Below are 71,758 nucleotides of genomic sequence, written 5' to 3'. Positions count from 1 at the left end.
ATTATTTTAATTTTCATTCATCTAATTATTAGTGATTTAGAGCATTTTCCCCTTTAACTACTGATAGGTTTCTTCTAAAACCTTCTTCTAAAGCCTGCATGCTTACATTCTTTGATTATTTATAAGCTGGGGAATCGACCTTGTTTTTATATACTTGGCTTCATTCCCTATGTTTTTGAGAAATGAGGTATTTATTAGCAAAACTTGCTATTAAACCCCTCCCTCCCATTTTCTGTTTTCCTTCTAATTTTAGCTGCATTGATTTTGTTTGTGCAAATGCTTAAAATTTTTTTTTCTATTTCAGTTGCGTGTATAAACAAATTTTGACAATTGTTTTTGACATTTTAAAATCCAGATTTTCTCTCTCCCTCCTCTCCCCTTGAGGTGATTAATAATCTGATACAGATTATATCCATACTTTCCTGTGACATATATTTCCATATAGCTCATGTCATGATAATAGACACATGTGACAAATAACAGAAATCTCATGAAGTATATATAGTGGGAGATGGCATGTTTTGATCTGCACTCAGATTCCAATTAGTTCCTTTGGCTATGGATAGCATTTTCTTCATGATTCCCTTGTTATCTTAGAGTCTTGCTTTGTTGATTAGTTTAGTACTTCACAGTTGATTGTTGTATAATATTTCTGTATCTATTGTTCTCCTAATTCTCACTTCACTTTGCAGCATTTCATATAAGTCTTTCCAGTTTTTTCTGAGCTCATCTTTTTCCTTATGGTAAAATAGTATTTTCATTACAACCAAATACTACAACTTGTTCATCCAATCTTCAAAGGATGGACAACTCCCAAGTTTCTGATTCTTTGCTACTACACAAAGAGCTGTTAAAATATTTTGGCACAGGTAAGTCCTTTTCCCTTATCTGATTGCTGATTTCTTTGGGAGATAGACCCAGTAGTGGTATTGTTGGATGAAAGGCATATGCATAGTTTTGGGTCTTTGAGCCTCCTTCCATAGTGCTCACCAGAATGGTTCTACCAGTTCACAGTGCCATAAACAGTGTATTATGGTCCCAAATTTCCCACATCCCCTCCAACATTAATCATTTTCCTTTTTGGTTATGTTAGCCAGAGTTTTAATTTTTGTGAAAACTTTTTAATTTCATTAATTAAAATCATTTTACTTCCCATGATCTCTTGTTCATAAATTCCTTTATTCATAAACCTGACAGATAATTTTTCATGCTCCTCTAATTTGCTTATATCATTCTTTAAAGTTTAAATTATGTACCCATTTTGGCCTTATCTTGGTATAAGTGTGAGATATTGATCTATGATTCATTTCTGCCAGTTTGTTTCCCACTTTTTCCAGCAAGTGTTTTTATTTTTAATTAAAAAACTTCAATAGAAAGTTCTTGCCCCCAAAGTTTAGATTTTTAGATTTATCAAACACTAAATTGTTATGATCATTTACTTCTGTATGCTCTGTACCTAATGTATTCTACTGATAAACTACTTTATTTTTATACAATACCAGATTGTTTTGCTGATTACTTCTTTGTGGTATAAAGTCTAGTATTGATAGACTACCTTCCATCATCCCTCTTTTTTATTGATTCCCTCTATATTCTTGACCTTTTGTTCTTCTAGAAAAATTTTGTTAAACCAAAGCTCTTTTACCAAGCTGATAATTCCCTTTTATAAATTTCTTAAATTGCTCTCATTTCTTTTCTAAAAATCAGAATAGAAGAAGAACAATTAAAAAAAGAACAACATAATTCTTTCATAGTTTGGCATGACACTAAATAAATAAATCAATTTATGCAGAATTTTAAATTTCATTATACTTGTTCAGGCTACCTAGGAACAATGAATATTTTTCTAGTTGCTTAGACTTGTCTTAGATTTGTCTAAAAGGTGTTTTTTCATTATATGCATATAGTTCCTGGGTATGTGTTAGCAGGTAGATTCCCAAGTATTTTATACTTTCTGTCTATTTTGATTATGACTACTACCTTCCTTAATTAACTTTCCCATTTATCACCCCACTCCATCTTTCTTAGCCTTTGTTACCTCCTAACTCTCTTGTGCAAGATTAATTTCTGTACCTGAAAGTATATGTGTACATATTCTTCCCTCTTTCAGCCAGTTCAGATGAAAATGACATTCAGGCATTCCCTCACCCCCCTCCTCATTTTCCTCTCCATTGTAAAACATTTTCCTTGTATTCTTCTTCTGTAAGACAGCTGACAGCTTTCCCAAAGCTCCTTTCCACTTCCTCCTCAGTCCTTTTTTCTCCTTTCATTATGTTTTTATATCATCCTAACAGAATAAACTCATGCCTATGAGTTCTATATAGGTGCCTAATTACACTAATAATTTAGATAAAGTTCTTAATAGTTACAAGTATTATCTTCCAAAGTAGAAATGTAGACAATTTACACTTACCCCCTTTGATTTCTCTTTCAGGTTTATCTCTTTGTTTCTCTCGAATCTTATCTTTGAATGCCAAATTTTCTATTCATTTCTGAACTTTTCATCTGGAATGGTTGATAGTATTGTTTTATTAAATGCCCATTCAAATCCCCTTCCCACCACAGTATTATATTCAGTTTTATGGGAGTATGCTATTTCTGGTTGTAATCCTAGCTTCTTTACCTTCTCAAAGTTCACATTCCAAGACCTTTGCTACTTTAGGTTGGCAGCTGTTAAATATTCTGTGATCCACAGACACTGGATCAATAGTATTTTAGTATCTTCTTTCTGGCTGCTTTCAGTATTTTCTCCTCTACCCAAGAGTTCTGGAATATGGCTACAACATTCCATGTAGTTTTCATTTTGGAATCTCTTTCAGGAGGTAATCAGCACATTCATTCAATTTCTACTTTGCCTTTTGGTTTCAAGATATCAAGGCAGTCTTCCTTGATAATTTCTTGAAATATGATGTGTAGGCTCTTTTTTTGTCCTTCAGATAGTTCAATAATTCTTAAATGATCAGTCCTTGATCTTTTTCTATTTCAGTTGCTTTTTAGATATTTCACATTTTCTATTTTTTCAGTCTTTTAATTTTTTTTTGTTTCCTGATGTCTCATGGAATTTCCAATTTCTACTCGACCAATTCTAATTTGTAAGAAGTTATTTTCTTCAGTGATGTTTTATACCTCTTTTTACAATTGATCACTTCTGATTTTTATGTATTTTCTACAACTCTTTTACTTATCATTTGACCAATTTTTGTTTTTAAAGAATGCATTTTAAATGCTTTTTTAAAAACCAAAGCTCTTTTACCAAGCTGACAATTTCCTTTCATAAATTTCTTAAATTGCTCTCATTTCTTTTTTCTATTTGTCTGATTTTTAGAATGTTTTTTAAAATCTTTTTAAACTCTAGCTTTTCTAGAAATTCTTTCTGGGTTTGTATTCAATATACATTTGTCTTTAAGGTTTTTCTAGTGTTCAAATAATTGTCTAAGTTTGTATTTTAAGCTTTCTTGTCACCAGAGAAGATTACTATGGCTAGGTTGTTATTATTATTTTTTTTGTTTATTCATTTTCCCAGCCTATTTCTTGACTTTGGATTTTATGTTAGCATTGGACTTTTGTTTACCTCTGGGGTTGGGTAGTACCTGGCTGATTTTCTGATTTTATATCCTACTACTTCTATAACTAATTTGGGGGATTTTAAGTTTTCCTTGCTTCTAATTGCAGTGATATGGATAGAGTTCTGATCTTGGCCCTATTTATCTCTGTCCTAGTACTAAGGGCCCCTGTTTCCTCGTAACTGCAATGACTCCTTTCTGATCTGGAACTATGACCTAAAACTGGGTAATGGGTAATGGAATTGCCAGATTCAGTCCTGTGCCTAGTGCTAGAACAATGGTTGCATGGACTTTTTTTAAACCGAATATTCAGTCTCCTTACCATAAATGTATCCTTTGTATCCTATGCAGACCATAATGCAATGAAGATGAAATAAAAGCAATTATTAGAAATTATTTTGCCCAAATTATATGCCAACCAATTTAACATGTAAGTGAAATGAACGAATTTATAACAATACTATAAACTGCCTAGTGTAATAGTTTGGTGGTTTGGGGATGGGATTAGATGTTAAAATGTAGAACCAATATCAGAAAAATAACTTTGGGACAAGCCCAGTCCAAGCAAAGCCTGTCCTGAGGTAACAAACACGGTCTAGATTATAACAGTAATAGATGAGGGATTTATTAGTCAAGGGAAGGTCAAAAGGGGATTTGGATAAATCTAAACTAAGGACAACTACCTAAAACCCCTCCAGATGTTAATGTCCTGTAACCAGGAGTATTCTTGGATTCAGTGTAGTTTGACCCAGACTCTAATGTAAATAGACCTTCACTAACCAAAACCAACCCCACTTTTGGTGGGGTGATATTAGAGATAGTGGATTTGTCAGTTATGCAGGACGGGACCCAGAAAGAGGTCCTGGATCCAAAAGGATCCCAGACCAAATTTCAAGGACAGATGGCCCAGACAGTTCAGGATCACACCAGGAAGCCCTGTAGATATCAATCAAGCCAGCAGGGAAGTAGGTAAGCTGGAGAAGGCCAGATAGAAACCAGCCAGAAAGGAAAGGCAGCTAGTTCCCTCCAGGTAAACCAGAGGGATAGCCCTAACCCAAGGCCAACTATTCTTTAGCAACAGCTTAACTCCCCTTGCAGAATTCCAGAATTTCTTACTCTGCTGTCCCATCCTTCTGCCCTGTGCAAACACATACTTTCCTCCTTAACTTTAACTTTTCCTTATAACACTAGTCTTATCAGAGAAGAAAGTAGACTATTTAAATAAACCTGTTTTAGACAAAGAAATTGAATAGGTCATAAATTAACTTCCTAAAACAGAGGACCAAATGGATGTACAAGTGAATTCTATCAAACATTTGAAGATCAATGAATTCCAATATTAGATAAACTATTTGAAATATATGAAGAAGTTTTACCAAGTTCATTTTATGAGACAAATATGGTGTTGATACTTAAACCAGGAACAAAAACAGAGAAAGAAAATTACAGACCAATTTCATTCATGGATACGGATGAAAAATACTACTTGGAATACTACAACATATCACAAAGATTATACATTAGGACCAAACAGAATTTATACCAGGAATGCAGAGATGGTTTAATATAGGGAAAACTATCAACATAACTGATTATATTGACAAGAAAAGTAGTCAAAATCACATGGTTTTATCAGCAGATGGAGAAGAAGTGTTTGACAAACCCCAACACTCATTCTTATTAAAAACACTGGAAAGTCTGGCTGTAAATGGAGATTTTCTTAAAATGAAATTAAGCCTCTACCTAAAACCCTCAGCAAGAATTATTTCTAACAGGGATAAGCTGGAAGCCTTTCCAGTAAGATCAGGAATGAAACAGGGATGTCTTTGTCACCAATATTATTTAGCATAGAATTAGAAATACTAGAAATAGCAATAAGAGAAGAAAAAGTAGTAGAATGAATCAGGATGGGCAAAGAGATAATAAAACTATCTCTTTTTGCAGATGATATAACAATCTCCATACCTTTTTCTCTATATTTCCCATTGTCCAACAAAAACTCATTAAGGACTTCTTTTATATCTGGTACTGTGCTTGGTGCTATAGATTCAAAGATGAGAAAACGATCCTTGTCCACAAGGAAATGACATTCTATTGGTGATGATGAATAACATTTACACACTCAGTCAGTATAAAGTCCTTGGGTAGGAGGTGATGTTTAAAAAGGTGCTGGAGGAAACTAAGGGTTCCAGGAGCTATCCAAGGCAATTCAGGAATGGGGGACATCCTTCTGAAAGGTACTAATGCAGGAGATGAAATTTTATAGGCTGGGAACAGATAATATAGTACATGCTATCTTGCAGAGTCTTTCTTCTTCCTCAACTCCTTCCCCCATTCTAAGATATATCTACATATCTATATGAATAATCTAGATGTACCATAACCACATAAACATACATACAATTATGTGTGGATTATTTCATACATGCACACACTTATACATATATACATATATGCCTTTCCAATGCATCATGGCTTCTCAAAACCTTTAAATTTCTTTCAAACACTCCATGACAAGCTCCCTAACCCTAGAACCATGCCTCATATTTTAGAAAACAGAGGCAATTTTTGCCAAATTCTCTTTCTTCTCTTTTCTTCCTCCTCTAACCAGAAGCCTTCGTCCACTATCTCTTTTTCATCCTTGCTTCAGAGGAAGAGGTAGAGCTTCTCCTTGCTATAGGAGTGTATTTACATACATAATCCCATTCTACTCACCTTCTCCATAAAGCAAACAAATAATAAATGAGCATATATCAAGCATTTAATATGTGACAGACACTGTGGATATAAAAAGGAAACATAGCACTTGACTTCAGAGCTCACATTCTATTGGGTTCGACAATATACAAATAATTATTTATGTAGAAAATAACTACTAGATAGATGGAAGATAATTCAAAAAGGAAGGCTCCAGCATTAAGGAAACCCTGGAAAGACTTCTTGTAGAAGGTAGCATGTTAGCTGAGATTTTAAGGAAACCAGGAAGAAAATTCCAGGCATGGTGGACAGTCAATGAATGTGCACTATGTAGGGAGATGTGGTTTTTTTTTAGAAGGAATAGCAAGAAGACCAGCATCACCAGGATGTTAACCAGAGTAAAAGGTCAACAGCTTGGAAAAACAGGAAAAGAGTAGGTTATGAAGGGCTTTAAAAATCAGAGGATTTAATATTTGATCCTAGAGGAAATAGGGAGCCTTTGGAATTGTGTGTGTTTGTGTGTGTCAGGAGATGCCATTGTCAAACCTGTGATTTAGGAAGATCACTTCAGTAACTGAGTGTAGATGGACTTGAGTAGGGAGAGACTTAAGGAAGGGAGGGCAACTTATACTAAAACAGTAGTTTAGGCATTAGGTGATGTACTACAGTGGTGGAAGTATCACAAGAAAGAAAGTGGTGTATACAAGACAATAGAGGGAGGAAGTGCTCACTTTGGGCAGCTGGACAGAGGGGTGGGATATGCAAAAATGTCTTGGGGTTCTAGGAAGAGGGGGAATGGAACAGCTCCCTGAGTGCTGGCTCTTCACATGTGCCAATACTTTGCCATTGCTGCTCTAGGACATAGTTTCTCATAGTCTTCATCTCTCTTCTCTTTACCAATCTCTCTGTCTCTGTTTCTCTTATTTATTTATTCATTCATTCATTCATTCATTCATTTATTTATTTATTTATTTATTTATTTATTTATTTATTTATTTATTCTTTTACAATTCAGTGACTCTGTGCTCTTTTGGGAATCTTTTATGTCCTCTTCCCCATCAGGTATTGGTTTAATTTCCTATGCCTTGAAATATTTATTCTGAGATATTTATTCTTGTTTAGATATCTTGGTTACCATCTTCCCCTTTATTTAATATTTGCCCCATCTATTTATATGCTTATGCTCAAGGTTTTTAAATAGATCTTTTTCTTGAGAGGTTTGGTAATTCCAATTTTTTCCCTCTATATTCCTCTTTTGCTCACTTTCTTACTCTTTCCCCTTTTGTGAATTTCCCAGGGCAATCCCACACAGTGTCTAGGTTTTTTCTTAAATTAGGTAATATACTTTTCTATTCTTATTCCAAGAGACTTCTGAGAAGACTAAGGAGAGCCACCCAGTGGTCTCTCTGAGGGTCCGAGGTTACTCCATCTAAGTGTGACAATCTGGATGAGTAATGGAGATGAGAGACACTGTGTGCTCAGGCCCACATGTGTAGGCATCACACAGTGTTCTGCCATAGCACAGAGGTTCATTTATTATATAGGGTTTCAAGTACATACTTCTTTGGCACACAATCAATTTTCTACATATGTGCTTCCATAGCACTTAACAACATACACATAGCCCAAGGATATAGTTAACAAAACATTGTTGCTAGTTCTCCCTGATCTAGAAGAATCATTGTTACTTTTGGTCAGCTTTCACAATCAATCACAATTACTTAGGAGATGGGTAACAAAACAATTTGTAGCTAGGTACAAGGTTAGAGGGCAATTTAATGACATACCAAATTTGGGGTTTTCCTCAATTTATAAGTTCTATTTTTCTTGTGTTACTTTAAAGCACCTGGCAATGTTGCCTGGTTTCTGTCCATAAACAGAATTCAGTGGAGTGTGTCTTGAAGGTGATTAATGTTCTTGGCTTGCCTGGCTTGTAATGGGAGTGAATGTAACTCTGTGAAGAGGAAAAGGAGGGGTAGTTTTTATCTTAGGTTTTAATTCTGTAAATGTAATCTTTTAGGGTAATAATCTGGGGGGATTAAGGTGGGATATATATGTATTGGTCCTATAAGTATTTGCTTTCATATTATTTCTCCTGTATTGGGGAGGAAACAATGATCATAACAAGTCTATTAGTAGGGAGAGTTGAAGAGAGAGAAGTCACAGAAGGGGGCTTTTGTTCTTGGGGGACTGTTTTGCAGTTTCCCGGCTTCCCACTATGACCATGTCAACTAGTGAGTGTCTGTTGGCTCCCCACAGACTAACACTTCCCCTAAATGATGCTCCTCCCATTTTCTTCAGGTCTTCTGCTCTCTCTATTTTTTGTTTCTCTGGCTAAGTGTCCCTATAGTAGCAAGTTGAAACCCTAAGTAGAGCACACTTCTGTTCTTTTATGCCTCTACCATTTTTGTATAGCATTTAGTGGGTTGGGGTGGGCAGAATGGAATTCAGCTGCTTATTTCCACCAAAGTGTAATGTGAAACCCAGGGAAGAGATAGCAGAAGTAACCATATAATTGCAGAATAGTTCTTAATGCACAAGTTCCTGTGCTCCCATTCTAGAGCATTGGGGCAGGTAGGGGAGCAGATACTAAGTAAATAAGTTATTTTCTAGACTCAGTTCTTATTTTGGTGATTTTTGAGTGGTTGTGTTGATGAAAGAGATTCCAGTTCTTCAACTTGTGAATAGTGTGATCCAGAAATCTTAAGACATTTCAATTCATAAGCATACAGTAAATGCCCTTTATATTCAGAGCACTAAATAGGTTACTGTGGTAGAAATACAAAATAAGAAAATATTTATTCTTAAGGTTATGCTCCATTCCCTGAAAGAAAAAATTGAAAAGCAACATTTACACTGAGAAATATATAGAAAATATATAAGCATTTTAAGTAGTGGGGGGTATGTGTCATACTCATTCATACTCAAACAAATAATAATAAATAAAAAAATAATACTCATAGAATGTTAGAAAGATGTCAGTTTTCCTAACCTTTCAAATAGGGAGAAATAGTTTATGTATTTAGTTTTTAACCGTTATGGGAAATGTTGACTATTAAGGATAAAATTTATGGTTGACACTGAATATATTTTAGTTGGTCGCTAGGGATTTAAATTCTAAATCCCAATGAAATACTCAAGCCTGAATGGAATTTTATGGTGGTTTATTTACAATAGAAGGAAGAAATTGAGAGAGAGGGAGAGAGGGAGAGGGGGAGAGAGAGGGAGAGGGAGGGAGAGAGGGAGGAAGGATAGCTGCCCCAGCCTGGTTTGAACCCAGCAGGAATTCAGAGGCCTCAGCAAGGGGCTTTTCTAGAAGCTGTTGCCTCCGGAAAAGCCAAGTAAAAGGGAGCCAGTCTTATTACTCACCATGTGATCGGCTAAGGGAAGCAGTCTGAGGTCTCACACTGGAGCTTCTCTAAGTCAAGTTCCACCAACAGGTCCCTCTCACAGGAAGTGATGAGAATTATAAAGACAGTTCTTTGCATCACTTCCTGTGTCTCACATGTACTGATGGTGGCTTAAACTTGGCTTTTGGGTAGCCCAGGGAGTCAGTCAGTTGTTTCTGATTTGTCACTTGCTAGCACACCCGGGTCATAGACCTTCCTCCCCCATACTTAATCCTTAAGTGGGGGTGTATACATTTCTGTTTGCTAAAATTCTAAAGACTAATCAGGGTGGAATGAATCTAAAATTCACACATCATAGAATTCATCTGATGTTTTCTTTCTGATGAACTCTAGTATTTTTCTTCCTCCCTATCATATACCAGACAGGGTACAGAGGGCAAATATACTTATTGTGTCTCTATTTTATATTTCCCTATGTATGATCCCTTACTAGGTAGTGTGAAGATCCCAGGAAATCTACTTCCCTCATGAAGCTTCAGTTCTACAGACACTGCCAAGAGGCAGATTTTTGTTACTAAGCCCTTTAACTCTGAACACCTGATTTTATAAGGAAGAGCTCCAAGTTCCCCAGGCAGTGGAGACTTCCTTGAGCTGAGAGAGGGAGATCATTGGAAACACCTGAGGGGGACAATCAAGTATAAAATCCTATGAAGTGTTAGCCCCTTTCTCAACTTCCTATTTTGTTTTGAGGTCAGCAGCCTTGCTCTGGGATTTATTACAATGAAATCCCTTCTGGTATTAGGAGTGCTGTGCCTTTTAGTTTGCCTAACTTGGGCTAATGATGAACCAGGTAAATGAGTGAATTTTGTTTCTTTGTTATTTGTCTCTGTTTTAAATGAGTGCTGCTGCGTTGTTAAGCTCTTATTAATTCAGAGTGGTGCTTGGCTTTCTGTGAGCTATAGTAAGATGACAATTTGACTTTTTTATATTGTTGCCTCTGAACTCAAGTTGTTCTTTGTTTTTGTTTATTTTTTAGCTGATGGAAAGTGTTTTTTGCCAAGTCAGATGGATGATATCCTTTACTATTCTTCCTTCTACTGATTCTTTATGAGAGCTGTTCCTTCTGGGGATTATTTCTTGTTCTTCTGCATCCCTCCTTGTTCTTAGGGGAAGCACTTGATTTTAATAGCCTCATATATTATGTCTCAGGGGCTTAATTCCATATTTATATTTCCAAGCATTTCTTCTAATTTAAGGTCGAGTTTATTTTTTTTCCCCCAGTTGCTGGCCATATCCTTCTCTTTGGTTGTCCTCTTGCCCATTACAGGATTTGCCTGGTCAGGTCATTGATATTTCTCCTCTTCTTAACAATGAGTCTCTTTCTTGAACTCTCTTGTATCTTCAATTATCTCACACTCTTCTTTCAAACTTTGTTCTCCTCACTTGATCTTAATCTTTCTCATGTCTAATCAGTCAACAAAACTCATGCTTTACTTGGAATTTTTTCTTTCTATATTTTCCTATTGCCTTCTGCCTAGCCTCTGTGTATTTTTTCTAAACCCTCACCTTCCATCTTAGAATCAATACTGCGTATTGGTTCCAAGGCAGAAGAGTAAGGTAAGGACTAGGCAATGGGGGTCAAGTGACTTGCCCAGGGTTGCACAGCTAGGAAGTGTCTGAGGCCAGATTTGAACCCAAGACCTCCCATCTCTAGGCCTGGCTCTCAATCCACTGAGCCACCCAGCTGGCTCCCCCTGTGTATTTCTTAAGTGCCATACTGTTCCACTATTCTTCTTGTTCCTCTGTCTTCCTCCACTTTCCCCATCTTCAAATTCATTCTATCATACAAATACTGCTTTATCACTCAATTCTCCAGTCTCAAAGTGTTAGGTACAATCTGGTTGCTCACTAGTGATGTATATTCTCTTCATTTTTGTATTTTTCAAATTTCACTCTTGGATTAAATTTACTTTTTTTGCCTTGCTGGTTTCTTAAATAAGATATCGACTACATTGGGCATTAGAGTTTTTTCTTTGCTGCTGCTGGCCATCTCTTTATCTCTTGATAGCCATGTTCAGTACAAAGTTTTAGTATTGAATTAGGACCTGTTTAGTAGTAGTCACCTATTCCTTAAAAGAACTATTATTTTCATTTTTTAAAGTGACTAATACCTGTCTTTCCCATTATCTCTCTCTCAAATATTAAACAAATAAAAAAGGAACCCCCCAAATTCCTCTATATACAGTTCATCAAAAGTAGTATCCACATTATATGCCATATATATGTGTGTGTATATATATATATTTTTTCTTTTGCCATTTTAAGTTCAGCTGTCTGCCAGGAGGCAAATGGCTTATTTCATCTTTATTTTTTTTCTTTAATCATGGCTAGTCGTTGCATTGATGGGCATTCTACAGCCTTAGTAGTTTTTCTCTAAACCATTATTGTAGAAATTATTCTTTTGTCCTTGAAGCACTTCACTCTGTTTCAGTTCAAAAAGGCATTTTCTTTGGCAAATCCTTTTGATTCCCTTATTGGGAAGTGCCTTGTGCTTGACATATTGACATTAGCAATATGGACAACAAAATCAGCCAGCCATGATTCTCGCCTTCTTGGAGATGTTATTAATGTAGTTCAGACAAAACACACATAGGAATGAATGGCAGATAGGATCCAATTGTGTTATTTATCCAGTACTGCCCTACAGCCCTGCCTTTCTGCTACAGAGATGTGGTAGGAATATAAACCTGGGACTGACTTGCTTTACCTCCCTGAAGCTTAGTTTCCTTAGTAAAATGGAAATAATTTTTATAAAACATTTCATTAATTATATTAACTCATCCTACCCATGAACAATTAATGTTTTTTCCAATTATTTAGATCTAGTTTTAATTATGTGGAGAGTGTTTTGTAGTTGTGCTCGTATAGTTCCTGTGTTTGTCTCAGGAGATAGATTGCTAAGTATTTTATATTGTCTAGGGTGATTTAAAATGGGATTTCTTTTTCTAATTCCTGCTGCTGAGATGTATTGGAAATATATAGAAATGCTAATGACTTCTGTGGGTTTATTTTGTATTCTGCAAGTTTGCTAAAGTTTTGATTATTTCCACTAGCTTTTTAGTTGACTCTCTAGGATTCTTTAAGTAAGCCATCATATCATCTGAAAAGAGTGACAGCTTGGTCTCCTTATTGCCAATTCTAATACATCCAATTTATTTTTATTCTCTAATTGCTACAGCTAGTGTTTCTAGTACAAAGTACAATAGCTTCACTCCTGATCTTATTGGGAAGGCTTCTAGTTTATCCTCATTGCAGATGATGTTTGCTGATGGTTTTAGATATATACTGTTTATTATTCTTAGGAAAGGCCCTTCTATTCCTATACTTTTTAATGTTTTCAATAGGAATGTTGTATTTTGTCAAAGGCTTTTTCTCTATCTATTGAGATAATTGTGTGATTTTTGTTGGTTTGCTTGTTAATATGGTCAATCATGTGAATGGTTTTCCTAATATTGAACCATCCTTGCATTCCTGGTGTAAATCCCACCTGATCATAATGATCACCTGATTACCCTCATGATCACTTGCTGGAGTCTTTTTTTTCTAGTATTCTATTTAAGCTTTTTGCATCTATGTTCATTAAGGAGATTGGTCTGTAGTTTTCTTTCTTTGTTTTTATCTGCCTGGTTTTGGGATCAGTATCATGTTTGTGTCATAAAAAGAATTTGGTAGAACAACTCCTTTGTTTATTCTGTCAGATAGTTTGTATAATATTGGAATTAGTTGTTCTTTGAAGGTTTGATAGAATTCACTTGAATCCATCTGGCCCTGGGGATTTTCTCTTAGGGAGTTCTTTGATGGCTTGTTCAATTTCTTTTTCTGATATGGGGTTATTTAGGTATTTTATTTCTTCTGTTAATCTAGGCAATTTATATTTTTTGTAAATATTTATACATATCACCTAGATTGCTATATAGTTGGATATAATAGTTTTTAATGAATTGTTTTATCACCTCTTTATTAGAGGTGAGGTCTCCTTTTTCATCTTTGATACTGTTAATTTGGTTTTCTTTTTTCCTTTTTTCAATTAGATTGACCAGAACTTTGTTAATTTTATTTGTTTTTTCAAACATTTCATTAAAAGAGAGATCTTTATTATTATTATTTCTAAATAACCCCTTCTCCTCAGGAGAGCCATCCTTAGTAACAATGAAAGCTGGGAGTGGTGCAGAAACAGTTTGGTCTCATATGCTGCAGTTGAAACTTCATACCTCACAGAGGGAAGGAAACTGATCATCTTCATTTTTTGGGTCTAAACTTGATTGGGGAAAATGGGTATGATGATAAAAACTGGCTCACCAGTTGTAGGACTAAGTGAGGTCATGTACTACATAAACAGTGATCAACTTTGTAGCACTATGTAAATGATACCTCATACTATCTTTACTTTGGGCCAGTCTTTGGTTGCTTTTTTTTCCTTACAAACACCTGCTTCCTTGGCTTTAGTTTCTACTTAGGGCAGTGCTTGGCATATAATGGGTGCTAAATAAATGTTTATTGATCTAATGGTTTGAATAAAAGCTAGACTCAAATGGTTCTTTGGTCTTTCCCCAGTGACTGTGGAATGTAGTCTTCTCATGTTCCGGGTGTCAGTGAAAAAAAATATATTTGGTGCTGCCAATCTTGTGACTGCTGAAGAACTGATGCTTGGGACAGGTTGTCAAGTTAATGGAGAGAAGCCAAATATATTTGAGCTACACTACAGTGTGTCAGAGTGTGGGATTCAGATTAAGGTAAAAGATGGCCACAACAGCCAATTCTTCATGAATCCTCCATTCTGCATTCCCATAACATATTAAAGAAAAAAATCTTTATTTCCTACTAGGTGATACTCTAATTAAAGCCTTAGGATCAGCCTGGGGAGGAGATGATGAACCAAGGACCTGCCATTTATTGAGCAGCAATATGGCTACAGGCAGACGAGTTTCTTTAGTTTGACAAGCTTATGTACTTGCAAAATTGGGCTGAGGGAGATTGCTTTAGGACTGGAGTTCTGAGCTAGGTAGCACGCTAGACAGAATGCCAGACTTATATACACTAAAATATGACTTTAAATTTATACTCATATACTTTGTGATGACTCTGATTCTGGGTCAATAATTGAACCACTGTATGCCTCAGTTTCCCCTTCTATAAAATAAGGATGATAATAGCATCTAACATGAACTATTTTATAAATCATTCACATTTTACTAAGGAAATGAAGCCTCAAGGAAGTTAAAGTTCCAGTTAAGGAATCCAGTTTCACACTGTTTACTAAATGTCCATAGTAAAAATATAGAGTTTTAGGGCATTGGTAGGCAGATTTTTTTTTTTGAGAATCAAATGATATAATATTCTTCCCTTGGGGTATCTTTTGCCTTTCTTTGTACCCCTAGACCTAGCAGAGTGCTTGGCACTTAAAAGATCTCAGTAAATGCTAGGTGGCTGCCTGAATTGCAAGCAGATTGGGAACAAGTTTAATAGTTTTTTTTTTTAATTTTGTCTCTGGATGTGTGTGTGTGTGTGTGTGTGTCTTTGTGCACACACGTGCATGTAGGGAGTCCCAGATTAGAGCCTTTCTGAACTCTTGCTTTTTGGTCATCTCGGACAAATTGAGAAATATTGGATCAGATGTATGCCATGATGCCAGAAACCTCAGAAAAAATACTGAGCACTCAAGGAAAGCCTCTGTTTGGAAAGCCCAGTATCAAATGAAAGCCGATGTTGGCTATTGATCACTTCTTCCAGCTGCTCTATTATCAACCTCAAAGGGACTTCCCTGTCCTCTTAGACATACTACTAAAACTGATGCTTAAGCTTTGGCCCCACATTTCTAGCAAGTTCATGGATATTCTCAGTCCCTATATAGGTGACACCCTTACCACTAAGTCATTCCTCAGGAGAGGAGGGACTTAGTCTTGAGAGGGAGAGTCAGAGGCTGCTTGTCTGCCTTTGAGCTAAAGGCACTTATTCTATTGCCTTCCCACTGGGAATTGAGGGGCTTCTCATTTGGGACACTTTCCCTCATTTTTCTGAGATTAATTTATTCAGCAATTGATTATCAGATGTTGGAGATACAGAGGCAAAACACATAATTCTCACTTTTAAATACATTTTATTCACGGGGATAAAAATAAGTAGAAGATATGATATTGGGGATATAGAGATAAAGCAGATTTTTGCTAGGAAGCAACAGAGCTTTGGAAGAAGGCAAGGATTCTGTGAAGACTTTTCTTGGCCTTGGGAACACCCTACAGAAATATAATTTGTGGTTAAGAAGAAGTGGGCTAGCTAGGATGGGGTCATGGAATGTAGCCAGGAGAAGAATCAGAAATTAACTTGGGTGTAATTCCATCCCTTTGGTGTAATGGTTCTAGATCATTAAGTGCTTTGCAAGTCAGGAAAATGTTTATATTTGATCCATCCATAAAGAAGAGGGAGCTGTGGACATTCTTGAACATTGGAGAGCCATAGCGAAATTTATTCTCTCAGAATTTCAATTAGATAGTTGTGAAAGGAGAAGCATGAATCTTGGTGACAAAAAGATTGTAGCAATCTGCTAGGTTGACTAGGTTTGTGTCAGCAAACCTTTTAGAGATGGAGTGCTGGGCCTCATCTCCACCCCCCCCCCCAGACATAGTGCTGTGCCTGCCCCTTCAGAAAATGTGGGCCATGCCTCTCCCCCACCACTGAGATTGCCAGGAACTTACTGTCCCCCTTTTACCCCACATGGGAGGGAGGAGGCATTCCCATTGAGCTGCTGGGCAAAAGGGTGTGTGAAGTGAGGAATGTCCTCAGGGGTGTAGAGAGGGGTGTAACAGGAGCTCTGCTCCCCTCCAGCTCAGCCACCTATAAGCAGCCCATCTTATCCTTTGTGTGCTCCCATTGGGCTGCTGGGAAGAGGGGTGAGAGAGATGAAAAAATGTCATCTGACACAATGGAGAGGGGGAAGGGAGAAGCTGCCCCAGCCCCTCTGCCTTTCTAATAATGAACTCTGTTGGTGAGGGGTGGGGAAAGGTGGTCATGTACCCACAGAGAGCATTCTGCATGCCATCTTTGGCACCTGTGCCACAGGCTTGCCATCAGTGGACTAGGTTGTGTGAGTAGAGCAGAAAAGACAGATGAATGATATCTTTGGAGAATCAATAATATTTGGCATGTGAGAGGATGTAGGAAATGACAAAAAGAAAGGGAGTTTTCAAATCTATATTTTCTAAAAGAGGGTAATACCCTCAACAGTAACAGAGAATTAGGAAGAGTGATGGCTTCCTGGGAAAGCTAGATGTTTTGTTTTAGAATGTGTAATTGGATAGAATATTAAAGGAGAGACAGTCTAGAATGCAGGAGAGGGATTAGAGTTGGAAACTTAGACAGTAGAAGCAGATATATGGAGAGACTTGAACTCATGAGGTGGTATGATGGGGGTGGGGGGGAGAAGATAAGTCTGCACAGTCTTGGGCTATAATCATACAGGATTGATCTTTAAGAGGAGACTGAGGAAAATTAACTGGACAGTAGAATGAGAAGCAGACACAGGCAACACCATGATGAGCCAGCTAGGAAGTCCTATTTTGTCAACTGGGTCAAATACTACAGAGATCACTACAGTGATCAGGAAAGACTGAGAAAGTGAGTGTATTTAGTAATTGATTACTAAATTACGTAATTGATTTTTTTTATTACTAATTACTAATTACAAAATTGATATCCTTGGAAAAAAATCAGTTCTGGATGAGTGGTAGGATAGATGCCAGATTTCAAGTGAGGAGGAGATTAATTAATTAAATTAATTAAAAGGGAGGAGGAAATGAGAGATAAATATCATATATCTTGAATGAGATGATTGATTAAAGTGAAGGCTTTTTAAAGCTGGGGGAATTTTAACTCATTTGACAAATAGGTAAGAAGATCATAGAATAAGGATGAAAGTAAATTGTGGAGAAAGAGGGTGTGTTACACAGAAGGTAAATTTGGGAGGAGATGGGGTCAAGAGCACAAGAAATACCAGTTTGCAATCATTTCATCTAAATGGTTTCTCTGTTCTAGACTTTTGAAACACATGCGGTCTATAAAGTTAGTCTCCATTATACCCCAAAGAATCCCACTTTTGGTCTTGTGACACGTGAATTCTCCTTGGCCTGCACAGTGTTCAAGTAAGTGTTATAACTGTGGGGTTTGTCAATGTTCACCTCATTATTGGACTAATCTCCTCACACCTCTCAAAAGCCTTCTTGACTAAGCTTTCCTCTTTCCATTAACCATTAATGAAGTGTAGGATTGACAGTGGAGAGGCGAGATGCCATCACACAGAAATCCTAAATTTGAAGGCAGAAAGGGGCAGATTTGGGGAAGAAAAACTATTTCATTGGCTGCATGATGGAGCACTTTATTTCCCTTGTAAAATGAAGGTTTCAATTCAGCAAGCATTTATTAAATCCTAGGGTGCGAAGTGTTCTTGCTAGCTACTGGAGACAGAAAAAAGGCCCCCCAAAGAGCACTTATATTCTACTTTGGAAAGATGTCTCACAGTCTTTTGAATTTATAAAATTTGGAGAGCTCAGATTTTATATTTGACAGTAGCAAGAGCAATGCCTAGGGGGTAATTGGGTATCCCAGTGGATGGAGAGCCAGGCCTAGAGATGGGAGTTCCTGGGTTCAAATCTGGCCCCAGACACTACCTATCTAGGTGATTTTGGGCAAGTCACTTGACCCCCATGGCCTAGCCCTTACCACTCTTCTGCCTTGGAACCAATACACAGTATTGATTCCAAGACAGAAGGTAAAGATTAAAAATAAAAAGAGTGATGCCCAGTATTCAGTGTCCAATTTTAGCATCCATGAGGACAGATTTTAGGTTGAGAAAAGTAGAAGACTAAAGGAAGGACTAAATCATTTTTCTGTGGAATAATTGAACACGACCAGATTTCCAAACATGGAATAGCTCCTTGCAGTTTAAAGCCCTTCCAAGTTTAACCTCAACCCACTTTTCTGGCTTTTATTATAAATTATTTCACAATCAAGTAGAGCAGAAATTCTTGCTGGTCCTCCTCCTGTACCCTATTCTCCAGGACCACTTCAGAAGCACACTCCTTTCTTAATTAAGCTCAAGCTTTAATTTCCCCCAAAGCTCTAGTCAATCATGACTGTCCATAGGATTTACTTCCAACCCATCACAAAACAATACCTATCTCTATTTCTTATAAGCATTTCAACATATGCATGTGGTGTATGTGGCAAAAACAAGACACTTGAAGTCAGAAATGGTTTCCTTTTTCTCTCTTTATCTCTAGGATATTGTTTATAGTAGTCACTTAATACATTTTCCTTGGTGGAGCGTAATCTTGAGGAACTAATTTTCCTATATTTAGGCTGCAATATTTCCAGAAGACAGAGAATCCTGATCTTTTTGGACCAGACAAAGAAGACCAAGAACCTATTGACATAAGAAACCAGGCTAGTGTTCCTGACCCCTCCTGTTGGAGACAAGCACTCCGTGAGATCCCATGGAGCAAAGCATAAAGTCTCTGTAGAACAGGAGACTCAATCTTGGTAAGGAGACTTGATAGCATCTACTTAGAGACCTTGGATGAAAGATTCATGGCAGACGGCTCTATGGCTTTAGACTTTTGACCTCAAGGAATCTGTTTAGCTCATTTAAGGAATGGGAGAGGAGGTAGTTTGGCCTTGTAGATAGAGAGTTGGCTTTGAAGCTAGGGAGACCTGGGTTCAAGTCTTTTTACTGTTGCCTGTTGGCTCTATAATCCCCAGCAAATCATGAACCTTCCTAGGACTCTGGATGACTCTCTCCACAAGTTGGAGAGGAGGTATTAACTTATATTGGAATCTCCTTACATGGCGGTTCACTGTGGTAATAGAACCACTGGCTGTATCCCCAACTTTAAGGCAAGAAATATAACAATCCATCCAGCGGTTGCTATATAAAGATTTTCCTTAGTGGGTTATAACCTGAGAAGGATAAGGGAATCTGAGGAAAATGGGTGATAAATAAAGACTCACAGACAAGTTAATTGATATAGGGAGCAGCGCTTGCTCCTGATAATATTCTCCTTAGAAAATTAAAGGAAAATATGAGAAATAAGAGAACACATGGAAGTAAGAATTCCTAGATAGAGATAGGGAGAGATAGGCAGGAATCAAGGGAGTGAAGATAGTCAAGAGGATCAAGAGAGAATCAAGAGGAGGAATAGCACTGGCTCCTTTGCCTTTATTCAGGTGTGGATTGGGAGGTGTTCAATGAATACATAACATAGCATAGGTGTTTAACATTGGTTGAATTGGTAATGACAAGGGGCCTGGGTAAATCCAACCCGCTATTTGCAAATGAGTTTGCTCCAAGGGAAAGTACATGCGCTATGTTAATGACCTTTACTCCAACCAGAGAAGGCATGGCCAAGTCAAGGTCTGACCATGTGCCTGGTAATACAATACCAATACATCAACCATACTTTCATGCCTGGTATGTTACAAGAAAGATACATACAGATATAGATAATACTAATATAGCATGGTTGCATGCCAGAGGAGAAATAAGAAGAAAGGAAGGTTAATTCTAAAATGGGTACAGAGTTTGGGACAGTGGGAGGAGAAGTGTTCATCCCCTTTTTGGAATGAGATGGGGAAAATCTTTATTTTTGCCTTACTTTACCAGCACAAGCCAATAACAGGATGTTTCCTAATTCCATTTTTTCCCCATAGGAACCGGTTCTCTTTCCCATCTTGTCTCTGAGTTCTGCAGTTTGTCACCTTCTTTGCCCTGGAGATATTGGGCTATCTTGCATCTTGAGATATTACCAAGGAGGTAGCTAAAGGACAGCCAATGCGAAACAAGTATATCATCCTCGCCACTCTGGTTCCAAACTTTGGGAAGCTGGCATTGTTTAAACTTGCCTTGGTGAGCCTCTCAGGATGTTTTTAACATTCATTTTAAAGAAATAAACCTTTCCAGTACTGCCCTTATTTTGTAATCTCTGTACACAGTGGGGTTATGTGAATTTTAAATATAGATTTTTTAGAGTATGTATATATTAAGTTTGTAGTAATATACACATAAGCTATAGACATATGATCTCTAACTTTCTGCTAACTTAATAAAATGAAGGTGCATGCCTGGCCTCTAATCTGTTGCTAATTTATTATAATAATTAAGAGAGTCTGGAAACAATCATGGTAAAAATATTGGCTGTTGTTTCTTTGTGTCCCAAGAAAAATGAATGAGTCATTTTTTCTGACTCCCAACTCACCAGTTAGAAAAAACAAAACAAAACCACCACGCCATATTGGCCTCCACTTTGTGCTTAGTGAGCTGTAGAAGGAACAGTTCTCAGTGACAGCAATTCTGTTTTGTGCCAGGCTGCGAATCTTTACTTTTTCTGCTTAGGGGAGACTTGGAGAGTCTATCTATGAGGACTTGAGAAGCAGAGGAATCTTGGAGTCTTAATAAAAGTCTTAACTATGGCCAAATGGCTTTTCCTGTGGTCCTGCGGCAAAGGAATGGTTTCTCCCCCCTCCAACCCCTTTTTAGACTTCAGTTGCAAGGAAAATGATGAGGTTTATATGAGGGATGTTGTCCAAAAATATATGTCATAAGTAGAGACATTTTCCTTTATCTTTAAACCCTATTCTCTTTGAATTAGTGTCTGCCTCTGTCCAACACAGGGTCACAATTTGGAAATACTAGCTAGGGAAATTAAAAGTGGTCTCTGAGGATCCAGAGAATTCACGAGATTCCATCATCATTGGCATTTCCATCAAATCTCACCATGAAATCACAAGGATTCTGTGTAACGTTTTCCCTCTCTGCAAATAAGCTGCCTTGGCTCTCATTTTCTCTCTGTTGTACTCCTGCTGCTCATGTTGGTAGATGGAGACAAGCTAAAAGGGGAGGGACATGGGCATAGATAGACACGCTCCATTTTCTGAGTCTCTTTTTAGGGAAAATTAAGGCCCAGAAAAGCTGAGCATACATGTATTCTGTAATTCTAGTAGCACTTGGTCAGAGTGGGCATGATCTCTTTTCTTTGAGGGTGGAAGTGTTGATGAGCTGCTATGTATTTATAGTCTTTTCCTAGAAGAGAGATTGGATTTCAATACAGGAAAGTGGACCTGAAATTTAATTAAATGTTTAGTAAAGTAAAAAAAAAATTAGTAAAAAATACTTGATTAGCTTCATTAAATAAAGCTATTGTGGTCTCAATGCTCATTCTCTATTTTGGCCATTATATTCCACTGCTAGAAACTTCTTATGACCTAAATTAAGTTCAAATTCCTTCCTTCTCCTGATGTTAGGGCCTTTCAATATTATCCTATCATTTTTTCTTTCTCTTTCTACTATTCTTCCACTTCTTTCTGGTCTAGTCACTAGAAAGAGTACATTCCCTCTGAGCTTTCCCACTTCTAACCTTTTGTTCAATTTAAGGCTATTTTAAACACCTAGAATGGGATATATATATATATATATACACACACACACACATATACATATATATATACATACACACACACACACACACACATATATATAGAATGCTATAAAGATAAATCATTTCCTTAAGAAATTGACATTTCATGTTCATGGGTTTGAGAAGACAGATAAAGTAATTGTGTTGGGTGGAGAAAGCAATAGGACTCACTAAGGCCTTCCATAAGATGTGGCCTTTGTGTAGAAGTCAAATAGAAAAGCAAGATTGAGAGGATTTGGGTGCCGGAATACTAGAGAAGAGAATGAGAAAAAATTGATTTTGACCTAACTGATGCCATTTTGTTTTAAGTCTTCATTTGTGAGTGAGTAGTTACGTAAGTTATCTATCTGAAAAGAGATGAGGATTAGACTGTTGTAATTTAGTAGGCATAGAAAACATGGTTTCAGAAAAGAGGTACAGAAAGGAGAAATAATATGAAAGAGTAAAGAAAATGTTATTCTACTCAGTCATCATAGCTAAAGAATCACTACAAATACTTTATATATATTTTTATATATATATATACACCTAATGATATTATACTCAGATGCTGAAAGGAAAAGTTAATTGAATTTGATGGAAAAAAGAACTTATTTTTGAGGTATTTTATCCATTTCACATTTAAATGACTATATATAAAAGATAAGAAAGAAGTGAAGGAACTGAAATGAAATTTTGAAAATGTAGATATTATAGATCTCTACTTATTACTGAATGGGAACAGAAAAGAATTCATAATCCTCTAATTTGTATATAGCATATATATGAAAACTAGTAATCATAATGAAATACAAATTATAGTCTTTATAGGACCCTTTACAAAAGCATCAGAACATAGGACAAAACAGAAATATATGTCTATGTAGCAAAAAAGTTATATTTAAAGTAATTGGAAAGAATGAAGAAATGAAGATAAATAGAAAATAAATGTGAAGTATCTCACATTAAAAAAAAACACAACTGACCTGGAAAGCATAACTAGGTAAGATAATTTAAGAAATATTAATAAACTAAAAACCATGATTAGAAAGTTACTGGACATCTTATTCCAAGAAATCACTAGATAAAAATGGCTCTGTTCTAGAAGAATCATGTAGAAAATTGAATAGAGAAGTAATCCATTTATCATTTTCTACAGGAAACCTCAAATCTAAAACTCCAAGGAATACAACATACAAAATCTATAGCTACAGTAGTAGTAGTAGTAGTAGTAGTAGTAGTAGTAGTCTCTTGGTAACCAAGGATGACGATTGTCTTTGTGTGTTTTTGTGCACACAGACACTTGTGCATGAAGATTTAAGTGGAAAAGTCAACGCACAGAGACAGTCCCACTCTCTCGGCGTTGGAAGCCTGGGTCCAGTGGCACGAAAGGTCGTTACATCTGGAGACTTCCTCAGCTGCATTGGATGGCCTTGTTGTCTTTTGTGCTCCAACACCCCCTAAGCACTCCACAGTGCTTTGCTGCGTCGCCATCTAAACCGTTGAACCTTCTTATTGGTTTCTTCCCTCTGTTCAGCCGAAGCAGTCTTCACATGCTGGGTGAGCAAAGCCCTAGTTCACCAGGGGTTGACGACGACCTGATGGCTATCCTCACAAGGTTTAGCCGGCCTGTCGAAGCCGTTGTCTGGGGTGTGGCCGCTGCCGCATGCTAGCAGCTACTGGGAGCCACAAGTGAGAGCTGGGTGTCAGGTGAGGGTCAGAGGCTGGAGAGCTGCCCTAGGAGGGCACGACAAGCCTTCCATACCAAAGATATTACTCCTCCCTGAGCACCCCATACACCCCTATAGCTACAAACTCATTGAAAAAAACACTTCCAAGAGCCTGAAAGAGAGAATTCAAGTTCTCAAGATCTAGAGCCAGGTTTGCCCAAGATTTAATACCTACCTTCATAAAAAGAGCTTAGAAAAAGGATACTCTAAAATGCAAAAACTGTCTAGTCTTAAAACTATGTCATAAGAGTGTAACTCTATAGGGGGGAAATGGATATTTAATGAAATAGAGGACATCTAAGTGTTCCTAATTAAGACAAGAGTTTAGTAGAATTTAGTGTGAACTAATATTGATCATATTAGTGGAAAATAGGAGAAGGGGGAATCCTCTAGAGAAGACTGAAGGGGGAGGAATCATGGGCACATGTAGAAAGGCTGACTTTCATGAGAAGACCCAAGTCCTTCAGAGATTTGAATAAAGGAGGGAATTAGTGACAATATCAAAGAGGTGTCCAAGTTAAAGAAGGAAAAAATGGAGCTCAGAGTCAATAGTCTATTTTTTGTCTCATAGAAATGAAGATAATTCCACAGAAGAGACGGTAATGTAGCAGGTGCCATAGGAGGCTAAAATAGAGAAGAAATGGGTTGGCAAAGTCTCTGTGAGGAATGATACAGTAATTCATCTTCTACTCAGCTGTCAAACTGATCTTCCTAAAATGCTTATCTATTTATATCATGCTCTCACTCCCCTGCCACCAAGTCAATAAACTGCAATGACTTCTGATCAAACAAATGTTTTTTTTTTGGCTTTTAGGGACTTTAACAGCCCCCTCTTACCTTCCTAGCCTTCTTACACCTTATTCTCCATCCCCACACTCTGGAGCATTTTTGCTAGTGTCCCCCCCATACCCAGAACACCCTTCCTTCTCATTTCTACTTCTGAGCTTTCTGAAGTCCCTCAAATCTGTACTAAAATCCCAAATTCTGTAAGAAAGTCTTTCCTAATCCTCTTTTATCTTAGGGATTTCTATTTCAGAATGCCCATGATCTATTTTATGTATTCTTGTTAGTACATAATTCTTTTTATGTCATCTACACATTAAACTGTGAGAACCTTGAGAGCAAGGACTGTCTTTTGTCTTCTTTTGTATCCCTAGAGCTTAGCATAGAGATTGTTGCCTAGTGTAATGGGTGCTTAATCAATGGTAATTGATCCACACATATCATTCCTACAATGATTTCTCAGTTGAAGTTAAATTACAAAAATTGTAGTGAACCCAGACAGCATTATCACCTGACTTTCTCCAGAGTCTTTCAGCAGCATGTATAAATATTGAAGGTGAATGGTTGGAACAATCCAGAATAGGGGTTTGGCAAGCCATGAATGACCATAGGAAAATGGAATTAAAGGACCAACAGAAGAGGAATCCATAGGATTAAAATACAGTAGGGCCCCTGTATCCATGGAGGACACATTCCAAGATTTATTGAAGATTACCCTTATAGTGCATACAAGTGAATACTCCATATGTAATGTGATTTCCTTGTACACACATATATGTAATGAAGTTTTAAAATTTTTATTTATTATCATGCAAACTATACTTCCATATTGGTCATCATTGTAAGAGCACACTCATACATAACCAAAATCCCCAAATAAAATTATAAATACACTGATGTGAAAGACAGTATGCTTTAATTCACATCTATATGATATGACTCCAACAGTGCTTTCTCTGAAGGTGGATATCATTCCCCATCATGTCTTTCAAGATTGTCCCAAATCATTGCGTTATAATAAAGATTAATTGATAAACACACAGTAAGATATCATCAATGTTAAATACATTAATAATAAAGCATTTAGTACATTATCATACAGTATGCACTTTCTCTTTCAGGGTATATGGGTGTTTAAAGGGAACCAACATCTCTGGTATGGGGCCTTGCTGAACTCTTTTCAGTGCAGCTAATCTACCTTTGGTGTCCACCTGACACTCAACTCTCTCCTGTGGTTCCAAGAAGCTATGGCATGCACAGTAGGCCAAACTGTGGTAAAACTATCTTGATAGATGGGGTAAGCCAGGTTGAAGACAATCAAAGGGCCACAAATCCATTGGTGAGTTAGGGGGTCTACCCAAGCACATGAAGGATTCCTCCTGGAAGAATGGGTAGATGAGAACAATTTGTAGCAACGTCCATGAAGGTGGCTAAAGCAGGAACTGTGAAACACTTAGAATTTGGTCAGACAATGAAGATGCCAAAATCATCCACTGCATCCAAGGTCATCACCTGGCATTCTGACTTTTGAATTGCCAATGACTCTGGAAGAGAAAGCGAGGCTGACAATTTTGTGCAACTTTGTCTTACTTAGATCCAGTTCATACACAAGTCAAAACATCATCCCATAAAGTCATTGGTCCTTCTTGAAAACAAAGGACAAAGCAACAACAAAAACAACTCTGTCTCTCTCTGAGATGAATCATGTATGAGGCTAGAGAACTATGCCATGCTACATCTTGTACTCCTTTGGTAGATGGAGTGAAAGTTATGAAATTATTTTTCATTTTCTAGAATTTTCCAAATTTTTCATTTTTATCACACGGTAAATTGTGAATAACTAATTGGATGATGAATCAGAAGATATAGGGACCATACTGTAGTACACTAAAGTTTAGAAGTTCAGAAAGGAAGAGGGTATATTGTCCAGAGAAAGAATGGTGGCTTGGGAATGTACTGAGAGATGGAAAGTTTGGACAAAATGATGAGAGTAAAGTATAAGTTGAGAATATAGAAGGCATGGAAAGTGATGTTATGATAGAGGGTTATGATCAAAATGTTAGAATTCCTGATAATAAAACCAGAACACATGTGGTTGATAGTGTGGAAAAACAATCAATATCGGAATGTCCCAGAACTATACCTGATCCCAAACCAACAATTTAGGAACCAATGAAGGTTTCTTAAGTTCTCCAACCAGGGACCCTGACCTGTACTGGCAGACTCCTCAAAGGAACAAAAGGACAAAGTTATATAAGTCTTAGTTTATGAAGGAGGTGAATTGGGTATAGGATCCTCAGGATTGGATAAGGCCTGTTGCTGGGGGCTTAAAGTGTGGCAATAGGGGATATGGTAAACCTTGATTGGACAGAGTATTGCTGGAGCTTTTAACAAGAAAGGCTCTTCTTCAGGTTAGCTATCTCTTGTGACTCAACTCTAAAAAATAGGACTCTCCTTTGTATTTGAAGGGTGTTTAGTTGTAGCAGAGGGGTTTAGTCTTTCAGTATAGAGAGGGGTAAAGAGTGGAGACCTCCCTTCTCAAAGTGGGGTTCAGGGGAGACAGCTGATGTTTAAGGTTGGCTCAGATTGAGGAGAGGGGGTTTGAAGATTTTCCCCCTTCTTCCTTCCTTCCTTAGCTAAGGCAGATCTCCCAGATTCACTCTTGTCACTCTTGTCCCCCCTCCACTACTTGAGACCAAAGGATCTCCCCTTGATTTGTTCACTCACACACAGCTTGAGTAAAAGATAACTATTTTAATGTCAACTTAACTGAATCAGGATAATACAAAGGAAAACCTGACAGGGAAAGAATGGGAAAGGAAGGTGGGAAAAGGGGGTCCCTGTCTCTATCTAAAATCCTTTTCCTTCCTCTTCAAATTTAGGGGTAACTCAGGCTTTGGCAGCCTGAGCCCCCTGAGAGAAAGTCAGGTTGACTCACCCTGGGTTTGGCCCCTTGGCCACAGTTCAGACTCAGGGCAACAGGAGCTGAAGTAAAGTCGGACAGGTATTTAAAATGTCTTTTTCAGGTTTCCTCTTCAATAGTCTTTTCAATTGGGAAATGGTGGGGGGAAAGATTTCCAGTCACCAGCAGGAAAAGTGGGTAACCCTCAGGAGAAAGTCTTTTTCCACCTTCTCTCTTCAGCTTCTCAAGACTGAGAGAGACCAACTCCTCTACCAACCAGAATCTTCTCCAGATTCCAAACTCCTGGGGCCCCTCCCCCATCGAGGTGATCAGTTCCACACTCTTCAGTCTGGTATTTTTCTTATGTGCCAGCCCTTTGTCACACCTTACTATGTCAACAGTAAAGAATGTCATTGATATGGGGGGGCTATAATGCAAACAATATCTGGGACAAGATAGAGAAACTCTAGACAAAATGTATCTGCTTTAGTTCTCTCTGCTATGCACTATGACAGGATAATAACAATAGCTCCTATTTTTATAAAACCTATCACTTGCCAGGTACTGTGCTAAGCCCTTTAAAATTATAATCTCATTTGATTCTCATGACATCTGCAGGAGGTAGATGCAGTAAATATGAGTAAACTGAGGCAAACAGATCCTAAGTGACTTGCCTTGAGGGTCTTGAGGCATGAACAATCTTGTATGTAGCTGAAGTAGAGTGGAGAAATCCATTGTGACAGTTGAGAAACTTAGAGAACTGGGAGATAACTGTATTTGAGGGAACTTCAAGATGAAGGTTGAGGTCCATTTGTGTAAATAATGGTGGGAATTGTGGATGAGGTGGATTGTGATCCATGCACAGAATTTCTTGCAAAATGAAGAAGTATGAACTCAGATATCAACTATCAGGATCTTTAATGGTTGATCAATTCTGATAATGAACCTCAAAGGTAGAGAGATTGTTGAGTGATGGTGGCAAAGATATTGTCTGGAAGTGGCAACGAGGAGGAGTGTTTAAACTTCCTTTCCAGGGTCCTTGTTTCATGGGGATATGAGCAGAGATACATCAAATTTTGAAAGAATGACTGCATTGACTGTCATCTGGGAGATATCCTGTTCCTGCTAGAAATACTAAGAAAATATACTAGAAAGAAAGGTCTCAAGTGGAAGTAAGCTTGTTAATTATGAAGCAGGAGTTCTAGAGTTTATAGTGAAATGGAGAGGCAGATCTCAAGCAGGCCATTGTGCATTAAAATATGGGAAGAGAAAGGATTAGGGCCAATTGGGGAAGGTAATCTTTTCTACTCGGCCGCTGTCAATTTAATTGTCACCTAGACTGATAAAAGAAGAGTAATAGGATTTTGAGGTGCCATGGAGAGAGTTTGTCCACTACTGGCCATTTTTACTTTGTAGTCCTCCTGTAACTTTGTCATGATGGAAAGGAATAGAATCCAAGAATGAAGGTCAGGAACCAAAATTCTAGTCCTGGCTCTGTCCCTAGAACATTAGTGTTAAAAACTACCTGGACCTTAACATTGTCATTCTTAAGCGGAGGTTGTTGTACCTACTTATATCTTAATAACTTTCAAAGTAATGTAAGGAACAGATTGGATTCTCCATGTTCAAAGCCATGTTCCTACAGTGTCCTAAGTGTTGTTCCCTGATACACCCAGGAGGAACGCCACTTTTGGCCAAGACTTATTTTGGGTCAAAGTGCCATAGAGGCAAGGAGTGCTGTTGTTTGTCACATCCATCTCAGGGAATCTAGACTGAATTATTCTTTTTTCCCCAAGAAGGATATATCACTCATGACTCCAAGGCTTATGGTCAATGTCGGAAAAGTTTGTGTCCACATGGTCCGCATGTCTCTCTAGTGTTGGTTTCTATAACCAGGTTCTTCTTCTTCTTATTATTTTCAATCAACTTACATATAAAACCTCAGATTTTCCTCTCAACAAAGACTAAACATTCACAATTATGAACCCCATACAAACAACCGAGAGGATGTTGGACAGAAAGTTGGGACACAGTTTCCCTAACCTTTCAAATAGGGAGAAATAGTTAATATAATTAGTTTTTAGCCTTTATGGGAACTGTCACTACATAATACCTCTGATGTTTTCCGGTGTTTTTTCTCCTCCCCATCCATATACCAGATAGGGCACAAAGGACAAACATACTCATTGTTTCTATATGTTGTATTTCCCTGTGTATGAGCCCAGGTTAGGCAGTGGGAAGATCCCAGGACATCTATTTCCCTCATGAAACTTCTGTTCTACAGATACTGCCAAGTGGCAGATTTTTGTTAGTAGACCCTTTAACTCTGAACACCTGATTTTCTAAGCAAGGTCTCTGTTCCTCAGGTGGTGTAGACTTTCTTGAGTTAAGAGAGGGAGATCATTGGAGACACCTGAGAGGGACAATCAAATATAAAATCACATGACCTAGCAGCCCCTTTCCCAATTTCTCACTTTGTGTTGAGGTTGGCAGCCTTGCTATGACATTTATTACGATGAAAGTCTTTCTGGGATTGGGAGTACTGTACCTTTTAGTTGGCCTAAGCTGGACTCAGGATCCAACAGGTAAATGAATAAATTTTGTTTCCTTCTTTTTTGTATTTGTTTTAAACAAGTGCTTCCTCCTGAAGGTGTAACTAGGCGTAGACTTCAGCTTTCTGTGAGTTGTAGTAGTGAGATAACAAAATGATATTTTTAAAAAAATATTATCTTCTTTGAACTCTTCCTCTCTTCATTGAAAAATGAAATGGAAGATGCCTTTTGCTATTCTTCCTCATTCAGATTCTTTATGAGAACTGTTCCTCTCTTGGATTATTCCTGCATCCTCCCCTGCCCCTAGAAGAAATACTTGATTCTCATGACTTCATTTATTATGTCACAGGGGATGAATTCCCTATTGATAGTTCCAATCCTTTCCTTCCATTTAAGGCCAAGTTCTTTGTTGCTGATGCTCCTCTTTGGTTGTCCTCTTTCCTGTTACACAAATTGTCTGAAGCCAGTCTGTTAATGCTTCCTTTTCTCCTTTCCTTAACGATGAGCCCCTTTGGGGATCTCTCCAGTGTCTTCAATAATCTCACCACTCTTCTTCGAAACCTTGGACCCCTCACTTAATTTTCTTTTTTTGATGTTTAATTAGTCAACAAAGCTCACTAATGCCTTACTTGAAATTATTTCTTTTGACCCCAATTGTCTGCAGTCCAGTTTTTGTATGTGTTCAGTACCTTATTTACATCCCAGAGTTTTTAGTGTTTTTCTAACTCCTTTGTTTCCCTCCACTTTCCCCTTCAAATTTATTTTATTCATAAAACATGGCTTTATCACATTATTCTCCAACCTCAAATGTTAGGCATAGGTTAACTGACCATTAATAATATAAGAACTCTTCATTCTGTATTTTCCAACCTTTACTATTCTATTGAAAGCTTCTTTTTCTGCCTTGCCTGGTTTTCTATATTGGGCATTAAACTTTTTCTTAGTTGATTCAGGCCAACTTTTTATCTCTTGATACCCAGTATCTGGCGTGAAATAGCAGAATTGAACAAGGGTTTGTTTAATGATGGCCGCCCATTCCTTGAAAGTACCTGAGCAGTATCTTTCTCTCCCACTAATCTCCCTCTCAAACATGAAGTCAATTTTTAACACAATCCCCAATCCCTCAATATCTATAGTCCATCAACCCCCTCCCCCCCATATGTCTAGAAATGTGTGGCCTTCTCTGTTTTCAGTTCAGCTCTCTGTCGGGAGGTGAATGGACCATTTCAGCTTCATTTTTTTTGACTTATGGCTAGTCGTCATTGCCTTGATTGGCATTCTAAAGTCTTTCTTCATAGTTTTTCTCTAGAATATTTTTGTAGAATTTTTTCCTCTTGTCCCTAAAGCACTTCACTCTGTTTCAGTTCTCATAGAGATCTTTCCTTTGGAAAATCCTTTTGATTTCCTCTATTTGGAAATTGCCTTGGGCCTGACACTAGCAGTATGGACAACAAAATCATCCAGCTATGATTCCCACCTTCTTGGAGATGCTATTAAGATGTAGCAGACAAAACACACATGGGGATGAGTGGTAGGTGGAATCCAGTTGTGCTATTTGTCCAATACTGCCCTACAGCCCTGGATCTCTGCTACAGAGATTTAGTAGCAATATGAATCTGGACCTGTATTAGCTGGACTTTAGCTTCCTGAAGCTTAGTTTCTTTAGAAAAATGAGAATAACTGATAAAATGTTTCATTAAAAGAGACATTTTAATTATTATCATTATGTCTCAACAACTTCTTCTTCCCAGAAGACCATCTTTAGTAACAGAGAAAGCTGGGAGTGGTGCTGAAGCAGTTCAATGTTATACACCCCAGTCAAAACTTCATATCTCCCAAAGGGAAGGAAACTGATCTTCATTGTTTGCATCTAAAATTGGGGAAATGGGTATGATGAGAGCACCTGCCTCTCGGGGTTCTTAGGGATGAGGGAGATCATGTAGGCAAGATGCATGATCAGCTTTGTCACACTATCTAAAGGAAGACCCAATCATATTGTTACTGTGGACGAGTAGTATTTGGTCACCTTTTCCTTTCCTCTACAAACTCCTGCTTCCTTGGTTTTAGTCTCTTTTCAGGGCCATTGGTTAGAAGCAGTCTGGCACATAGCAAGTGCAAAAGAAATGTTTATCCATTTACTGGCTTAAATAAAAGCTAGACCAAAATGGTTCTTTGGTCTTTCCCCAGTGACCGTGGAGTGTAGTCTTCTCACATTACGGGTGATGGTGAAAAAACATCTGTTTAATGATGTGCCTGTGGCTCCTGAAGAACTGATGCTTGGGACAGGCTGTCCAGTTACCGGGGAAACATCAGCTATATATGAGTTACACTATCCTGTGTCAGAGTGTGGAATTCATTTTGAGGTAAGAGATGGTAACAATAGCTAATTCTTCATGAATCTTCTCCATGGCTGGTTCACAAAATATACTAAAGAAGAAAATGCTCTGTTACTTAGTAGGAAATTTGGTTCATCATTTTCTTTCCAGTCTAACCCATTAGCTGTGATTAAACTAATGACCTGGGGGCAGCTGGGTAGCTCAGTGGATTGAGAGCTAAGCCTCAAGATGGGAGGTCGTAGGTTCAAATCTGGCCTCAGACACTTCCCAGTTGTGTGACCCTGGGCAAGTCACTTGACCCCCATTGCCTAGCCCTTACCACTCTTCTGCCTTGGAGCTAATACACAGTATTGACTCCAAGACAGAAGGTAAGGGTTTTAAAAAATTAAAAAAAAATGACCTGCCATTTTTACTGAGCAGCATTGTGATTATATGAATATGGGTTGCTTTAGTCTGACAAGCTTACCTACTTGCAAATCTGTGCGGATGTAGATTACTTTGGGACTAAGTTCTAAACTAGATAGCATATTGGACAGAATGCCAAACTTGTATTAAAAAAAAAACTGAGTTTAAATTCAACCTTAGACACTGTGATGACTTTGTGATGCTGGGCAAGTAATGGAACATCTGCATGCCTCAGTTACCCCATCTATAAAATGGGGATGATAATAGCTTGTAACAAATAAAATATTTTATAAATCACATTTTACTAAGGGAACAAAGCCCCAAGAAACTTAAGTAATCCAGGTTCACATTGCTAATAAAAATCTCTGTAGTATAAATCAATTTGTAGGGTGATGGTGGTGGGCAGGTTTTAAAAAAAAAGAATAAAATGCAATAATATTCTTCCCTTGGATTATCTTTTTTTCTTTCTTCACATCCCTAGCATTTAGCATAGTGCCTGGCACTCAATAAATACTAGATGACTTTCTACCAATTTAAGAGCTAAATAGATAAAATAAAAATTTATTATTTTGCCAGAGCATACTTAAATATCTCTGGCTGCACGTGTGTGTTTGTGTGTATTGCTGCATGTAGGGAGGCCTAGAGTAGAACCTTTCTGGACTTTTTTTTCCTAATCTCAGTCAAATTCAGAAATATGGTAATATTAGATGAAATCTATGCCATGGTGATGGAAACCTAAAAGAGGATATTGTTCCCTCAGTAAAAACCTCCATTTGGAAAACTCGGTATCAAATCAAAGCTGAAGTTGGCTATTGATCACTTCCAACTTCTCTATAATCAAACTCAAATTGTCTTCCCTGTATTAGACATACTACTGAGCCCAATGGCCAAGCTTTGGACCCACAGTCCTAACCAGATCATGGCTTGACTCCGGACTATCCCAAATGAGCTTGGATGACTTGAATCCCTATGTTCCCAATACCCTTATCACTAACTCATTTCTCAGGAGTGGAGGGACTTAGTGTTCAGAAAGCTGGTTTCAGAAGCTGCTTGTCTGCCTTTGAGTCAAAGGCATTTGTTCTATTGCCTTCATACTCTGAAATGAGGGGTTTGCAGATGGGAGATCTCCCCTCATTTTTATGAAATTAATTAATAACTCAGAAGTTATTAAGCTCTGATTATTACATTCCTAGCACGATGCTGGAGATACAAAGACAAACATGTTTATTTCTTACCTTTTAAGTAAATTGTATTCAGGGGGAATAAAAAATAAATAGAAATACATGATATGAGGGATGTAGGGATTAGGTAGTCTTACTAAGAATCAACAGAGTTTTGAAAGAAGCCAAGGATTCTGTGAAGAGGAAGACTTTTCTGGGCCTTGGGATAGCCTACACAAATGTAATTTATGGTCAAGAAGAAGAGGGCAAGGTAGTATAGGATTGTAGGTATAGCAAGAAGAAAAATCAGCAATAAATTTGAGTGGAATGGCACTCTTGGTTTAAGGGAACTAGACCATTAAGTGCTTTATGAGTTAGGGAAAAATGTTTATATTTGATCCATAAAGCAAGAGGGAGCTATTGAACCTTCTTGAATATTGAAGGAGTGTGGCCAGAGCCATGGTTTCAGCATTTCAATTTGACAACTGTGAAAGGAGAAGCATGAATCTGGGTGAGACATATTTTGAGCAGTCTGGGCAGAGGTTGGAACAGGGCCTTATGAGTGGGGTAGAAGGGACAGAGGGATGATGTCTTAAGAGACTCGCTAATATTTGACATGACAGAAAGCAACAGTAAATGTCAAAAAGAAAGGGAGATTTCAAGTCTGTATATTCCAAAAGAGGGTGATGCCTACAACAGGAAGAGAGAATTAGGAAGAAGGATGGCTTCCTGGGAAATCTAGGTGTTCTATTTTGGAAGGTGGAGTTGGAAAGGATGGTAATGTAGAGACATTTTAAAGGAGTGGGTCTAGAGTGCAGGAGAGGGATAAGAGTTGGAAACAGACACTAGAAGCAAATTTTTTTTTTTAAACCCTTACCTTCCATCTTGGAGTCAATACTGTGTATTGGCTCCAAGGCAGAAGAGTGGTAAGGGCTAGGCAATGGGGATCAAGTGACTTGCCCAGGGTCACACAGCTAGGAAGTGGCTGTGGTCAGATTTGAACATAGGACCTCCCGTCTCTAGGCCTGACTCTCAATCCACTGAGCTACCCAGCTGCCCCCTAGAAGCAAATCTTTTGAGAAGGTTGAACCAATGGGAGCTGGTATAGGTTGGGGAGAAGATCAGTCTCAGTTTTGGACTACAATCATAGGATCTTTCAAAGGAGACTGAGGAAAAATAGCTGGATAGTAGTAGAAGCAGCAGCAAAGGCAACACCATGAAGAGCCAGGTAAGAAACCCTATTTTGTCAACTGGGTCACACACTACAGTGATCAGGAAGGACTGAAGAAGAACGTGTATTGGTAACTACTGCATCATTTTGTAACCTTGGAGAAAATCAGTTTGGGATGAATGGTAGGGTAGATGCTATATTTCAAGGTGTCGAGAAGGGAAGAAATGAGAAATGAGTATATAACAGGAGACACAACTATAGTATACTTTGAAGGGGATGGTCAAAAGCTTTTTAAGGCTGGGGGAATTCTAGCCCACTTCATAAATAGGCAAGTAGATTATAGGGTAAAGATGAAAATAAATTATGCGGGAAGGTGTGTTAAATACAAGGTAAATTGGGAGGAGAATGGGGTCAGGGGCAGGAGAAATAACATTTTGCAATCTTAATCTAAATGGTTTCTCTCTGTTCTAGGCTTTTCAAACACTTGTACTCTATAAAACCACACTCTATTATAAGCCAACAAATCCCTTTCCGGCACTAACATTTCCCTTGTTCTGCACAGTGTTCAAGTAAGTATTCTAGCTTTTGTTTGTTTATTTTTTGGAGTTCTCCTTAATGTCTAACTAATCTCCTTACACTATTAAAAGCCATCTTGACTACGCCATCCTCTTGTTTATTAGTTAATGTTTCCCCAATAATCATTAATATGTGTAGGATTGACAGTAGAGAGGCATGATGATATCACAGAGAAGTCCTGGATTTGAAAGCAGAAATGAGAAAATTTGGGGAAGGAAAATCTATTTCATTTGCCGCAGAATGGAGTACTTTAATCCCCTTGTCTTTCGTATCCCCCGTAAAATAAAGTATTTATTAAGTTCTAATGTGCAAGGCCCTTGCTTGCTACTGGAGATAGTCTTCTTTTTCAAGGCTTTTTTCTATCTCCCGCTTTGGAAAAATGTTCCAGGGCCTTTTATGTTTCAAATATTTGGGAAATGTCTGATCTTCTATTTGATGACATAGCAAGAGTGGCCCAATGTTCAGTGGCCAGTTTTGGCATCCATGAAGAATTTTAGGCTGAGAACTAGAATAAAGGCTGAATCATTCTCCTGAGGAATAATAAAATATGACCACATTTCCAAACATGCAATAGCTTTTTGGAGTTCAAAGCTCTTCCAGGCTTAACCTCAACTCATTTTCTGGTCTTTATTATAATTTATTTCCCCATCAAGTAGACCAGAAATTTTCCTTCCTTCCCTTATAAATCCTATCCTCTGACTCTGCCAGGAACCTACTCCTTCCTCAATTATGCTTGTGGAAAGCTTTAATTTCCTTCAAAGTTGTGCTCAATTGTCTCTATAGGAAGTGCTACTAGATACCGCCAACCTCTCACAAAACGATACTCTTTATCTATTTCACATAACTCAGAAATGTTTTCTTTTCCTCTTTATTTTTATCCCAGGACATGTATATAATAGTAGTCACTTGCTGTATTTTTCCTGGCTTGTGCATAATCTGAGGAAACTGATTTTCCCATGTTTAGGAAACTATTCTTGCCAAAATTAAATGATCCTGTTCGTGTTCTGCCGCCTCAGGAAGCCCCAACACTGAATGGCATAAAAATGCGGAGTAGTGTTTCTGTTCCCTCCTATTGGAATAGAGACTTCCCTGGGATGTTGGTGGAGCAAGGCATAAAATCTCTTCAGAACAGATACTGAATCTTGGTAAGCAGACTTGATGCCATCTACTTAGTGACCCTGGACAATTGACTCAGGGCAGATGGCTCTGTAGCTTTAGGTTTTTGATCTCAAGGAAGCTTTTTAGTCCATTTAAGGGATTGGAGGCTAGAGGCAGATTGGCCTACAGGATAGAGAGTAGGCTTTTGAAACTTAGGGAGACCTGGATTCAAGTCTTATCTCTCTTGCTGGTTGGTTCTATAATTATGGACAAGTCATTTACCTTTCCAGGACTCTGGACAATTCCCTTTACAAATTGGAGAGGAGGTCCTAACTTATATTGGTGGTAGTTCTCTGGTAATGGGAGCACTGCCTATATCCTCATCTCTATGACAAGAAAGATACATACAGATATAGAGAATACTACATAGGATGGTTACATGTCAGAAGAGAAGCGATAAGAAGAAAGGAAGGTTAATCCAATGATGGGCAGAGAGTTTGGGACAGTGGTTGGTGGGGGGGGGGATTGGTCTTCCCCATTGGGAATGAGATGGAGAAAAAGATCCCTTTTGCCTCATTTAGTCAGCCAATAATAAGATCTGTTTCCTAATTCTATCTTTTCCAATAGGAACCAGTTCTTTCCCCATCTTGGCTCCAAGCTCCGTAGTCTGCCACCTTCTTTGATGTGGAGAGAATGGACTATCTGCATCCTGAGATTTCCAAGAAGGTAGCCACAGGACAGTCAAGGCCAGGGAAACATGAACCTCACGCAATTCTGGTTCCAAACTTTGGGAAACTGGCATTGTTCAAGCTTGCATTGGTGAGATTCTCAGTGGGTTTAAAAAAATTCCTCTAAAAAATTAAACCTAAGCATATTGCCCTTTTTAAATTCTCTCTATACAAGGGCACTATGTGGATTTTATATAGAGATTTATTAGAATGTGTATATTCAGCATTGCAATGATGTATATGTATACATTAGTTTATGTGCATGTATTATAATGATTTGTTAATTTAATAAAATTTTACGTATACGTCTCATCTGTGATATGGAAATCACTTTAAAAGACTGATATAGCTGAGGCAAAGAAAAGAGATCAGTCCCTATCACTCACGTGACCAAAATGGAGAAACAGTCTCAGGGGCCTCCACCTCCAGCCTCCTTCAGAGCAAGCCCTCCTCTCAGATCTCTCCAGGAGCTCTCCCTCCAGGACCTCTCTCCTCTCAGACCCTTCAGAGCAAAACCTCCTCCCCTTCTCCTCAGACCCCACTATCTTTAAGGAAACCATCTAAGTTCCTTCCCCTCAGTTCTCACATCTACCAATCACTGCCAATGTCTCCCCTGTGCCAATGGTGGCTCTAGCTTAACCCAGGACCGCCCAGAGGTCTGTTTCCTTTGCACATGTCTGTTGAAGGTCATATTCTCAAATAATTAAATTTTGATCTATGCTGCAGCCCTTCCTAAATCCTGTTAGGACTGAGTAGGGTGGAGATTGGAAGTTCCAAGACCTGGTTCTGTCATTCCAAGTATCTCTATTGTATCAATTCTAAAATCAATCATGACTCAAAGAACTTCCTGTTCTATGCTTAAGCATAGGTCAAAGCCCTTTCCATTGTTTAGCAAAAGGTTTCTGTCCTAAAGTAGTCTTAGGTAGGGAGGAGAAGGATCCTCCCATGCCAAGGGGGTTCACATTCCAATAGAGTTCTTACTATCAGTAGGAAATTTTTCAAGTATGAAATTTCCCAATGGGGAAATTTCCAACATTCATAAGTCTAAGAAATTTTAAGGTTTACACATCTCTAATTTATTGCTAATTTATTCTAATGATTGGAAAAAAGTATGGAAACATTCATAATAAAAATGAGCTGTTGCTGTTTTGTGTCCCTGGGAAAGAGAACAAGGGTTAACTTTCCTGATTTCCCAAATCACCAGGTGAAAAAACATCCAAATTGGCATCTGCCTGTGTTTAGTGAGATGTGGAAGGAGCAGTATAGCAACTCTATGTAGTGCCAAGCTGAGAATCTTGACTTGTTCTGCTTTGGGAAGCCTAAGACTGCCTGTAAAGGACTTCAGAAGCAAAGGGCTTCTGGGAGTCTTAATGAAAGGCTTAACCATGTCCACACTTCTTATTCTGTGGTTCTGCCACAAAAGATTGGATTTTCTTCTCTTTTCCCATTGATAGTCTTAAATTATAAGGAAAATAATGCGGTATATATGAGAGAGATGTCCCTGGTGTGCCCCAAAGGTATCTACCAAGTAGAGCAGTTTTCCTTTATATTTAGGAAAAGAGCTGTGGGTTTTAAAAATTATAATCATTAATAAAACTTTATAAAATATAATATTTAGTTAATAATAATAAATTTATGTAACCAGCTAATAATAAATACAATTTTATATATAATAATAAATAATAAAATAATAAAAAATAAATAGAAATTTAGTTAATAACTAAAGAACTAAAGAACAGACTTGAGCCTGGTCACAGATTCAAGAGAGGAAAAGGGAGGAGTTACCACCACTTAAATACAATCATGCAAAAAAAAAATTCAGGGATGCAGGAAAAGGGGATTATGGGGTTCAAAATTCTAAATCAATACAGAGTAAATTAAATATTTTAATTTTTGTTAGCTTTATTGTCTTTGGAGGAGCTTTTGCCTCTGTCCAATGCAGGAATGCAATTTAAATGCAAGGGAAAGCAAGCAGGGCCTCTGAAAATTCAGGGAATCCTTGGGTTCCAATCATACTTCACTATGAAATCACAAGCTTTCCCTCTTTTTTTTTTTTTTGAAAAGCTGATTTGGCTTTCCCTTTTTTCTCTGCTTCACTCCTGCCTCCTCAGGTTGGCAGATGAGGAAAAGCTAAAGGGAGAAGGACATGGGTATAGACTTATGTTTTGTGGGTCTCTTTTGGGGAAAACTGAGGCCTAGGAAAGCTTAGGTTAAATTAAAAAAAAAAACAATCCTTACCTCCCATCTTGTAATCAGTACTGGATATTAGTTCTAAGGCAGAAAAGTGGTAAAGGCTAGGCAATGGGGGTCAAGTGACTTGCCCAACTTCACACAGCTAGGAAGTGTTTGAGATCACATTTGAACCCAGGACCTCCCATCTCTAGGTCTGACTCTCAATCCAATAAGCCATCTAGCTTCCCCCAGGATAAGCATCTGAAATCCCAGCAGCACTTGGTCAGAGAGGGCATGACCTCTTTTCCTCTAAAGTTTGGAAGCTTTACTTTGTGTTGATGAACTGCTATGTAGCCACATACTTTTCCTAGAAGATGGGCGGAATTTCATTACAGAGAGAGGGGCCCTGAAATTTAAATAATTCCTTTACTAAAAGTGATTGACAGCCTTCATAAAAGAAAGCTCTTGGGGTCTCACTGTTCATTCTCTATTTTGGTCACACTATTCCTAAGCTCAGGTTCTTTCTATACTTTTTATGACTCAAGTTACATCCAAATCCTCTTCTTCCCCTGACATTGAGGCCTTTCAACATTATCCTTATAGTTTCCTTTTTCCTTCTACTATTCTTTAACTGTTGTCTGGTCTAGTCATTAAGAAGAGTGCATTCCCTCTGAACTTTCCCACTCATAATCCTTTGTTTACTATTTAAGCATATTTATTATGTTGATGATACAAAGATAAGCCATTCCCTAAAGAAGCTAATATTTCATTTGGGAAGGTTGGGTGACAGGTACTCAGATGAATTATATTGGGTGGAGAAGGCAATAGCAATCGAGCCTTCTGTAAGGTGTGGTCCTTGCACAGGATTTCAATAGAAGAAGGGTAAGGACTCAGAGGGAGTAAGAAAGGATTTTGGTACAGTAGAGGGAAAAGAGAATATAGCGAGAATATTTCATCTTGACCTAATTGATGCCATTTTGTATTACCCCTCCATTTTGTGACTGTAACTATTTCTACACTTATATATACTATCTGAGATAACTGGGTTAACTTTTAGGTTCAGGTATGATATTTTCAGGCCAGTAATCTGGTTTGGGAAGGGTAGACAAGCCCAGGGCAGGCAGAGCCAGACCCTGAGCCAATAAACACAGACAATATATAATCATGGACTGTTTGGGTTTAATAAATAAGGGAAAGGTGAAAAGGGAATTTGGGGTTGTCTAAATTAAATTTAATCCATCTATCCCCAACACATCCAATAATCCCTTCACAGGAATTTCTTCTTAGAGAATGTCCTACTTTACTTCTCCCTAACCTAAATCTACAGTCCCTAATCTTGACTAAAACCCTCAACTATACCCCCTCCCCCTTTTGTTAGAATTAAGGAAAAGATCTATGTAAGGCTTTGCTAAGACCAGGGAAAGTTTTAGATCCAAAAGGATCCAGACTTGATCTCACAGTCTCTGTAGCTGGATCAGGTTCACCAGGAACTGCCTTGATGAAAAACAACAAACAGGAATCAGGAAAGGATAACCACCAAGAATATATATATATATATATATATATTTGTTCAAAACCTATTTACATGTTATTCATATTTGCAGTAGAGAGATCCTTTAACATCAAAACCCTAATCACATCCCCATTGCACTACATGATCTATCATTTATTTTTCTAATGCACTTCTGGTTCCACAGTTCTTTCTCTGGAGGTGGATAGCTTCTTTCTCATAAGTTTCTCTGGATTGTCCTGGGTCATTCATTGCATTGCTACTGGTAGAAAAGTTCATTACATTTCATTGTGTTACAATGTATCCATGTCTGCGTCCATTCTTGGAGGTCCTTCCAGTTCACATGGAATCCCTCCAGGTCATTATTCCTTTGAGCACAATAGTATTCCATCCACCAACAGAGACCACAATTTGTTCAGCCATTCCCCAATTGAAGGGCATCCCCTCATTTTCCAATTTTTTTTTGCTACCACAAAGAGTGCAGCTAGGAATATTTTTGTACAAACACTTTTCCTTATGATCTCAAAGTATAATTTTAATGGAGAATAGAAACCAAACTCCCAGAAGGAATAAATTATGATTTTATAAAAATTTATTTATAATATTTTTTCCATGGTTACATGATTCATGATTTTTATCACCCATCTCTCCTCCCCCTCCCGAACTGACAAGCAATTCCACTGGATTATACATGTATCATTGTTAAAACCCCATTTCCATATTATTCATATTTGCAATGGAGTGATCTTTTACCATCAAAACCCTAATCATATCCCCATCAAACCATGTGATTGATCCTGCATTTCTACTCCCACAGTTCTTACTGTGAATGTGGCTATTGTTCTTTCTCACAAATTCCTCTGGATTGTTTTGGGTCATTGCATTGCTGCTCATAGAAAGTCTGTTACATTTGATTGTGCTATAATGTATTAGTCTGTGGCAGTATCAGAGACTGATACATTGTGGCACAATTGAATGTAACAGACTTTTATACAAAATTCTAAAGGGAATAACCACAATAGATAGAGATGATCCAAGTTGGTAATATATATATATACAATTGGTATATATATATACAATTTCATGAAATTAAAAAAAGATTTTTTTCACAAACAATAAAAATGCACAGTAGAAGGTAATCAAGTAGTTGTAGTTGACTGTAGTTGACTGACCAGACAAAACCTTCCTACAATGATTTATCAGTTGAGGTTGAATAGCAAAATTTATAGTGGACCCATTAGCATTTTTAGGTGACTTTCTTCACATCTTCTTAGCAGAGTGATTGAATATAGGTAGTGGATGATTGGAATAATCCAGAAGAGGGGCTTGGCAAGCCATGAATGGTTATAGAAGATGAACTTAAAAGATTTACAGAAGATGATGTGATAGGAATAAAATATAGTAGGGGCCCTGTATCCATGGGGGATTCATTCCAAGATTTACTGTATATTTCTGAAACCTCAGATATAAGCGAACCCCTGCTGACCCTATATATACTGTGATTTTCTTATATATACATACATATAATAAAGTTTAATTGATAAACGCCCAGTAAGACCATACCAATATTAAACAGAGTAATAATAAAAGCACATAATACGTTATTATACAGCAATGTCTTTCAGAGGATATGAATGTTCAAAGAGAATTAGGACCTCTGGTGTGGGGTCTTGTTGAACCCTTTCTTTGGTGTTCATCTGGCATTCAACTCTCCCCTATGGCTCCAAGATGCTATAGCATGCACAGTAGGCAACATCCTGGTAAAGTCATCTTGAAAAATGGGTTATACCAGGTCAAAGGAAAGCAAAGGACCACAAATCCATTAGTGAGTTGGGGGTGGGGTGTATATGACAACTTGCACTTGACAGAACGGGCAGATGAGAACAATTTGTTCCCAAAGCCATGAAGGTGGTTGAAGCAGGCATGTGGAAAATTTAGACCTTGGCCAGACATTGAAGGTGCCAAAATCATCCACTACATCCCAGGCCATCACCAGTCAACTTGACTTTTGTCTTGTCAATTGGCTTTGATGAGTTGGGAAGAGAAACTGAGGCTGACAATTTTGTGATCTCTTTCTCACTTAAATCCAATTCATGTACAAGTCAAGACATCATCCCATAATGCCATTGGTCCTCTTTGAAAACAAAGGACAAAACTCAGTAACAATAACATAACTGACTTTTTTGAGTCTTAAAGCAAGGCGAATCAGATATTGGGCTGGAGGACATTGCCATATTACAGCTTGTACTTATTTGATGGATGGTTTGAACCTATAAACTTTTTTTTTTAAATTTTCTGGAATTTTCCAAATTTTTCAATTTTTAAAATTTTCTGTCCACTATAAACAGTGTGTGACCAAATCAATGGATTTTTGAAACAGTGGCTATGGGAACACTATTGTAATATGATAAGGGTGGGAAGGGAAGATGGGATATTAGCCACAGAAAGTACGATAGCCTGGGAACTTACTGAAGGATAGAAGGTTGGGAGAAAATAGTGAGAGTAAAATATTGGTTGAGAATATAGAAGGCATGGAGAGAGATGTTATACAAAGAGGTTACGACCAAATGTCCAATTTTTTTTTTAAATAACAAAACTCTTACCTTCTGTCTGGTTCTAAGGCAGAAGAGTGGTAAGGGCTAGGCAATGGGGGTCAAGTGACTTGCCCAGGGTCACACAGCTAGGAAGTGTCTAAGGTCAGACTTGAACCCAGGACTTCCCATCTCTGGGCCTGAATCTCAATCCACTGAGCTACCCAGCTTCCCTCCCCCCCCCCCCAATTCTTAATAATAGAACCAGTACACAAGTTTTTGATATAATTGTTAATGTCAGAATAAACCAGAACTAAATCTGAGTCAAAACCCCAAATAGAGGAATCAATGAAGGTTTCTTGAGTTCTCCAACTAGGGAGTCTGACCTGCACTGACAGAGACTCCTCAAAGGAACAAAAGAATAAAGCTTAAATAAGTTTCCATTTAAGCAGGAGGTGAATTGACAGAGATCCCCAGGAATGGATAAGGCCTGTTGCCATAGGCTTACAGAGTAGCTATAGGGGATATGGTATACCTTGATTGAACAGAGGCACTTGCTGGAGCTTTTAACATGAAAGGCTCTTCTTCAGGCTAGCTATCTCTCATGACTTCACCCTAAAAAATAGGACTCTCCTTACTACGTCAGCAGTAAATAATGTCACTGATATGGGGGGGTGTAGAATGCAAACAATATCTGAGACAAGATAGAGAAATTCTAGACAAAATGTATTTGCTCTAGTTTTCTCTGCTACCCACTATGACAATTTATTTATTTAATTTTAAAATTAATTAAATTAAAAACAATAAACTTAAATTAATTAAATTAAAAATAATAAAAAATTAATATTTCAAAATATCTATTTATTTATATTTATGTAAAACCTACCATTTGCCAGGTACTGTGCTAAGCACTTTAAAATTATAATCTCATTTGATTCTCATGACAACTGTGAGAGATAGGTGCAGTAAATATGAGTAAACTGAGGCAAACAGATCCTAAGTGACTTGCCTTGATGGGCATGAGGCATGAACAATCTTGTATGTAGCCGAAGTAGAGTGGAGAAGTCCATTGTGACAGCTGAGAAATTTAGAGAACCGGAAGATTAATTAATATATTTGAGGGAACTTCAAGATGAAGGTTGAAGTCCTTTTGCGTAAATAATGGCAGGAATTGTGGATGAGGTGGATTGTGATCCATGTACAGAATTCCTTGCAAAATGAACTCAGATATCAACTATCAGGATCTTTAATGGTTGATCCATTCTGATAATGAACCTCAAAGGCAGAGAGATTGTTGAGTGATGGAGGCAAAGATATTGTCTGGAAGTGTCAACGAGGAGGAGTGTTTAAACTTCCTTTCCAGGGTCCTTGTTTCATGGGGGTATGAGCAGAGATACATCAAATTTTGAAAGAATGACCGTGCATTGACTGTCATCTGGAAGAAATCATGTCCCTGCTAGAAATGCTCAGATTCTGAGAGTCGAGGGCTCATATGAATGGGAGCTTGTTAATTACGAAGCAGGAACTCTAGAGGTTACAGTGAAACGGGCAGGCAGATCTCAAGCAGTAGATCTCACATTGTGCATGAGATATGTGGAAGAGAAACGACCAGGGCATATTGGGGAAGGTCATTGCTTTTCCTCAGCTGCTGTCAATTTCCTTATGATCTAGACTGAGAGAAGAAGAGCAATTACACTTTGGTGTGCCATGCAGAGAGTTTGGGCACTAAAGGCCATTCTTACTCTGTAGTCCTCCTAGAACTGTGTAATGATGGAAAGGAGCGGAATCCCAGAATGAAGTCAGGGACCACATTTCTAGTCCTAGAATGAGATTAGTGTTAAAACCACCTGAGTCTCAACATTTCCATTCTCAAGGGGAGCTTGTTGTACCTGCTTATCTCAGTCACTTTCAATGTGGTGTAAGGAACAGACTGAATTCTCTGTGCTCAAAGTCAGCTTCCTACAGTGTCCTAGGCATTGTTCTCTGAAACACCCAGGAGGTAAGCCACATTTAGCCAATGCCTTCATCTTGGGTCACTTTGCCATAGAGGCAAGGGGCGCTGTTTGTCACAGATCAGTCTCAGGGAATCTAGACGGAATTATTCTTTTTCTGACAAGGATAATTCATGGCTCAAAGCTTCATGGTCAGAAGCAGAAAAGCCTGAGTGTATGCTCTGTCCATATGTTTCTCTGATGCTGGATTCTGTAACCCCTCACCTTAGTTCCATGATTTTCAGTCATCTCACTTGCAAAACCTCAGATTTTCCTCTCAACAAAGACTCAGTACTCACACTTAGCAACTTAATACAAAACAGATAGAATGTTAGAAAGATATCCCAGAGTTTTTTTAACCTTTCAAATAGAGAGAAATAGTTTATGTAATTCGTTTTTTAATTTTATTAAAACCCTTACCTTTTGTCTTGGAGTCAATACTGTGTATTGGCTCCAAGGCAGAAGAGTGGTAAGGGCTAGGCAATGGGAGTTAAGTGACTTGCCCAGGGTCACACAGCTAGGAAGTGGTTGAGGCCAGATTTGAACCCAGGACCTCCCAACTCTAGGCCTGGTTCTCAATCCACTGAGCTACCCAACTGCCTCCTATGTAATTAGTTTTTAACCCTTCTGGGAACTGTCATCGTAGAATTCATCTGATGTTTTCCTTCCTCCCTATCATGTACCAGACAGAGCACAGAGAGCAAATATAATTATTATGTCTCTATTTTATATTTCTCTGTGTATGATCCCTTACTAGGTAGTGTCATGATCCTAGGAAATCTACTTCCCTCATGAAGTTTCTGTTCTACAGACACTGCCAAGGGGAAGATTTTTTTTTTTTAGGCCCTTTAACTCTGAACACCTGATTTTATTTTTTTATTGTCTAGTTATTTTATTTTTTATTTGAAAAATTTTATTTAATTAATTGATTTAGAATATTTTTCCATGGTTACATGATTCATGTTCTTTCCCTCCCCTCTTCTTACCCCCTTCCCATAGCCAGCAAGCAGTTTCACTGGGTTTTATAAGTATCATTGATCAAGACCTATTTCCATATTATTAATATTTGCAATAGAGTGATTGTTTAGTCTATATTCCCAATCATATCCCCATTGAACTATTTGATCGAGAAAATGTTTTTCATCTGTGTTTCTACTCCTGCAGCTCTTTCTCTGGATGTGGATAGCGTTCGTTTACATCAGTCCCTTAGAATTGTCCTGGATCATTGCATTGCTGTCAGTAGAGAAGTCCATTACATTCAATTGAGAACAACCAATTTTAAAAGAAAGGTCTCTGTGTTCCCCAGGTGGTGGAGATTTCCTTGAGCTAAGAGAGGGAGATCACTGGAGACACCTGAGGGGGGCAATCAAGTATAAAATCCCATGAAATATTAGCCCCATTTCCAATTTCCCATTTGGTGTTGAGGTCCGTAGCCTTGCTCTCCAATTTGTCACAATGGAAGCCTTTCTGAGGTTGGTTTTGCTGTGCCTTTTAATTTGCCTAAGCTGGGCTGATGATGAACCAGGTAAGTGAGTGAATTTTGTTGCCTTGGTGTTTGACTCTGTCTTAAATGAGTGCTTCCTTATTAAGTAGGTGTAGACTTAGTTTTCTGTGAATTGTAGCAGTCAGATAACAAACTGATATTTTATTTTAGTTTTACTTTTATTAAAAAAAGTTTTTTTAAACCCTTATCTTCCATTTTGGAGTCAATACTGTGTATTGGCTCCAAGGCAGAAGAGTGGTAAGGGCTAGGCAATGGGGGTCAAGTGACTTGCCCAGGGTCACACAGCTAGGAAGTGGCTGAGACCGGATTTGAACCTAGGACCTCCCATCTCTAGGCCTGGATCTCAATCCACTGAGCTTCCCAGCTGTTTCCAGCAAGCAAATTTTTTTTTTTAAACCCTTACCTTCCATCTTGGAGTCAATACAGTGTATTGGCTCCAAGGCAGAAGAGTGGTCAGGGCTAGGCAATGGGGGTGAAATGACTTGCCCAGGGTCACACAGCTGGGAAGTGTCTGAGGCCAGATTTGAACCTAGGACTTCCCATCTCTAGGCCTGGATCTCAATCCACTGAGCTACCCAGCTGTTTCCAGCAAGCAAATTTTTTAACAAAAGATAAAAACAACCAAATTCCTCAATATTTATAGTCTGATCAAATCCCCACATTTTGTGTCTAAAACTATGTCTTTCTCCATTTTCAAGTTCAGTTTTTTTGGGGGAGGCAAATTTCATCTTCACTTTTTAAAAATCATGACTAGTCATTGCATTGATTGGCATGCTAAAGTCTTTCTTAGTTTTTCTCTAGAATATTATTGCAGATTTTTTTCTCTTGCCCCTGAAGCACTCACTCTGTTTCAGCTCTCACAAAGGTCTTTTCTTTGGCAAATCCTTTTGATTCTCTGTATTGGGAAGTGCCTTGTGGTTAACACTAGCAATACGAACAACAAAATCATCCAGCTATGATTCCCACCTTCTTGGAGATGCTATTAAGATGTAGCAGACAAAACACACAGGGGGATGAGTGGTAGGTGGAATCCAGTTGTGCTATTTGGCCAATACTGCCCTACAGCCCTGGATCTCTGCTACAGAAATTTAGTAGCAATATGAACCTAGACCTCTATTACTTTAGCTTTCTGAAACTTAGTTTCTTTGAGAAAATACAAATAATTTATAAAATATTTCATTAAAAGAGATTTTTCTTTTTATGTCTAAACAACCTCTTCTCCCCAGAAAACTATTTTTAGTAACAAAGAAAGCTGGAAGTGGTGATGAAGCAAGCAGTTCAATGTTATATACCCCAACAGAAATTTCAGATCTCTCAAACTGATTTTTGAGCCTAAACTTGACTGGGAAAATGGGTACGCTGATAGCTCCTGCCTCTCAAGTTTCTTCGGACTACGTGAGATCATGTTGGTAAAACAGGCTATCGGCTCTGTGGCACTACATAATTGCGACCTGAAATCATCGTGCCTGTGAACCTTTCTTTGGCTGCTTTCCTCTACAAACTCCTGCTTCCTTGGCTCTAGTCTCTTCTCAGGGCCATTGGTTAGAAGTAGTCCTTGGCACATGGCAGGTACCAATGAAATATTTATCCACTTACTGGTTTCAGTAAAAGCTAGACCCAAATGGTTCTTTGGTCTTTCCCCAGTGACTGTGGACTGTAATCTTCTCATGTTCCGGGTGTCGGTGAAAAAAAATTTGTTTGGTGCTTGCAGTTCCTTGAAAGCTGAAGAACTGATTCTTGGGACGGGTTGTCGAGTTAATGGAGAGAAGCCAAATATATTTGAGCTACACTATTCTGTTACAGAGTGTGGGATTCAGTTTGAGGTAAGAGGTGGCCACAAGAGCCACTTTTTCATGAATACTCTAACTGACTCCATAATATACTAAAGAACAATATAAACTGAGTTTCCTATGAAGTGATACTGTAACTAAGGCCAAGAGGGGCAGTCTGGGAAGGAGGAGATGAATCAAGGTCCTGCCATTTTTGCTGAGCAGCTCTTATGGCTATTCTTTAGTTTAACAAGGTTATCCACCTCCAAAACTGGGCCGAGGGAGATGACTTGGGGGGGGGGGAAGATGGGGTTCTGAACTGGATAGCATATTGGATAGAATGTCAGCCCTGGAATCACAAAAATCTAAGTTTAAATTTAGCCTCAAACACTATGTGATGACTCTGATGCTGGGCAAGTAATTGAATGTCTACATGCTTCAGTTTCCCCATCTGTAAGATGGGAATGATAAAAGCATCTAACAAATGAAATATTTTATAAATCTTATCCATTTTACTAAGGAAACTAAGCCTGTATGAAGGTAAGTAACCCAGGCTCATGTAGCTTACTAAATCTTTGTAGTAGAAAGAGAGTTATAGGGCAAAGGTAGGCAAGGGTTTTGTTGTTGTTGTTTTTTAGAATCAAATGAGATCAATGATAATCTAAGGGAAGAATTTTGCTTCGTGTCCCTAGCACTTAGCACAGTGCCTGGCACTTAGTATGCCTCAATAAATGCTAGGTGAATGACTGAACTATGAGCAGATTGGGTACCAGCTAAATATAGCTGTATTATTTTGCATGAGCACCCTTGAGGATCCCTGGCTCTGTGTGTGTGCGCTCGCACGTGTGCGTGCATGCTTATACATCCAGAATGTGCCAGAGTAGAGCTTTTCTTGGCTCTTATTTTTTTTTTTGTCATTTTGGTGAAATTCAGAAATATATCAGATGAGATCTCTACCATGGGGATGGAAACCTAAGAGAGAATACTGACCAGTCAGGAAGAACTATTTGGAAAGCCCACTATGAAATGGAAGCTGAAGTTGGCTATTGATAATTTCTTCAAGCCTCTCTATTACATAGTACATACTCAGACATACTACTAAACCTGATGGTCAAGCTTTGGACCCACAGTCTTGACCAGATCATGGCTTGATCCCAGGCTATCCTAGATGCCCTGGATGCTTTGAATCCCTACGTTCCCAATACCTTACCAGCAAATTGTTCCTTAGGAGTGGAGGGACTTTGTTTTGAGAGTGAGTGAGTGGTTTTAGAGGCTGCTCATCTGACTCTGATCCAAAGGCATTTGTTCTCAAAGCCTCCACACTGAATTTTTAGTTGGGATGTTTTACTTCATTTTTCTGATATTAATTTCTTCCAGTAGTAAGCAGTGATTATTGCATGCCTGGCCTGGCTCTGGAGACATAAAGAAAGGCAAACATGTATAGCTGTAATCTTTTAAGCAGATTTTATAGAAAATATGATATGGGGGATGGAGGGATCAGGGAGTCTTTTGCTAGGAAGCAGCAGTGTTGTGAAAAAAGGATTCTGTGAAAAGGGAGACTTTTCCAGGCCTTGGGGACATCCTATACAAATACAATTAATGGACAAGAAGTGGGCTATTTAGGATGGGGTTGTAAAACCTAGGAAGGAGAAGGATCAGCAATAAACTGGGATGTAATGACACTCCTTTGGGGTACGGGAACTAGACAATTAAGTGTGTTACAAGTTACGGCAAAATAATTTATATCTGTTCCATTAAGCAAGAGGGAGCTATTGGACCTTCTTGAATCTTGAAGGGGCGTGGCAAGAGCCATGGTTTCAGCAATTGGACAACTGTGAAAAGAGAAGCATGAATCTGGGTGAGACAAAAGAGTTTGCAGCAGTCTGGGCAGAGGTTGGAACAGGACCTTGACTAGGTTGTATGAGTGGCATAGAAGGGACATGATGTCTTAAGAGGCTTATTAATAGTTGACATGACAGAAGATAACAATAAATGTCAAAGACAGGGTGGTTTCCAGTCTGTGTTCCAAAAGAGGGTGATGCCTTCAACAGGAAGAGAGAATTAGGGAGAAGGATGGCCTCCTGGGAAATCTAGGTGTTCTATTTTGGAAGGTGGAGTTGGAAAGGATGGTAATGTAGAGACAGATAAAAGGAATTTGGTAAGGTGGATCTAGAGGGCAGGAGAGGGATAATAAGAACTGGAAACTTAGACACTAGAAGTGGCTATACTGAGTAGGCTAAACTCGTGTGAGCTGCTATAGTGAGAGGTTGGAGAGATCAGTCTTAGTTTGGGATTATAATCATATGAGGATGATCTTTCAAAGGAGATCGAGGAAAAATAGCTGGATAGTAGAAGACAAAGACAGCACTGAAGAGCCAGGTAGGAAATCCTATTTTGTCAACTGGATCAAATACTACAGAGATCAGGAAGGACTGAGGAAGTGAGTATATTTGGTAACATCACCAATAACATTAGAGAAAAAATCATTTCTGAGTGAGTGGAAGGGTAGATGCCAGATTTCAAGGAGTTGAGAAGGGAGGAGGAAATGAGAACAATGGGTTTTATTGCCAGTGAAAGGAATGAGACACAATTACATCTTGAAGGGGATGTTTGAATGAAGTGGAGGCTTTTTAAGGCTGGGGGAATTCTAGTCTATTTGATAAAGGGACAAAGATCATAGAGTAAGGATGAAAGTAGATTATGGAGAAAGAAGGTGGTGTATCACACAAGGAAAATTTGGGAGGAATCGGGGTTAAGCGCACAAGTAATAACATTTTGTAATCCTTTGACTTAAATGGTGTCTCTGTTTTAGGCTTTTGAAACACATGTGATCTATAAAAGTAAGCTCTATTATACTCCCGTGTGTGCCATGTTTGGTCATGCGTCATGTGAATTCCCCTTGACCTGCACAGTGTTTAGGTAAGTAATATAGCTGGGGTCTCTGTTATTGTTCATCTTAATGCCAAGATAGTCTCCTCACACCTTAACTATATTATCCTTTTGCTTATTAGTTAATGTGTTGCCATTAATCATTAATTAAATGGAGGCTTGACAGTGGAGAGTCAAGATGAAATTTAAAAATTCCTGAATTTGAAGGCAGAAATAGCCAGATTTGGGGAAGAAAAATCTTTTGTTAGTTATACGAGGGAGTATTTACTTCCCTTGTCCTTTTTTTCTCTTGTAAAATGAAGGTCTCAATTCAGCAAGCATTTATTAAATCCTGATGTACAAGATGTTCTACCTGCTAGAAAAAGGGGGGAAAAAGATGACCGATAGTCCACTTTGAAAAGATGGTCCAGGCCATTGCTATTTCTAACATTTAAGGACCTCTGATATTCTATTCAACAGTGATACCCAAGATTCGGTGTCCAACTTTGACATCCATGATTACAAATTTTAGGCTGAGAACTGGAATAAAGCCTGAAGGAAGGATTGAATCATTTTTTGAAGAATAGTAGAACCTGGCCACATCTTCCAAATATGCAAAAGCCCCTTGGAGTTCAAAGCTTAACCTCAACCCATTTTTTAGTCTTTATTATAAATTATTTCCCAATCAAGTAGAGTAGAAATTCTTGCTGGTCATCCTCCTGTATCCTGTCAGTTCCATGACTCTGCCAGGAGCCTACTTCTTCACTTATGCTCTTTGAAAGCTTTAATTTCCTTCAAAGTTTTGCTTAATTGCCTCTGTCTATAGGAAGTGTTACTGGATAGCTCTGATCTCTCACAAAAAATACTCTTCATATATTTCACACAGGCTTTTCAAATATGTGGTAAAAACAAGATGTTTCAACTCAAGTGGTTCATCTCTCTTGATTCTGACCCCCAGGACATTGTATATAGTAGTCACTTAATGTATTTCCCTTGGTTGAACATACTCTTTAATTTTCCCATGTGTAGGACAACAAGCTCACGGAAGATGGAGGAGGAGCCTGTTGCTAATCTGCCATCTCGGGACCACAAAGAATCTCGTGCCCTGAGAATGCAGGCTAGTGAATATGGCCCCATCCATTGGAGTCGAGAACTCTGTGGCATCCTGGGGAGATCAGGAAAAATGTTCTCTTCAGAACAAAAGACTGACTCTTGGTAAGGAGACTTGGTATCATCTCTTTAAAGGGACTCTGGAAAACTGACTTATGGCAGTTGGCTCCGTAGCTTTTGACCTCAAGGAACCCTCAGCCCACTGGGAGACAAGAGACAGGTTGGCATACAGGATAAGAGTTGACTATAAAGTTAGGGAGATCTGGGTTCAAGTCTTGTCTCTCTTGTTTGTTGCTTCTATAATCCTGGGCAAGCTATTTACCTTCCCAGGATTCTGAACAACTCCCTCTACAAGGTGGAGAGCAGGAGGCTCTAACTTATGTTGGTTACAGTCTCTAAGAGTTCCCTGCATTGATGAAATAATTGACTGTATCCTCAACTTTAAGATGAGAGATATAGAAAGATATAGGGAATATTATGTAGAATGGTTATATGCAAGAGGAGAACTTGTAGCAGAAAGGAAGGTTAATCCTATTATGGGTGTAGAGTTTGGGTCAGTTTATGGGGATGGCATGTCTTATGGGCAATGAGATTGGGTAAATATTTCTCTTGCCTCAGGAAGCCGGCCAGTATACTATAGGATCTCTTTTCTAATTCCACCTTTTCCCATAGGAGCCGGTTCTTTGTCCCTGCCTTCACTCTGAGCTCTGTACTTTGCCACCTTTTTTGCCATGGAGATTTTGTACCAACTGCATCCTAAGATATCACCAAGGAGGCAGCCACAAGATGGCCAATGCCACTATTGTGTGAGCCTCACAACCCTGGTTCCAAACATTGGGGAGTTGGCATTGTTTAAGCTTGCCTTGGTGAGATCCTCACTGTGTTTTTAAAATTCATTTAAAGGATAAACACGCCCAATTCTGTCCTTATTTTATGATGTCTGTACACAAGGGGGCTATGTGCATTTTAAATGAAGACTTGTATGTGCATATAATACACAGATCATATGTATGTTATAATTATTTGCTAATTTAATAAATCAAATGCATATATCTCATCTCTAACTTGTGTCTAGTTTGTGCTCATGGTTGACAGAGCATGGAAACATTCATGATAAAAATATGGGCTGTTGTTCCTTTGTGTCCCTGGGAAAGAGAACCAGGGTTAACTTTCCTGACTCCCAGCTCACCAGGTGAAAACAAATAACATCCAAATTGGTATCTACCCTGTGTTTAGTGAGATGTGGAAGGAGCAGCTATCAGTGATAGCAACTCTCTGTGGTGCCAGGATGGGAATCTGTACTTTCTCTGCTTGGGGAAGCCCAAGAGACTGCCTATAAAGGACTTGAGAAGCAAAGGACATCTCTGAATCTTAATGAGAAGTTAACTCTGTCCATGCTTCTTATCCTGTGGCTCTGCAGCAACAGAATGGCTTTCTTCTCCCCTCCCCTTATAGTCTTAAATTAGTAGGAAAATGATGGCATACAGATGAGGGATGTCTTGTCCCAAAAGATACCTCCCAAGCAGAGCAGGGTTTTCCTTTATCATTAGGAAGAGAGCAAATTAAACTTGAGTTTTTGTTTTATTAGCTCTATTGTATTTGGAAATGGTTTCTGCCTCTGTCTAATGCAGGGATGCAATTTGGAAATGCTAGGGAAAGTAAAAGAGGCCTCTGAGGAGCCAGGGATTCCCTGGGATTCCAATCAGTCTTCACCATGAAATCACAAGCAATTTGTATATGGCTTTCTCTCTGTGAAAGGTTACTTTGGCGCTCAGTCCTTTCTCTGCTGTACTTCTGCCTACTCAGGTTGGCAGACTGGGAGAAACCAGAGGGGAAGAGACATGGATATAGACTTGCTCCATTTTTATGGGTCTCTCCTTTTGGGGAAGCTCAGGAGCCGGGATATCTATTTTGCAATCCCAGTAGCACTTGGTCAGTGGACATGATCTTTTCCTCTAGAGGATGGAAGCTTAACTTTGTGTTGATGAGCTGCTCTGTAGGGATATTATTTTCCTAGAAGATGGGTTGGAATTCTTTACAGGGAGAGTGGACCTAAAATGTAGGCAGTTCCTTTACTAAACGTGATTGATTGGCTTCACTATATATAGTGAATATATATATATATATAATATACAATATTGTAATATATAAAAATATATAATAAAGCTATTTTAGTCCTTTTGCTTATCTGTTTTGCCTGGGCTATTCCACTGCTCAGATTCTTACTATGCTTTTTATGGTGGTAGTAGTCTCTCGGTAACCGAGGATGATGATTGTCTTTGTGCGTTTTTGTGCACAAAGACACTTGTGCGTGAAAGAGATTTAAATGGAAAAGTCGATGCACAGAGACAGTCCCACTGTCTCGGCGTTGGAAGCCTGGGTCCAGTAGCCCGAAAAGTCGTTACACCTGGAGACTTCCTCAGCTTTTTATGACTGAAGTTCAAATTCCTTCCTTCCCCTGACATTGGGGCCTTTCCACATTTTTATAGTTTCCTTTTTTGTTCTTCTACTCTTCTTCTTCTTCAAGGCTCTCTCCTCTAGTCACCAGGAAGAGTGAATATTCCACTTTATAACCTTTTGTTCGCCACTTATTCTTTCAATTTATGCATATTTTAAGCACCTTTTATGGGTCATATCTTGTTTGTTATCTTTATCAGGATTCAGTCAAGCTGTGCACTGAATATTCCTAAATTGATTATAGAAGCTTTTAATTTTATTGGTAGCAATAATCTTATACCCCACTCTATTCTGTTATGATTAATATACTATCATAATTGATATCTAATATACAGTTTAGTGATTGGTTCTAATTATAAAATCAGTTATTATATGTAATCAATTATTTTATAATAAATGATATGAAAGCAGTTTAAGATGCAATTTAAGTTTTCCATAACCAAGAAAATGAATAAATAAATGAAATCCATTAATAATATTCCTAATTAATGACAACAGTTCCAAACTGTATTAGCATGGAGATATGAGGCTTGGATGAAATGCTCCATATTTTCCCCAGTCCTTTTATTCTATTTTCATTCCTACATTCCCTTCTATTTCACTGCCTTCTAATGCTTTCAAATATTAAGATAGAACATAGTAATTTTTTCTTAGTTATATTGTTTGGGTATTATATTTGGGTTCTTGGTTTTTGCCTTTGGAGACTTTAGTTGTTCTTCTAGGTCATAATTTATGTCTCTTTCTCCCTCCTCTTTACAAGCATCTGTCTCTCTTTTTTTAAACATAATTCAGTGACCTTCTGATGTGAGTCTGCTCCCTCTCGGGAATCCATTATGTCCACTTCTCCATCAGGTATTGGCTTAAATTCCCATGCCTTGCAATATTTATTCTGAGATGTTTGTACTTGTTTAGATATACTGGTTGTCATCTTCTTTTCTGTTTCATATTTTCCCAAACTATCTGCTAATGCTCTAACTTATTAATAGCATTTTCTTTCTCTTGAGATATTTGGTAATTTCAGTCTCCCCATCTATATTCTTCTTTTACATCCTTATTGTTTCCCCTTTTGTGAATTTGACAGGGCTTTACCTTAACATTGTCTTCTTATGTTAGGTAATATGTTTTTTCTGTTTTTGTCTTAAGTAACTTCTGGGGAGAATAACATTTTCTCCCAGATATGATCCTCCCTTTTCCTTCAGGCCTCATGTTTTTTCTATTTTTAGCTTCTATGGCTGAATGTCCCTCTAGTAATAACTTGTTATTGTAAGTAGAGCACTCTTCTCATACTTCTGTTGTTTTATGGCTCTACCTCTTTTGCACAGAGGTTAGTGGGGTGGGGTGGGCAGAGTGGAGTTCTTCTGCTTGTTTCCACAGAAAAATGGCATGAAACCTGGGGATGGGGGAAATCACAGAAAGTCATATAATTAATTGCCAAGTAGTTCTCAATGAACAAGTCCTTGTGATGTTCTTCTAGAGCATGGGGGCAGGTGGAACAGTGGATACTAAATAAGTCATAGATTAGGGATTAGACTTCTCTGCTGTTAATTTATCAAGTTTTAGCTTAATCTACTTCTTAGGGTCTTGGCATTTGAAGATAGCTGAATCTACCTTGTCACATTACTTCCTAGGCTTATTTTTCATTTTGTGAGTGTTAAGTTATGTTGATGAGAGGAAGATTCTAGTCCTTCATTTTGTGGATTATGTGATGCAAAAACCTTAGGACATTTCCATTCCTAAACATACATTAAATGCCTTTTATATTTTTAGAACTAAAATAGATCATAATGACAAATATTAAATAGGAAATACTTATTCTCAAGAATTTTCTGCATTGAAAAGCAACATTCACATTAAGAAATAAATAGAAAATAGCTAAAGCATTTTAGTTAGAGGGGGAATCAATAATACTGGGTCTCATATTAAAATGCTTCACGTTGGCATTTGTACATGACCTGCACTTTGTAATGAACTTGGGTCATGATAAGGGGAGAAGGACATTTTTTCCAGTGATATGGGATGGTTTTACAATTGTATGTAAGTGCATAACATTCATGTAAACTACATGTAGACAAATTGAATGTGCCATTTTGGGTGTGAATTAATGTTGAATGTATTAGTGGAAAATGGTGGAGGAAGAAGAGAGGAATTGTTTAGAGAAGAGCAAAGAGGGAGGAATCAAGAAGAAATCTTGACCTTGGTGAAGAGAAGATCCAAGTCCATTAGAGATTTGTATAAAGAAAGATTGAGTGACAATGTCAAGAAGTTCTTCAATGTAGAGAAGGGAAAAGTGGATCTCAGACTCAAAAGGTTTTGTTTTATTCATAGAAATGAAGCCAATTCCATACTAGAGATAGTAGTGGAGCAGGAGCCATGGGAGACCAAAACAAAAAGAGAGAGGGTTGGAAAAGTCTTTAAGAAAGGAATTAGAAATTCATTGTCTACTCAGCTTTCAAATTGATCTTCCTAAAGTGCATATCTAACCATGTCACTCTTATTTCCTTGCCACCAAATCAGTCAAGTGCAGTGGCTCACTATTATCTACAGAATCAAATAGTAATTCCTCTTTGGCTTTGAGACACTTTAGTAACCTCTTTTTACCTTTCCAGTCTTTTTACACGTCCATCCCTACACTCTGTGATTCAGTGACACTGGCCTCCTTGCTCTACTTCACCCATGTTACTCTGTGCTCCATCTCAGAACATTTTCACTAGCTTCCCCTTCATGCCTAGAATCCTCAGCATCTTCCTTTTACTTCTGAGCTTTCTGCTTCCTTCAAGTCTCTGATAAAATTTTAAGCTCTGTATGAAAATCTTTCCCAGTCCTTTTAATCTTAGCAGCTTCTTTTTCAGAATACTCATAATCTATCTTGTATACACACATATTATTGTACATAATTCATTCCATATCATCTCTTCCATTAAACTATGAGATCCTTGAGAGCAGGGGCTGCCTTTTGGCTTCTTTTGTAACCCCAGAGCTTAGTACAGTGATTGTTGTATGGTGCAACAGGTGCTTAATCAACAGTAGTTCACTGATTACACCAAACTGAAGACAACCAAAATGCCACAACTGCACGGGTGAGTTAGGGGATGTGTCTACCCCAAGCATATGAAGACTTCTCCCTGGCTGAATGGGCAGATGAGAATGATTTGTTTCAGCATCCATGAAAGTGATTGAATCAGGCATGTTAGAACACTTAGAGATTGGCTAGACATTGAAAATACCAGTTATCCAAAGCATCCCAGGACATCACCAATCATCTTGACTTTTGTCTTGGCAGTGGACTTTGATGACTGGAAGAGAAAGTGAGTCTGAAAAATTTTTCATCTCTTTCATTTAAATCCAATTTCTGTATAAGTGAAGACATTATTCCATGATGTTACTGGTCCTCTTTGAAAATCAAGGACAAATAACAACTCTCCCTCCCTTTCTGGGTTTTAGAAGATGAATCATATATTGGACTGAAGAACTTCAATGTTACATCTTGCACTTGATGGATGTTTGAAACCTTACAAACTTTAATATCTGGAGATAGGGGACAGGGTGATCTTCCCTGCAATGCCCCTTGGACTGCCCCCCCCTGGGAAGTGCATGCAAAATAGAAAATCATAGTTGTATCCCAAGACATCACGTGTGAAAATTGGTGACCAGAGAATAGGTTGGATAAACAGAGGCAGGAATAGATTTCCTCTTTTCCCTTTCCTGTTTTGTGCTGACTCAATTTGCCCGTGAGAGTATCTAGGGAGCCCTTAATGGTAGCAGTAAGATAGCAAGCTAAATGGAGCCAATAAGGAAAGTACCTTTTATATCTCTCTCCCATTTTCCATCTTTTTCCCTATTACTTTTGATTTAATAAAATTATTAATTTGAGGTCAGTCTCATAATTTTCACTCTTACAGTCTATAGCAGTGATGGTGAACCTTTTAGAGGAGTGCCAGGGTCCATCCCCACATGACCTCCCAGACCAGGTGCTGTGCCCCTCCCTGCTACAAGTACCAGGAGTGCACTGTCTCCCTCTTTACCCCACACAGGAAATCGAGAAAGCACTCCCATTGGGCTCCTGGGTAGAGGGTTGGGTGATGTGAAAATATATCATCAGGTATGGTGGAGAGGAGGAAAGGAGTAGTTCCACCTGAATCCCTTTGCTTTTCTAGTAACAAAATTTTGGGGGAGGGTGGCTGCATGCCCAAAGAGAGTGTGCTCTGCATGCCATATTTGGAACCTGTGCCATAGGTTCACCATCATTGGTCTGTGGCATGAAAGGCTCTTCAGGTTTGTTACCTCTTTTAACTCTTCCCAAGCATATAAGACTATCTTTAAGATTGCAGAAGTAAGGAAGGTCATCAAAAGGGCAGGGTCTCTAGTAAAAACAATGTCAGGGGTAAGATAGAGAAACTCTAGACAAAATGGATCTGCTTTAACTTTCTCCACTATTCATTATCAAAAGATTAAAAAAAACAATAGCTCATATTTATACAGCAACAAATATTTGCCACATATACTAAGCACTTCAAAATTGTTACCTCATTTGATTCTCATGACATCTGTGGAAGGTAGGTGTTGTAATTATTCTTGCTTTAAAGATGAAGAAACTGAGGCAAAGAGATGTTAAATGACTTGCCTTGAGGCTCATGAGGCATGAACCTCATTGTATATATAGAGGTAGAGTGGAGAAGTAGGTTGTTGCAGTTGAGAAATTTAGAGAACTGGGATATGAGTGTATTTGGGAGAACTTTAAGATGATCCTCATACAAATAACAGAGGGTATGTTGGAAAGAAATATATATCAGAGTTTCCCTAATCTTTGAAGTAGGTACAAATAGTTAATGTAATTAGTTTTAGCACTTAATTGAATTGTCACATACATCATCTGATGTTTTCCTTCTGAAGAATTCTCATGTTCTCTCTTCTCCCCATCCATGTGCCAGATAGGAGACAGAGTAAATGTACTTGTGTCAATACTTTATAGTTCCCTATTGTCTGATCCTAGACAATGTGAAGATCCCAGGAAGTCTACTTCCTTCAAGAAGCATCATTTCTATAGATATTGCCAAAGGGAAGATTTCTGTTACTAGGCCCTTTAACGCTGAACACCTGATTTTATAGGGAAGGTCTTCATATTCCCCAGGTGGTTGAGATTTCCCTGAACTCAGAGAGGGAGATTATTGAAGACATCTGAGTGGGCCAAGCAAGTATAAAAGCCCATGAACCATCAGCCCCCTTTCCAACTTCTTGTTTTGTGTTGAGGTCAGCAGCCTTGCTCTAGATTTTATTACAATGAAAACCTTTCTGGGATTAGGAGTGCTGTGCCTTTTAGTATACCTCATGTGGGCTCATAATAGAAGAGGTAAATGAGTGAATTTTGTCTTCATTATTTGTCTCTGCCTCAAATGAGTGGTTTTGTGTTAAACTGTAACTAGGAGTGATTCTTGGCTTTCTGTGAGTTGTAGAACTAAGATAACAAGCAGATATCTTTTTTTAAAAAATATTATCTCCTCTACTCCCAATCTATTCTCTCCCCTTTGGTTTTTTAGCCACTGGGAAGAATGTAATTTGCCAAGTCAGATGGAGGATGCCCTCTGCTCTTCTTGCTCACTAAGATTCTTTATGTGAGCTTTTCTCTCCCCAATTATTCCTTGATCCTCTACGGTCCATTCTATCCCTGAGCACGTGATTCTCATGGCTTATATATTAGAGTATAGGACTTGAATTCCCTGTTTATATTTCCAAACTCTTCTCTAATTTAAGGCCAAGTTCATTGTTTCCAGTTGCTAGATGAATCATTCTCTTTGGTTGTCCTCTTGCCCATTACATAAATTCTCAAGCCAGGTCATTTGTGGGTTTCCCCCCCTCTTTTCCTTAACAATGAGCCCCTTTTTCTGAACTCTGTAGCTTCTTCAATAACCTCACACTTTGGGAGCCACACCTAGAGACAGGAGGTCCTAGGTTCAAAACTGGCTTCATTCACTTCCCAGCTGTGTGACCCTGAGCAAGTCACTTGACCATCATTACCTAGCCCTTACCACTCTTCTGCCTTGGAACCAATACACAGTATTGATTCCAAGATGGATGGTAAGGGTTTAAAAAATAATCTCACATTTTTCTTTGAATCTTTGTAGTCCTACTTTAGGCTTATCTTTCTGACACCTAGTCAGTCAAATAACCTCATTAGTGCCTTGAAATTTTTTCTTCCTTTACTTTCTCACTGCTTTCTGCCCAGTCTGTCTATTTGTTCAGCACCATATTTACCCCAGAGTTATTTCATTGTTTTTATAACTTCTCTATCTTCCTCCACTTTCCCTTCAAATTCTTCCTATTCATAGAAACACTGCTTTATGACTTTATATTCCAGTGTCAAAATGTTGGGCACATCCTAATTGCCCACTAATGATGTATAGACTATTATTCACCTTGGTATTTCCCAAACTTTAGTCTTTGATTCAAACCTACGTTTCCTACCTTGCCTGGTTTCCTAAATAAGTTATCTTGGCTTCATGAAGGCTCTGTACCCACTAAACTGAATTTGAATATCACTTTGATTCTAAAATATGACTGTATGTTTTATTTTCAATGAGACTCTGACTCCTGTGAAAATAGGGGATTTGAATCTTGGATATAGTTCCCTTCCCCTGTGCCCAGTGAAGTTCTCAGCACATTGTATTCATCCTCTAAATAGTGGCCAGTGGATTGGAATATATATTGGCGTGGAAGTAGAAACAGAATAGTAGGGGCCATTAGGATGGTTGAGTAAGTGGCTGCTTGTGAAGCTTGAAGCTTCCCAGGGGAATAGGGTAGAGAAGACTGAGCTGAAATCACTTCTCCTTTTGGTAAGAGTGGGGGAATGCCAAGACTCTCTTCTACTTCACAGGTTCTAAACTTCTTGGGACGTATCCCAGTTTCTTGGTCCTTCACAAAAGTTAATCATCTGTAAGACATGAGGACTTCAGAATTGACTTATTTCTTATGGGGCAGTCTTTGCCAGAAGGAACGGTGATAGAGAGCCATTGTTCTCTTCCCTTCCAACTCCATGTTCTCTTTCCTTAGAATATAACCAATCAACTTCTCCTGAACAGATATAAGAAGGCCATGTTTCTAATATTTATTTCACTTACCTGAACCCCTCTTTATCTTTAGATAGCCAACACCTGGCACATAGTAGTATTGAATAAAGGCTTGTTTAATGCTGGCTGCCCATTCCGTGAAAGTACTATTTCTTTCTTTTTTTAGATGACAAGTATATGTTTTTCCCACCAGTCTCCCTTTTATATATAAATAAATAAAAGAATAACAAATAATAAACAACCTACTTCTCTACTCTACCTCCTCTATATAAATAAAATTCATAAATTAAGGGGGCAGCTGGGTAGCTCAGTGGATTGAGAGCTAGCCCTAGAGATGGGAGGTCCTATGTTCAAATCTGGCTTCAGCCACTTCCTAGCTGTGTGACCCTGGGCAAGTCACTTGACCCCCATTGCCTAGCCCTTACCACTCTTCTGCCTTGGAGCCAATACACAGTATTGACTCCAAGACGGAAGGTAAGGGTTAAAAAAAATTCATAAATTAAAGAAATAAAAGAAAAAGAAAAGAAAAATATAATAAATGAAATAAAATAATAAAGAAAATAAAAGAGAAAACTAATAAAATAATAAATAAAATAACTAATATAAATAATAAACAATAAAAGAAGAATAAAATAAATATAATAAAGAAAAGAAAAATCCCTCAATATGACCAATATATAATAGTATATACTATATGATAAAAAATGAAAGAAAAGAAAAATCCCTCAATATAACTAATTCAGCAAAACAAATCTTCCCATCACATGTCCAAAAAATGATATTCCTTCCTCTATTTGAAGTTCAGCTCTCTATCAGGAGGTGAATGCACATTTCACCCTCATTCTTTTTAACTTGCTTATCATTGTATTGATTTGCATTCTAAAGTCTTTTAAGTTGTTTTTCTGTAGAATGTTGTGGAAATTATTGTCTTGCCACTGAAACACTTTGCTTCAGTTCACAAAGGTTTTCTCTTTGGCAAATACTTTTAGTTTCCTCTCTTGGGAAGTAAGTGCTTGGTGCCCGACACTAGCAATATTGCAACAAATTCTACCAATCATGATTCACACCTTCTTAGAGATTCTATTAAGATGGAATAGAAATGACCCAGATAAGAACGAGTGTCAGTTTGAATCTAGTTGTGCTCTTTTCCCACTGTTTCCCATTAATGCTGTTTTTCTTATAGAGAGATTTAGTAGCAATGTGAACTTTGACCTGGGTTACTTTTCCTCCCTAAAGCTCAGTTTCTTTAGTAAAAAAGGAATAATTTACAAAATATTCCATCAAAATAGATAATTTTTCATTTCTAAAGAATTTCTTCTCCCCATAGAGCTATCCTTAGTAAGGATGAAAGCTGGGAGTGTCACAGAAGCAGTTCAGTGTTATATACCCAAGTCCTAACTTCCTACTTCACAAAGGGAAGGAAGCTTACCTTCTTCCTTCTTTGGGTCAAAGTATGACTGGGAAAATGGGCATGATAATAGCACCTACCTTTCTGGGTTCTTTTTTTTTTTTTAACCCTCACCTTCCATCTTGGAGTCAATACTGTGTATTGGCTCCAAGGCAGAAGAGTGGTAAGGGCTAGGCAATGGGGGTCAAGTGATTTGCCCAGGGTCACCCAGCTGGGAAGTATCTGAGGCCAGATTTGAACCTAGGACCTCCCATCTCTAGGCCTGACTCTCAATCCACTGAGCCACCCAGCTGCCCCCACCTTTCTGGGTTCTTAAGACTAAGCAAGGTCATGTAGATAAAACACACCGAAAACTTTGTAGCGCCATGTAAAGGAGACCCGATACCATCATTTCTGTGAACCAGTCTTTGGTTGCCCTTTGCTTTCCTCTGCAAACTCCTGCTACTTTGGCTTTGGTCTCTTCTTAGAGCCATTGGTTAGAAGAAATAAGTGGCTAGCAATGTAGTAGATGCTAAATAAGGGTTTTTGACTTACTGGGTTCAATAAATGCTAGATACAAATAGTCTTTTCCTCTTTCCCCCAGTGACAGTGGCCTGTACACTTGACATGTTCCTGGTGTCAGTGTATAAAGATCTGTTTGATGATGGTGTACTTCTGGAGCCTGAAGAACTGATGCTTGGGTTCAATTGTGGAGTTAACGGGGAGACGTTGGATAGGTTTGAGCTATGTTATCCTGTAACAGAGTGTGAGATTGAGTTTGAGGTAAGCGGTGGCCACAATAGCCAATTCTGTACGGCTCCTTTCCATGTATAACTGACATAGTAAAGAAGAAAATAAACTGAATTTCCTACTGGATGGTAGGGTAATTAAGGCCATGAGGCCAGTCTGGGAAGAAGATGATTAAACAATGTCCTGCATTTACTGAATAACTCTGTGGCCATAGGCAGATGGTTTCTTTAGCTTGACAAGGTTGTCTTCTTTCAAAGCTAAAAAGGCTAAGGGAGATAGCTTTGGGGTTGGGGTGCTGAGCTAGATGGCATATAGTACAGAATGGCAGGCTTGAATTCACAAAACTGAGTTTACGTTTAGTCTCAGATACTCTCTGTGGTCCTGGGCATGTAATTGAATCTATGCCTGCCTTTGTTTCCCCATCTATAAAATGGGGAGGATGATAGCATCTAATAAATGAAATATTTTAGATATAATTAATATTTTTTCTAAGGAAATTAAGCCTCAAGGAAATTAAATAATTGAGGTAGACATTGCTTACTATATCACTGAAGTAGAAATGCAGGGTTTGATAGGGCAAGTTGGTTTTTTTTTTGTGCAAATCAAATGAGATAATAGACTTCTCTTTGACTATCTTTTGTCTTTGTATTCCTTAGCACAGAGCCTGCCACTTAGTACGCCTCAAAAAAAGTTAGCTAACTACATGAACTGTAAGAAGATTGCACACCAGCTTGATTGAGCTTCAGTATTTTGCCTGAACACACTTGAGGATCTCTGTGTGTGCATATGTGTGCTTGTGTGTGCATCAAGGAGGTCCCAGAGTAGAAACTTTATGGACTCTTATTTTCAGTCATTTTAGCCATTTGGAAATGTGGTAGAATTAGCTCAGATCTATGCCATTCTGATATAAACCCAAGAGACAATACTGATTACTCAGGGAAGAACCTCTATTTGGAAAGCCCAGTATCACGTGAAAGCTGAAGTTGGCTCTTGATCACTTCTTCAGCCTCTCTCTTACCAACCTCAAATTGTGGCTCCTCTCTATCAGTCAAACTACTAAACCTGTTGGTCAAGCTTTGGACCCACAGTCCTGACCAGATCGGAGCTTCACCCTGATGCTTTGAGTCCCCATGTTCCTAATACCCTTACCTGCAAATTGTTCCTCAGGATTGGAAGGACTTAGTCTTGACAATGACTGCTTTAAGAGGCTGCTTATCTGCCTGAGAGCCAAAAGCACTTATTCTATTGCTTTCATAGTATGAATTAAAGGGCTTCTCAGTTGGGACACCTTCCCTCATTTTTTTGAGATTAATTTATTCAGCAAGTATTAAGCCACTAATTATTATATGTCTGGCATGGAGTTGGAGATACAAAGGCAAAAAATATAGTTCTGACCTTTAAATAAATTTTATTTGGGGGGTGATTAAATAAGTAAAAATATACATATTTGGGGGATGTAGAGATCAAGTGGTCTTTTGCTAGAAGGCAATAGAGATTTGGAAAAAAACCAAAGATTCTGTGAAGAGGGAGACTTTTCTAGGCCTTCCTTAGGGACAGCCAGCAAAAGTAATTTTTGGGTAATGGATGGAATTGTTCATAACATAGATAGAAGAAGAATCAACTATAAACTTAAGTATTATTATACCCATTTGGTGTAAAGATCCTCGACCATTAAGAGATCTATAAATTAGGAGAGAAATGCTTGTGCATGATCTATAAAGGAAGAGGGAGCTATTGAACCTCCTTGAACATTGGAGAGCCATGGCCAGACCTATCATCTAGAATTTCAATTGGACAGCTGTGAAAGGAGAAGAATGAAGTTGGGCGACAATGAAATAGTTTGCAGCAGTCTAAGCTAGGCATGAATCAGGGCCTTGATTAGGTTGTATGAGTGGACTAAATCCTCTCAATTATTGCCATTAATAATTATGTAAATAATGGAGCAAATGGGTCAGATGGTTGATGGATTATGTCTTAAGGAAATCAATGATATTTGGCACAAAGGAAGGTATAAGAAAGGACAAAAGCAAAGGGAGATTTCAAATCTGTATGTTCTAAAAGAGGGTGGTACCTTTAACAGAAATAGGGAGTTAAAGAGAAGGATGGCTTCCTGGGAAAGCGAGGTATTCTATTTTGGAATGTGGAATTGGATAAGGTATTAATGCAGAAATGATGGGGAAAAGGCAATTGGATGGGTCTATAGTTCAGGAGGAGGAATTAGAGCTGGAAAATGAGACACTAGGAGTAGTTATATTGAGAAGATTGAACTCATGAGCTAGTAGGACAGGGAGGAGAAGATAAATATTCATAGTCTTAGACTGAAGTAATATAAGGATGATCTTTCAAAGGAGATTAAGAAAAAAATAACTGCAGAGTAGAAGAAGCAGACAAGGGCAGCGCCATGAAAAGCTACATAGGGAACCGTATTTTGTCTCCTGAGGCAATTATTTAGAGTGATCAGGAAAGGCTGAGGAAGTGAGTGTGTTTGGTAACTAATTCATCATGGGTAAACTTGGAGAAAAGCCGTTCTGGTGAGTGGTGGGTTAGAAGCTAAATTTCAAGGTCTTGAGAAGGGAAGAGGAAATGAGAAATTGGAGCAATGGGTTTTATAGCTAGTGAAAGGGATGAGAGAAACAACTACAGTACATCTTGAAAGGGATTATCAAATGAAGTGAAAACTTTTTAAGGCTGGGGAAAATCTAGTCTATTTGACAAACAGGCAATGAGATAATAGAATAAGGATCAAAGTAAATTATGGAGAATGAAGAGCCAATACAAGGCAAATTTGGGAGGAGATGAGGTTAAAGGAACAAGAAATACCATTTTGAAGTCCTTTCATCTAAATGGTTTCTCTGTGTTTTAGTCTTATGAAACACATGTGATCTATAGAGTTCGTCTCTATTATAGCCCAAGGAATCGCCTTTTGGGTCATTTGGCATATGATACTCCCTTGTCCTGCATAGTGTTAAGGTAAGAATTATACCTGTGTGTCTCTGTTAATGTTCTCCTTATTGTCAAGTTCATCTCCTCACACTACTAAAAATTATCTCGACTAATTATTTCTCTCTCTTATCAATGTTTTGCCATTAATCATTGTGTAAGTGTAGGACTGCCACTGAAGAGACAAGATGATAGCACAGGGAAGTCCTGGAATTGGAGGCAGAAATGGGCAGATCCAAGGAAGAAAAAGCTATTTCACTAGCTGCATGATAGAATACTTTTCTTCTCTTGTACCTCATTTCCTCTGTAAAATGAAAGGACTCAATACTCTAAACATTTATTAAATTCCTATGTGCATGGTGCTCTTGCTAGTTACTAGAGGTGAAAAAAAGCTTCCCCAAAGAGCATCCATATTCTACTTTGGAATAATATCCCAGGGACTTTAATAGATCTAATATTTGTGATGGCCCAGTATGCAGTGTCCAACTTCAGCATCCATGAGGACAGATTTTAAAACTAAGAAAACTAAAAGGAAGGCTGAAGGAAGGGCTGAATCTTTCTTCTGAGGAATTAACATGACCACATTTCCAGATATGCAATAGCTCCTTGAAATTTAAAGCCCTTCAAGCTTAACTCTCAATCCTCTTTGCTAGTCTTTTTTTTTTAAACCCTTACCTTCCATCTTGGAGTCAATACTGTGTATTGGCTCCAAGGCAGAAGAGAGGTAAGGGCTAGGCAATGGGGGTCAAGTGACTTGCCCAGGGTCACACAGCTGGGAAGTGTCTGAGGCCAGATTTGAACCTAGGACCTCCCGTCTCTAGGGCTAGCTCTCAATCCACTGAGCTACCCAGCTGCCCCCTAGTCTTTTTAATAAATTATTTCCCCATCAAGTAGAATAGAAGTTCTCGCTGGTCTTCCCACTGTATCCTATTTTCCATGACCATGCAAGGAACATTCACCTTCCTCAATTGGGCTCTTTCAAAGCTTTAATTCAAATCTTGGTTTAATCATGACTATATATAGGATATATGTCTAACCCATCACAAAACAACACCTTTTCTCCATTTCAAATAAGCATTTCAACATGTGTGATAAAAACAAGATGCTTGAAGTCAGAAATGATTATGTTTTTCTCTTTTACTCTTAGAACACTGTATATAGTAGTCACTTAATGTATTTTCTTAGGCTGATCATAATCTTGAGATACTCATTTCCCCAGGACTAAGACACCACATTTACCAAAGTCAGAGGAGCATGCTCCTGCCCTACTACCTCAGGAAGAAGAAGAAAGGGATATCATGAGAATGCAGCCTGATTCCTCCCATTGGTATCAAGAATCCTATGAGTTCCTGGGGGAAACAAAGCACAGAGCCCCTTCTGAACAAGAGACTGAATCTTGGTAAGAAGATTTGATGTCAACTATTTGAGGAGATCTTGGACAAATGACTCATGGCAGAGAGATCTGTAGCTTTAGGCTTTTGGCCTCAAGGAACTTGCTGAGCCTATTTAAGGAATGGGAGACAAGAGGGAGTTTGACATACTGGACAGGGAATTGGCTTTGAAGGTAGGGAGACCTGGTCCAAGTCTTATCTCTGATGTTTGTTGGCTCTTTAATTCTGGGCAAATCATTTACTTTTCTAGGACTCTAAACAATCTCCTCCACAAGTTGGAGAAGTACTACTAACTTTTATATTGGTTGAAATTTCCTAAAAGAGAAAGTACTGGCTGTATCCCCAACTCTAAGATGAGAGAAAAATATGCAGAAAGAGGAGAATACTATGTAGAATGGTTACATGCTAGAGGAGAAGTGATAAGAAAAAAGGAAGGTTAATCCTATGATGGATATAGAGTTTGGGATGGTGAGAGGAGGCGGTCTTTCCTTATTGGGAATGAGATCAGATAAATATCCCTTTCTGTTGCCTTTTACTAAGCTAGTCAATAGTATGATCTGTTTTCTAATCCCATATTTCCCCACAGGAACTGGTTCTATTTCTCCATCTTGACTCTGAGCTCTCTAGTCTCCTGCTTTCCTTGCTACGGAGATTTTGGGCTCTCTGTCTCCTGACATATTACCAAGGAAGCAGCCACAGGACAGCCATTACCAGAGAAGTGTGTGAGCCTCACAATTCTGGTTCTAACCTTTGGAAAGTTGTCATTGTCTAAGCTTGCCTTCATGAGTTTCTCAATGTGTTTTTAACATTCATTTTTAAGCAATAACTGTGCCAATATTGCCCCCTTCTTTTATGATCTTGGTATACAAGGGAGGCTATTTGGGTTTTAAATATAGATTTTAAGAGCATGTGTATATTAAACATTGTGATGTGTGTATAACATGGATATACACCTTAGGTTATGTTTTTATATGTCATCTCTGATTTGTTGCCAATTTAATAAATCTAGTATGGATAACTCATCTCTAATTTGTTGCTAAATTATTTAAATATTGAGAGAAAGCATGGAAAAATTCATAATGAAAATAGAGCTGTTATTATTCTTTGTCCCTGAAAAATAGACCAGGAGTTAACTTTCCTGACTCCTAATTCATAAGATGAAAAAAAAAGCATCAAACCATACTGGAATCTACTTCCTTTAGTATGCTTTGGAAAGAGCAGCTATTAGTGATAGCAACTCTGTTTGGTGCTAGGCTGGGAATCTTTACTTTCTCTGCCTAGAGGAGTCTACCTATGAATGTCCTGAGAAACAAAGGATATCGGAGAGTCATAGTATGAAAAACTTCACGATGCCCATAGTTTTATCCTCTAACTCTACAGCAAAGGAATGGTTATCTTCTCTTCCAACCCTGCCCTTTTATAATCTTAAGTCACAGGGAAAATGATGGGGGTATATATGAGGGATGTTGTCCCTGGTATGCCCAAAAGATATCTCACAAGCAGAGCAGTTTTCCTTTATCTTTAGAAGAGTGATTTAATTTTTAAGTTTTTGTTTTATTAGCTACACTCTCTATGGGGACAGAGTCTGCTTTGGTCTAGTGCAGGAATGAAATTTTGAAATGGTAGGGAAAGTAAAAGGGGCCCCAGAGAATCCATGGTATTCCGTCATGTGTGCTTATCCATTAGTCTTCACCAAGAAATCACAAGGATTCTGTTTATAGGCTTCCCTCTCTCTATGAAAGACTGCTTTGATTCTCATTCTTTTTTTTTTTAAACCCTTACCTTCCATCTTGGAGTCAATACTGTGTATTGGCTCCAAGGCAGAAGAGTGGTAAGGGCTAGGCAATGGGGGTCAAGTGACTTGCCCAGGGTCACACAGCTGGGAAGTGTCTGAGGCCAGATTTGAACCCAGGACCTCCAGTCTCTAGGCTTGGCTCTCAATCCACTGAGCTACCCAACTGCCCCCTCATTTTTTTTCTGTTGTACCTCTACTTTCTCAAGTTGGCAGATGGGGACAAGATAGAGAGGAAGGGACATATGGGTATAGATTTGCTCTGCTTTGTGGCTCCCTTTTGAGGAAAATTGAGGACTAGAAAAGCTGAGGATACATATATTCTGCTCTTCTGGTAGTACTTGGAATATATGTATCCTCAGCTTTTCTAGTCCTCAATTTTCTTCTGGTAGTACTTGGTCAGTGTAGGTATGATCTGCTTTTCTCCAGACAATGGAAGCTTTACTTTATTTCGATGAGCTTCTATTTTGCCACATACTTTTCCTAGAAGATGGGTTGAATTTCACCAGGGAGGATGGAACTAAATTTTAAGTTGTTCTTTGTGATTGACTAGAATTGACTAGCTTTTTAAATAAAGCTAATGTGATCTCATTGCTTATTCTATTTTTTTGGCCATTCTATTTCACCACACACTTTCTTTCACTACTAATATCTCACTATATTTCACTATATCTTTCACTTTTACCACTCAGATTCTTTCTATGCCTTTTGACCAAAATCAGGTTCAAATTCTTTCTCCTGCCATTAGTGCCTTTCGATATTATCCTTAGAGTTTCTTTTTCTGGGTCTTCCTATTACTCTTCTTTAAGTGCTCTCTGGTGTAGTCACAAGGAAGACTTACATTCCCTCTGAACTTTCCTATTCATAACCTAGTGTTCACCAAGTATTCCTTTATTATATTAATTAATATATTATTATATATTAATATATTAATTAATTAATTAATATATATTAATATATAAATTAATATATTA

The 71,758-nt window shown here is 38.2% G+C and overlaps 3 protein-coding genes and 1 long non-coding RNA gene across 4 annotated transcripts; all 4 read left to right on the top strand.

The window, feature by feature from the left end:
• Positions 1–10,265: 10,265 nt before the first annotated feature.
• Positions 10,266–21,795, top strand: LOC103092868 (oocyte-secreted protein 3-like). Its single transcript, XM_007497550.2, has 5 exons — positions 10,266–10,460; positions 14,225–14,403; positions 17,699–17,805; positions 19,021–19,201; positions 20,369–21,795. The coding sequence occupies exons 1-4, from the start codon at positions 10,391–10,393 to the stop codon at positions 19,169–19,171; spliced, it is 507 nt and encodes a 168-aa protein (XP_007497612.2). The 5' UTR covers positions 10,266–10,390; the 3' UTR covers positions 19,172–19,201; positions 20,369–21,795.
• Positions 21,796–29,967: 8,172 nt separating this feature from the next.
• Positions 29,968–37,856, top strand: LOC103093218 (oocyte-secreted protein 3-like). The gene is made up of 5 exons (XM_007497552.3): positions 29,968–30,110; positions 32,265–32,440; positions 35,621–35,718; positions 36,690–36,870; positions 37,451–37,856. The coding sequence occupies exons 1-4, from the start codon at positions 30,026–30,028 to the stop codon at positions 36,862–36,864; spliced, it is 534 nt and encodes a 177-aa protein (XP_007497614.2). The 5' UTR covers positions 29,968–30,025; the 3' UTR covers positions 36,865–36,870; positions 37,451–37,856.
• Positions 37,857–47,137: 9,281 nt separating this feature from the next.
• LOC103093402 (oocyte-secreted protein 3-like) lies at positions 47,138–54,064 on the top strand. The gene is made up of 5 exons (XM_007497553.2): positions 47,138–47,280; positions 48,904–49,082; positions 51,841–51,947; positions 52,926–53,111; positions 53,679–54,064. The coding sequence occupies exons 1-5, from the start codon at positions 47,211–47,213 to the stop codon at positions 53,764–53,766; spliced, it is 630 nt and encodes a 209-aa protein (XP_007497615.1). The 5' UTR covers positions 47,138–47,210; the 3' UTR covers positions 53,767–54,064.
• A 13,469-nt stretch (positions 54,065–67,533) lies between these two features.
• On the top strand, positions 67,534–70,009 carry LOC103093598 (uncharacterized). The gene is made up of 3 exons (XR_008913109.1): positions 67,534–67,631; positions 68,821–69,000; positions 69,579–70,009. It is a non-coding gene; the product is annotated as an uncharacterized LOC103093598 (long non-coding RNA).
• Positions 70,010–71,758: the final 1,749 nt, after the last annotated feature.

The sequence above is a fragment of the Monodelphis domestica genome, chromosome 6, assembly GCF_027887165.1.
Source record: "Monodelphis domestica isolate mMonDom1 chromosome 6, mMonDom1.pri, whole genome shotgun sequence".
Lineage (NCBI taxonomy): Eukaryota > Metazoa > Chordata > Mammalia > Didelphimorphia > Didelphidae > Monodelphis > Monodelphis domestica.
Note: the sequence above shows the minus strand (reverse complement) of the source record. Positions and strands in the feature narration are given on the sequence as shown.

Bases quoted from the DNA above. Each gene is read 5' to 3' on its own strand.
- LOC103092868 (XM_007497550.2), top strand. From the start codon at position 10,391: ATGAAATCCCTTCTGGTATTAGGAGTGCTGTGCCTTTTAGTTTGCCTA. The intron at 10,461-14,224 runs GTAAATGAGTGA...GTCTTTCCCCAG, and splicing joins TTGGGCTAATGATGAACCAG to TGACTGTGGAATGTAGTCTT. The intron at 17,806-19,020 runs GTAAGTGTTATA...TCCTATATTTAG, and splicing joins TTGGCCTGCACAGTGTTCAA to GCTGCAATATTTCCAGAAGA.
- LOC103093402 (XM_007497553.2), top strand. From the start codon at position 47,211: ATGGAAGCCTTTCTGAGGTTGGTTTTGCTGTGCCTTTTAATTTGCCTA. The intron at 47,281-48,903 runs GTAAGTGAGTGA...GTCTTTCCCCAG, and splicing joins CTGGGCTGATGATGAACCAG to TGACTGTGGACTGTAATCTT. The intron at 53,112-53,678 runs GTAAGGAGACTT...CTTTTCCCATAG, and splicing joins GAACAAAAGACTGACTCTTG to GAGCCGGTTCTTTGTCCCTG.
- LOC103093218 (XM_007497552.3), top strand. From the start codon at position 30,026: ATGACATTTATTACGATGAAAGTCTTTCTGGGATTGGGAGTACTGTAC. The intron at 32,441-35,620 runs GTAAGAGATGGT...TCTCTGTTCTAG, and splicing joins AGTGTGGAATTCATTTTGAG to GCTTTTCAAACACTTGTACT. The intron at 35,719-36,689 runs GTAAGTATTCTA...TCCCATGTTTAG, and splicing joins TTGTTCTGCACAGTGTTCAA to GAAACTATTCTTGCCAAAAT.